Source organism: Coregonus clupeaformis, chromosome 29 (genome assembly GCF_020615455.1).
Source record: "Coregonus clupeaformis isolate EN_2021a chromosome 29, ASM2061545v1, whole genome shotgun sequence".
In the NCBI taxonomy this organism is placed as follows: domain Eukaryota; kingdom Metazoa; phylum Chordata; class Actinopteri; order Salmoniformes; family Salmonidae; genus Coregonus; species Coregonus clupeaformis.
Window position 1 is genome coordinate 44,801,004 of NC_059220.1, and position 60,948 is coordinate 44,861,951.

A 60,948-nucleotide genomic window follows, 5' to 3' on the forward strand; every position below is an offset into this window, starting at 1 on the left:
CAGGAGGCTGAATAAATTTGGCTTGGCACCTAAAACCCTCACAAACATTTACAGATGCAGAATTGAGAGCATTCTGTCGGGCTGTATCACCGCCTGGTATGGCAACTGCACCGCCCGCAACCGCAGGGTTACTCCAGAGGGTGGTGCGGTCTGCCGAACGCATTACCGGGGGCAAACTACCTGCCCTCCAAGACACCTACAGCACCCGATGTCACAGGAAGGCCAAAAAGATAATCAAGGACATCAACCACCCGAGCCACTGCCTGTTCACCCCGCTATCATCCAGAAGGCGAGGTCAGTACAGGTGCACCAAAGCTGGGACCGAGAGAATGAAAAACAGCTTCTATCTCAAGGCCATCAGACTGTTAAATAGCCATCACTAGCACATTAGAGGCTGCTGCTGCCTATTGAAATCACAGGACACTTTAAGAAATGGAACGCTAGTCACTTTAATAATGTTTACATATCTTGCACTACTCATCTCATATGTATATACTGTATTCTATATTATAATATTCTACTGTATCTTAGTCCATGCCGCTCTGTCATTCCTTGTCCATTTATGTATATATTCTTAAATTCCATTCCTTACTAGATTTGTGTGTATTGGTTATATGTTGTGAAATTGTTAGATATTACTTGTTAGATATTACTGCACTGTCGGAGCTAGAAGCACAAGCATTTCGCTACACCCGCAATAACATCTGCTAAACACGTGTATGTGACAAATAAAATTTGATATGATTTGGGGAAATTACATTTTTTTCCCGTTTTCCTTGGATAACTTTTGCAGTTTTTTCACACGGGCCTCATTTCTAACTTGACCCTGTAATGAAGTGGCAGCATTGCCAAAGTTTCGACAGTAAAGCTTTATACAGTGGAAGTCGGAAGTTTACATACACCTTAGCCAAATACATTTAAACTCAGTTTTTCACAATTCCTGACATTTAATCCTAGTAAAAACTCCCAGTCTTAGGTCAGTTAGGATCACCACTTTATTTTAAGAATGTGAAATGTCCGAATAATAGAAGAGAGAATGATTTATTTCAGCTTTTATTTCTTTCATCACATTCCCAGTGGGTCAGAAGTTTACATACACTCAATTAGTGTTTGGTAGCATTGCCTTTCCATTGTTTAACTTGGGTCAAACGTTTCGGGTAGCCTTCCACAAGCTTCCCATAATAAATTGGGGGAATTTTGGCCCATTCCTCCTGACAGAGCTGGTGTAACTGAGTCAGGTTTGTAGGCCTCCTTGCTCGCACACGCTTTTTCAGTTCTGTCCACACATTTTCTATAGGATTGAGGTCAGGGCTTTGTGATGGCCACTCCAATACCTTGACTTTGTTGTCCTTAAGCCCTTTTGCCACAACTTTGGAAGTATGCTTGGGGTCATTGTCCATTTGGAAGACCCATTTGCGACCAAGCTTTAACTTCCTGCCTGATGTCTTGAGATGTTGCTTCAATATATCCACATAATTTTCCTTCCTAATGATGGCATCTATTTTGTGAAGTGCACCAGTCCCTCCTGCAGCAATGCACCCCCACAGCATGATGCTGCCATCCCCGTGCTTCACGGTTGGGATGGTGTTCTTCGGCTTGCAAGCATCCCCCTTTTTCCTCCAAACATAACGATGGTCATTATGGCCAAACAGTTCTATTTTTGTTTCATCAGACTAGAGGACATTTCTCCAAAAAGTATGATCTTTGTCCCCATGTGCAGTTGCAAACCGTAGTCTGGCTTTTTTATGGCGGTTTTGGAGCAGTGGCTTCTTCCTTGCTGAGCGGCCTTTCAGGTTATGTCGATATAGGACTTATTTAACTGTGGATATAGATACTTTTGTACCTGTTTCCTCCAGCATCTTCACAAGGTCCTTTGCTGTTGTTCTGGGATTGATTTGCACTTTTCGCACCAAAGTACGTTCATCTCTAGGAGACAGAACGCGTCTCCTTCCCGAGCGATATGACGTCTGTGTGGTCCCATGGTGTTTATACTTGCGTACTATTGTTTGTACAGATGAACGTGGTACCTTCAGGTGTTTGGAAATTGCTCCCAAGGATGAACCAGACTTGTGGAGGTCTACAATTCTGAGGTCTTGGCTGATTTCTTTTGATTTTCCAATGATGTCAAGCAAAGAGGCACTGCGTTTGAAGGTAGGCCTTGAAATATATCCACAGGTACACCTCCAATTGACTCAAATGATGTCAATTAGCCTATCAGAAGCTTCTAAAGCCATGACATCATTTTCTGGAATTGTCCAAGCTGTTTAAAGGCACAGTCAACTTAGTGTATGTAAACTTCTGACCCACTGGAATTCTGATACAGTGAATTATAAGTGAAATAATCTGTCTGTAAACAATTGTTGGAAAAATTACTTGTGTCATGCACAAAGTAGATGTCCTAACTGACTTGCCAAAACTATAGTTTGTTAACAAGAAATTTGTGGAGTGGTTGAAAAACGAGTTTTAATGACTCCAACCTAAGTGTATGTAAACTTCCGACTTCAACTGTATATACACCTGTTCTGAAAGGCCCCAGAGTCTGCAACACCACTAAGCAAGGGGCACCACCAAGCAAGCGGCACCATGAAGAACAAGGAGCTCTCCAAACAGGTCATTGACAAAGTTGTGGAGAAGTACAGATCAGGGTTGGGTTATAAAAAAATATCTTATTTCTTGTTTGTTTCACAATAAAAAATACTTTGCGTCTTCAAAGTGGTAGGCATGTTGTGTAAATCAAATTATACAAACCCCCCCAAAAATCCATTTTAATTCCAGGTTGTAAGGCAACAAAATAGGAAAAATGCCAAGGGGGGGTGAATACTTTCTCAAGCCACTGTAATGATGCATTGTTCGCTTCCCCTCGATCATCAACTCATCCATTCTCCCCTATCATACTTTGGCCTACTTCATTTATTTAATCTGTTATTTATCATACTTGTTCTACTTCATTTATTTAATCTGTTATTATGTGTGAAATTAGTTAAGGTATAGTTTAGGTTCACTTTCGAGGCAATTATCGGGGTGATTTTTTTAACTGGGCACGGCATCTTCAACTATCATGAGGGAGGGGAGCAGGCCTTACTGTCGAGAGAAGGAGGGGCAATGGGGAAAACCATGTAAAAAATGTGTTGCAACACTGGACTGGAAGTGGAGCTAACTTGCTGACTAGACCGGGCACGCGCGTGCGTCCGCATGTTGATTTTGTCCATCCACACCCGACGCGATCAGGACACGCTGGTTGAAATATCAAAACTAACTGTGAACTACCTATATTCATTTGGGGACAGGTCAAAACACGTGAAACATTCCAAGCCTTTTAGCTAGCTAGCTTGTTGTTGCTAGCAAATTTTTCCTGGGATATAAACATTGGGTTGTCATTTTACCTGAAATGCAGTTAAATGCAGGTCCTCTACTCCAGCAATTAATCCACAGATTCTAGTAATCGCTCCTCCATCAGTCTTCTTTTTCTTTATCTGTCTTCTTCTTCTTTGGGCTTTATGTGGTGGTTGGCAACCAACTTTAAGGTTCATTACCACCACCAACTGGACTGGAGTGTGGACCTCAGTTCATCTTTCAATCATCCACGTGGGTATATGCTCATAAAAACCGATGAGGAGATGGAAGAGGCAGAACAAATAGAACTAAGTTATTTTTTAGCGCCTGGCTACTCAGACGCTCATTGATGAGTGCGAGCAGTTTGGATGCAATGATTGAATAACATGTATGTGTACATTTATTTTGCAACGCTTGCGCACCTAACGCAAGAGGTGTGGTCTTCCATACTATGGAAAGCCAAAAGGTTCAAATCGCAGCGGTGTCTCTGCTCAGTTTAGCAGCTACGCAAGTGGGAGGGAGATGCCCGTGTGCTTCGCCGTTTACCGAATATTTTTTCTGCAGTTTTCTTGAAGATCACTCCGCGACACACACGCTGCAGTGCTGTTGTTCAGCAGTAGATGATGATACGCTGTCAGTCACTGACTTGTCATTCCCAGTCGCCATCAATCGAATGGACTCAAGCTAGCCACAAGTTCTGACCATTGACGTCACCAGACCCGGGCTTTGATTTTGTCTCAGCCCGAGTCTTTTGCCCGGCTGGGATGATGTAAAACAAACAATGCTTTACAATGAATACTCCAATCATGAGCCCTGGCCTGCCCTGCCTTTTTAGTGCTGCCTAAAACCAGCATTTCTGTGTACAGTGGCACTTTAGGAGGTGGAGTCAAAGTGGTTCTCCGAAGTCATTTTTGATTCGTCCAAATAAATTATATTTTGGCGCATGCAGGTAACTGTTCATTCTCTGAGGGAGAGAGCGCAAAGATGAGAAGGACGGAGGTAAACTTTGTTAGCTTGCTTCTACTACAGTGGGGGGGGAAAGTATTTAGTCAGCCACCAATTGTGCAAGTTCTCCCACTTAAAAAGATGAGAGAGGCCTGTAATTTTCATCATAGGTACACGTCAACTATGACAGACAAAATGAGATTTTTTTTCTCCAGAAAATCACATTGTAGGATTTTTTATGAATTTATTTGCAAATTATGGTGGAAAATAAGTATTTGGTCAATAACAAAAGTTTCTCAATACTTTGTTATATACCCTTTGTTGGCAATGACACAGGTCAAACGTTTTCTGTAAGTCTTCACAAGGTTTTCACACACTGTTGCTGGTATTTTGGCCCATTCCTCCATGCAGATCTCCTCTAGAGCAGTGATGTTTTGGGGCTGTCGCTGGGCAACACAGACTTTCAACTCCCTCCAAAGATTTTCTATGGGGTTGAGATCTGGAGACTGGCTAGGCCACTCCAGGACCTTGAAATGCTTCTTACGAAGCCACTCCTTCGTTGCCCGGGCGGTGTGTTTGGGATCATTGTCATGCTGAAAGACCCAGCCACGTTTCATCTTCAATGCCCTTGCTGATGGAAGGAGGTTTTCACTCAAAATCTCACGATACATGGCCCCATTCATTCTTTCCTTTACACGGATCAGTCGTCCCGGTCCCTTTGCAGAAAAACAGCCCCAAAGCATGATGTTTCCACCCCATGCTTTACAGTAGGTATGGTGTTCTTTGGATGCAACTCAGCATTCTTTGTCCACCAAACACGACGAGTTGAGTTTTTACCAAAAAGTTCTATTTTGGTTTCATCTGACCATATGACATTCTCCCAATCCTCTTCTGGATCATCCAAATGCACTCTAGCAAACTTCAGACGGGCCTGGACATGTCTGGCTTAAGCAGGGGGACATGTCTGGCACTGCAGGATTTGAGTCCCTGGCGGCGTAGTGTGTTACTGATGGTAGGCTTTGTTACTTTGGTCCCAGCTCTCTGCAGGTCATTCACTAGGTCCCCCCGTGTGGTTCTGGGATTTTTCCTCACCGTTCTTGTGATCATTTTGACCCCACGGGGTGTGATCTTGCGTGGAGCCCCAGATCGAGGGAGATTATCAGTGGTCTTGTATGTCTTCCATTTCCTAATAATTGCTCCCACAGTTGATTTCTTCAAACCAAGCTGCTTACCTATTGCAGATTCAGTCTTCCCAGCCTGGTGCAGGTGTACAATTTTGTTTCTGGTGTCCTTTGACAGCTCTTTGGTCTTGGCCATAGTGGAGTTTGGAGTGTGACTGTTTGAGGTTGTGGACAGGTGTCTTTTATACTGATAACAAGTTCAAACAGGTGCCATTAATACAGGTAACGAGTGGAGGACAGAGGAGCCTCTTAAAGAAGAAGTTACAGGTCTGTGAGAGCCAGAAATCTTGCTTGTTTGTAGGTGACCAAATACTTATTTTCCACCATAATTTGCAAATAAATTCATTAAAAATCCTACAATGTGATTTTCTGGATTTTTTTCTCTCAATTTGTCTGTCATAGTTGACGTGTACCTATGATGAAAATTACAGGCCTCTCTCATCTTTTTAAGTGGGAGAACTTGCACAATTGGTGGCTGACTAAATACTTTTTTCCCCCACTGTATACAGGGGGGTACCGTTGCAGAGTCAATGTGCGGGGGCACCGGCTAGTTGAGGTAGTTGAGGTAATATGTACATGTGGGTAGAGTTAAAGTGACTATGCATAAATAATTAACAGAGTAGCAGCAGCGTAAAAAGGATGGGGTGGGGGCAGTGCAAATAGTCCGGGTAGCCATGATTAGCTGTTCAGGAGTCTTATGGCTTGGGGTAGAAGCTGTTGAGAAGTCTTTTGGACCTAGACTTGGCACTCCGGTACCGCTTGCCGTGCGGTAGCAGAGAGAACAGTCTATGACTAGGGTGGCTGGAGTCTTTGACAATTTTGAAGCCTTCCTCTGACACCGCCTGGTATAGAGGTCCTGGATGGCAGGAAGCTTGGCCCCAGTGATGTACTGGGCCGTACGCACTACCCTCTGTAGTGCCTTGCGGTCGGAGGCCAAGCAGTTGCCATACCAGGCGGTGATGCAACCAGTCAGGATGCTCTCGATGGTGCAGCTGTAGAATTTTTTGAGGATCTGAGGACCCATGCCAAATCTTTTCAGTCTCCTGAGGGGGAATAGGCTTTGTCGTGCCCTCTTCACGACTGTCTTGGTGTGTTTGGACCATGATAGATCGTTGGTGATGTGGACACCAAGGAACTTGAAGCTCTCAACCTGTTCCACTACAGCCCTGTCGATGAGAATGGGGGCGTGCTCAGTCCTCTTTTTTTTCCTGTAGTCCACAATCATCTCCTTTGTCTTGGTCACGTTGAGGGAGAGGTTGTTGTCCTGGCACCACACGGCCAGGTCTCTGACCTCCTCCCTATAGGCTGTCTCATCGTTGTCGGTGATCAGGCCTACCACTGTTGTGTCGTCGGCAAACTTAATGATGGTGTTGGAGTCGTGCCTGGCCATGCAGTCATGGGTGAACCGAGAGTACAGGAGGGGACTGAGCACACACCCCTGAGGGGCCCCCGTGTTGAGGATCAGTGTGGCAGATGTGTTGTTACCTACCCTTACCACCTGGGGGCGGCCCGTCAGGAAGTCCAGGATCCAGTTGCAGAGGGAGGTGTTTAGTCCCAGGATCCTTAGCTTAGTGATGAGCTTAGAGGGCACTATGGTGTTGAATGCTGAGCTGTAGTCAATGAATAGCATTCTCACGTAGGTGTTCCTCTTGTCCAGGTGGGAAAGGGCAGTGTGGAGTGCAATAGAGATTGCATCATCTGTGGATCTGTTGGGGCGGTATGTAAATTGGAGTGGGTCTAGGGTTTCTGGGATAATGCTGTTGATGTGAGCCATGACCAGCCTTTCAAAGCACTTCATGGCTACAGACGTCAGTGCTACGGGTCGGTAGTCATTTAGGCAGGTTATCTTAGAGTCCTTGGGCACGGGGACTATGGTGGTCTGCTTGAAACATGTTTGTATTACAGACTCAGTCAGGGACATGTTGAAAATGTCAGTGAAGACACTTGCCAGTTGGTCAGCACATGCTCGGAGTACACGTCCTGGTAATCCGTCTGTCCCTGCGGCCTTGTGAATGTTGACCTGCTTAAAAGTCTTACTCACATCGGCTACGGAGAGTGTGATCAAATAGTCATCCGGAACAGCTGGTGCTCTCATGCATGCTTCAGTGTTGCTTACCTCACCCATTGACGTTTTTGAGATATCTGTGGGTTAGGGAAGTACCGGTCAAAGTTCTGCTGCAGGCTGGCCATGTGCTCAGCCATGTCCTTCTTCACAGCTTCACACAGGGGTGAATCTATCTGCAGCAGGTGAGCTGACAGAACAGGGAACATGCCATACGCTCCAGCATTCAGCTGTGTCTGCCACAATCCCAGGCGTGCAGGGAATCCTCTGATGCCATCTTCAAGCTCCAAAATGGTTGATTCCTTGCCCTGGAGGCTTGTGTTCAGCTCATTGAGCTTTCTGAAAATGTCAACCAGGTTAGCCAGCGTAGCCAGCCACAGTTTGTCATGGAAGAGGTCTGCAAGGTCGCTGTCCTCTTTCTCCAGATAGGCCAGAACCTCCTCTCTCAGTTCCCACAGCACTCCAGGACCCTCCCCCTGGACAACCACCTAACCTCAAAATGAAAGAGCAGGCAGGTGCTCATGGTCTGCTCCCATCTCCCTGCAAATCTCTCTGAACAGCCTTGTTTGAAGAGCCACTAGGTTAGGTTGTAATGCTTTGCTGGCCAAAGACTCCCCATGCAGAATACAATGTGTTAGCTTCTTATTGGGCCCCACTATGCGGACATGAGCTATGAATCCCGATTTGCAGCCAGTCATGCATCTTGCAGCATCAGTGCAAATCCCAACACAATTTGCCCAGTCAATTTGTAATTCTTTCAAATGAGTGTCTTTCACCCTGGAAATGTCCTCTCCCCTTGATGTTGTTTGTAAATGGTCATAGAAAATAAATTCCTCCTGAATATCATCATCAAACATGTATCTTGCATATACCATCAACTGCGGAATTCCAGCCACATCTACTGACTCATCTAATTGAAGAGAGAATTTATTGTGCTGTTTTGTCTCTTATTATTTTGCCCACTGTGTCATTGGAAAGTGGGACTGATTCCACTTTTTTTGCTGCCTCCTCACCCAAAAGAGAGACACAGACAACCCTCAGGCAGGGTTTGATGAGCTTCTCTCCTATACTGTGGGGCTTCTATGCCTTGGCAATATTTAGGCTCACCTGGTATGAAGCTTTGAGGATAGCTCTGTTCCCTTTGAATGCCTGTTAGAGGGGCAGAGAAAGCCATTTGTCAAAAGCCACTTACAATGAACTATCATGTTAAAATAAAAATTCTAAATATGACCTACTCTTGATTTATCTTATCAGCTGTGTGTGTGTGTCTGTCTGTTATGGTATACATCTGTGTGATGTGTTAAATAATGTTATTCCAGTTCAGAAACATGACTTAGTACTTGGTGGCAAAACCCTTGTTGGCAATCACATAGGTCAGACATTTCTTGTAGTTTGCCACCAGGTTTGCACACATCTCAGGAGGGATTTTGTCCCACTCCTCTTTGCAGATCTTCTCCAAGTCATTAAGGTTTCGAGGCTGACGTTTAGCAACTCGAACCTTCAGCTCCCTCCACAGATTTTCTATGGAATTAAGGCCACTCCAGGACCTTAATGTGCTTCTTCTTGAGCCACTCCTTTGTTGCCTTGGCCGTGTGTTTTGGGTCATTGTCATGCTGGAATACCCATCCACGACCCATTTTCAATGCCCTGGCTGAGGGAAGGAGGTTCTCTCCCAAGATTTGACAGTACATGGCCCCGTTCATCGTCCCTTTGATGCGATGAAGTTGTCCTGTCCCAGAAAAACACCTTCTTAGCATAATGTTTCCACCTCCATGTTTGACGGTGGGGATGGTGTTCTTGGGGTCATAGGCAGCATTCCTCCTCCTCCAAACACGGCGAGTTGAGTTGATGCCAAAGAGCTCGATTTTGGTCTCATCTGACCACAACACTTTCACCCAGTTCTCCTCTGAATCATTCAGATGTTCATTGGCAAACTTCAGATGGCCCTGTATATGTGCTTTCTTGAGCAGGGGGACCTTGTGGGCGCTGCAGGATTTCAGTCCTTTCTTGGTGACTATGGTCCCAGCTGCCTTGAGATCATTGACAAGATCCTCCCGTGTAGTTCTGGGCTGATTCCTCACAGTTCTCATGATCATTGCAACTCCACGAGGTGAGATCTTGCAAGGAGCCCCAGGCTGAGGGAGATTGACAGTTATTTTGTGTTTCTTCCATTTGCGAATAATCGCACCAACTGTTGTCACCTTATCACCAAGCTGCTTGGCGATGGTCTTGTAGCCCATTCCAGCCTTGTGTAGGTCTACAATCTTGTCCCTGACATCCTTGGAGAGCTCTTTGGTCTTGGACATGGTGGAGAGTTTGGAATCTGATTGATTGATTGCTTCTGTGGACAGGTGTCTTTTATACAGGTAACAAACTGAGAGTAGGAGCACTCCCTTGTCAGGTCGTGTTGTAGGTGTGGTGTAGGAATCAAACGCAGGAAGCAGACTGAATTCCAAAAAGCTGTATTCCTGCCTAAACACAGGCAACAGGACGAAATAAGCCTGACAGCAAAATACGCACGAAGGCGAAAAGACAATGCGCACAAACAGGTGCGTCAGGAATAATAAGTGCACACACAAGTGCAACGAACGCTCCAGCAAACAGTGGAGAAAATAACGCTCAACCGAGCAATACACAGACTGACGGTAACAATCACACACAACACAAGACAAACACAACGAGAAACTTATAGGACACTAATTACTACAAAACAGAAACAGGTGTAGAAACAAACAGACAAAAGCAAACGAACATGAAACATCAATCGGTGGCAGCTAGAATTCCGGAGACGACGAACGCCGAAGCCTGCCCGAACAAGGGAGAGAGGCAGCCTCGGCCGAAACCGTGACATCCCTTTAAGAGTGTGCTCCTAATCTCAGCTCATTACCTGTATAAAAGACACCTGGGAGCCAGAAATCTTTCTGATTGAGAGTGGGGTCAAATACTTATTTCCCTCATTAAAATGCAAATCAATTTATAACATTTTTGACATGCGTTTTTCTGGATTATTGTTGTTGTTATTCTGTCTCTCACTGTTCAAATAAACCTACCATTAAAATTATAGACTGATCATTTCTTTGTCAGTGGGCAAACGTACAAAATCAGCAGGGGATCAAATACTTTTTTCCCTCACTGTAGCTAACTTGCTTTGGCTAACGTTAGTTAGCTATTAGCTGTGTACAAGAGGATTGTTTGAAAGAGGAACTCACATCTACTATGAGAGATAGTACTCCCTTATTTCTGATTATCATCACCTGTTATAAAATGACAACAATGCCTTGTTAGCTTACTCTTCCACTGTCAAAGCACTGTTTCCTGAAGCATTCTGCCATATTCTGAAGGAACTCCCTGGGTTTACCGTCATGCTGTGGATGTTTGGACAGTACGTGTCATTTTAATTAGTTCGTTTTGAGAGACTCATTACTAAGCACTTCCCCGTATTGCGGGCGCTCCTCGTTATTTCTCAAAGTTTGTATAAAACCAAGAGGGAGAAACTCATCACTGTTTTTGCGTTTCATGACGATTGAGCTCAGTCAGAACCAGGGACGTCACTAGACATTCAGAACATCCAGGGCTTAGCCCTGAAAACCTTTTGATCCCTGCACGAACTAAATGAAGCGCCCCATATCAGGGTCTAACAGTTTATACACACAGGACATGTCAGAAGTGGCACCTTTCTTTTTTTGAGAGGTAATCTATAGCAAGAACTACATCCTCTGGCTTGAGAGGAATGTGACATGTTTGTCTTGTGTGGGTCTCCCCTCTCTCTATGTTCTCCTGTGTTCTTTCTCTGTCCTGTGTGCTCCTCTCTCTCGCTCCCATCTCTTCCTTGCTGTATGAAGTTCTGCTTTCCTGGATCTCCTATATTATTACAGAGACGGCATAGTATCAGCAATATGGAGTATTCTGAATAGACAAACACACACAGAAGCAATATGTGCGCACACACACACACGCAATATGAACAACAGGCAAATAATGTTCACCTGAATTGAGCTAAAGGTAAAATCTAACTGTCTTACCCTTCACTAACCACAATACCTGTGTTCTCTCTCTGTGGCTTTAGCAACAAAATCAACATGCGTGCAACCATGGGGCAAAACAGATGAGGTTGGCTTAGATAGTTGACAACATGTAAGGTATATTTCATCTCCAATGTTTATTGCAAACAAATACATTTGCACAATGACCACTTGTTGTCTTAAATACATTGTTAAAGTTGTTAGTTAGCTAGCTAGCAAATTTTAGCCATATTTGCTTTGACATGAAATCAGTCAAAACACCTGAAAACAAGACATGTTATCAATAACATGATGAAACATGCTGAAATGCGCCACTTACGATTCTTCACATGGCAGTTTGTCATCCTTGCTAGCAATCTGGCCATCCAGAATCAAAACAGGCTGACTTCTGCCCCATGGAAGCGCGCACATCGCTTTCGTGACATTGTCAGCCAACACATCTATGTAGCTAGATGCTAAATAATTGTATTCTAAACACACACACACACACAAAATCTATTCACTTACTCCTGCAAATACAACAACCGTCTCTGTGTTTGCTGAGCTGCATCTCTCGCCCTCTTTCTCAATAATAAATTCTGTATGTCCATCTTCTATAAATTGTAAAAAATGTTAACTCAGCTATCGAGCTCAGTTTTTTCAACAGATATAGTAGCTAATTAATTGCGCTGACGTTACCAAAAGTAGGTAACGTCATGTTAGCCTTAAGTTAGCTAGCTAGCTTTATTATAATTTTTTTGCATATTTGGACAGTACTTGATTAGACAGTAATTGGTTAGTTAGTGATACTTGTCGGGTGGTGAACGGAGTTCCAGCAATTGGATTCAGTGTCTAGATAGCTAATCAATTACTGTCAAAACCCTGCTCATAAAATGTACTAGGTAGCTAATGTTAGCGGCACTAGGTAGGTAGCTAATGTTAGCAGCGCTGCTAGCTAGACTGGGTAGTCCCTAACGTTACCTGTCAGTGCAGCTTTTGAGTCAACATGTTGAAATGTAAGTTACTCGAATCTGGTATTACTGTGAGTTCAATAACTCTGAATAACATCATTATGGGCTAACAAAATGTGCTATACAGTGGGGAAAAAAAGTATTTAGTCAGCCACCAATTGTGCAAGTTCTCCCACTTAAAAAGATGAGAGAGGCCTGTAATTTTCATCATAGGTACACGTCAACTATGACAGACAAAATGAGAAAAGAAAATCCAGAAAATCACATTGTAGGATTTTTTATGAATTTATTTGCAAATTATGGTGGAAAATAAGTATTTGGTCATTAACAAAAGTTTCTCAATACTTTGTTATATACCCTTTGTTGGCAATGACACAGGTCAAACGTTTTCTGTAAGTCTTCACAAGGTTTCCACACACTGTTGCTGGTATTTTGGCCCATTCCTCCATGCAGATCTCCTCTAGAGCAGTGATGTTTTGGGGCTGTCGCTGGGCAACACGGACTTTCAACTCCCCTCCAAAGATTTTCTATGGGGTTGAGATCTGGAGACTGGCTAGGCCACTCCAGGACCTTGAAATGCTTCTTACGAAGCCACTCCTTCGTTGCCCGGGCGGTGTGTTTGGGATCATTGTCATGCTGAAAGACCCAGCCACGTTTCATCTTCAATGCCCTTGCTGATGGAAGGAGATTTTCACTCAAAATCTCACGATACATGGCCCCATTCATTCTTTCCTTTACACGGATCAGTCGTCCTGGTCCCTTTGCAGAAAAATAGCCCCAAAGCATGATGTTTCCACCCCCATGCTTCACAGTAGGTATGGTGTTCTTTGGATGCAACTCAGCATTCTTTGTCCTCCAAACACAACGAGTTGAGTTTTTACTATTTTGGTTTCATCTGACCATATGACATTCTCCCAATCCTCTTCTGGATCATCCAAATGCACTCTAGCAAACTTCAGACGGGCCTGGACATGTACTGGCTTAAGCAGGGGGACACGTCTGGCACTGCAGGATTTGAGTCCCTGGCGGCGTAGTGTGTTACTGATGGTAGGCTTTGTTACTTTGGATCCAGCTCTCTGCAGGTCATTCACTAGGTCCCCCCGTGTGGTTCTGGGATTTTTGCTCACCGTTCTTGTGATCATTTTGACCCCACGGGGTGAGATCTTGCGTGGAGCCCCAGATCGAGGGAGATTATCAGTGGTCTTGTATGTCTTCCATTTCCTAATAATTGCTCCCACAGTTGATTTCTTCAAACCAAGCTGCTTACCTATTGCAGATTCAGTCTTCCCAGCCTGGTGCAGGTCTACAATTTTGTTTCTGGTGTCCTTTGACAGCTCTTTGGTCTTGGCCATAGTGGAGTTTGGAGTGTGACTGTTTGAGGTTGTGGACAGGTGTCTTTTATACTGATAACAAGTTCAAACAGGTGCCATTAATACAGGTAACAAGTGGAGGACAGAGGAGCCTCTTAAAGAAGAAGTTACAGGTCTGTGAGAGCCAGAAATCTTGCTTGTTTGTAGGTGACCAAATACTTATTTTCCACCATAATTTGCAAATAAATTCATTAAAAATTCTACAATGTGATTTTCTGGATTTTTTTTCCTCAATTTGTCTGTCATAGTTGACGTGTACCTATGATGAAAATTACAGGCCTCTCTCATCTTTTTAAGTGGGAGAACTTGCACAATTGGTGGCTGACTAAATACTTTTTTCCCCCACTGTAGTAGAAGCAAGCTAACAAGTTTACCTCCGTCCTTCTCATCTTTGCGCTCTCTCCCTCAGAGAATGAACAGTTACCTGCACGCGCCAAAATATAATTTATTTGGACGAATCAAAAATGACTTCGGAGAACCACTTTGACTCCACCTCCTAAAGTGCCACTGTACACAGAAATGCTGGTTTTAGGCAGCACTAAAAAGGCAGGGCAGGCCAGGGCTCATGATTGGAGTATTCATTGTAAAGCATTGTTTGTTTTACATCATCCCATTTTGTCTGTCATAGTTGACGTGTACCTATGATGAAAATTACAGGCCTCTCTCATCTTTTTAAGTGGGAGAACTTGCACAATTGGTGGCTGACTAAATACTTTTTTCCCCCACTGTATCTGATCCCTTTCAAGCAGTGTCCTCATCAGACCTAGGTCTAAGTCTGCCAGAGATCAAATCAAATTTTATTTGCCACATGCACCGAATACAACAGGTGTAGACCTTACAGTGAAATGCTTACTTACAAGCCCTTAACCAACAACGCAGTTTTTAAGAAAAAAAAAAAAAGTAGATAAAAAGTAGATAAGTAAAAAATAGCAAATAGCAAATAATTAAAGAGCAGCAGTAAAATAAAATAACAGTAGGGAGGCTATATACAGGGGGTAACGGTACAGAGTCAATGTGCGGGGGCACAGGTTAGCCGAGGTAATAAAATGTTTAGGGCCTTCCTCTGACTCTGAGATGGAGGCCTTAGTGACACTGCAAGCAAGCAATGGCAGGCAGCAAGATGCTTTTTGAGGCAAACACACACAGTTCTGGGTTGCTCATCTACAGCAGGAAGCGGTCTCCTGCCTGGCTGAGAAAGCAGTTAATGTTCTGATACAGTTTGGCACCACATACCTATGAGAGTCAGGGTTCTCAACTCTGGCGGACTTAAAAAACAAGTACAGAAACAGCCTCAATGCTGAGCATGACCTCAGGGTTGCACTGTCAAACTGAGCCCAGAATAGACCTGCTTGTTGAAAACTTCAACCACCCACACACCTCTCATTAGGACTGTGTGTGTGTGTGTTTTTTTTTTCTTTTCTGGTCTACATCTGTGTGATGTGATCAATCAGTTTGTTCCAGTTCAGAATAAAAATGATTTATTTTATTTTAACAGCAACAGCACCAACCTATACTTTTTTTCAACAATAAATTCTACAGTAAAATGTACAGTAGGCCTGATCATTTTTCATCTGTACTATTACTTAGGGTTGCACTATAAAAAACTGAGCCTGTGTGTGTGTGTGTTATATTATACAACTGTGTGATGTGATCAATCAGTTTATTCGAGTTCAGAATGAACATTATTTATTGTATTTTAACAGCAACAGTTCCAACCTAGACAGATATGTAAGAGTGTTATTCATGGAGAAAAATAAACATGAATAGCTATTTATATGGGTATTTCATTGTTATTTGTTTTTTTCTATATTGCATTTGGTTTAGGCATAAGGGCAATGAAATGTACCGATATTTACATATAGTTGCATGTTTTCATAAGTGTTTAAGAGCCCCTGCTCTAAAGCAAGCAGAGCAGACAGGAGTCTAATGTAAAAACTGTAAGCTGTCCTTTGTTCTAGGTTTTTTATTTTGAAATGAGATTTGGAGGAATGAGACATGGCCACTGAATTTAGATGATCAACATCAAAATAAATATAACTTTGCTATTCATCAAATGTCATATGGCAAGCACAAATGGTCTCAGTCAATAAAGCACCATCATAACTTCACCACAGCATACACTTATGGCAAAAATCTGTACCAATTTGACTTACATTTCAGTCATTTTAGTATACTTTAGTAGATACTTTTAGATATTGTAGAGGGCCAGGTAAAAATGATACCATGAAGTTAGTACAAGCCAAGCACTTCAAAAGTGAGGTGGTCGTATTACTATACTGAACAAAAATATAAACACAACATGATGTATAGTGTTGGTCCCATGTTTCATGAGCTAAAATAAAAGATCCCTGACATTTTCCATATGCACAATAATGCTTATTTCTCTCAAATGTTGTGCACAAATTTGTTTACATCCCTGTTCGTGAGCATTTCTCCTATGCCAAGATAATCCATCCACCTGACAGGTGTGGCATATCAAGAAGCTCATTACAACCGTATGATCATTACACAGGTGCACCTTGTGCTGGGGACAATAAAAGGCCACTCTAAAATATGCAGTTTTGTCACACAATGCCACTGATGTTTCAAGTTTTGAGGGAGTGAGCAATTGGCATGCTGACTGTAGGAATGTCCACCAGAGCTGTTGCCAGAGAATTGAATGTTCATTTCTCTACCATACGCCACCTCCAACGTCGTTTTAGAGAATTTGGCACTATGTCCAACCGGCCTCACAACCGCAGACCATGTGTACGGCATCGTGTGGGCGAGCGGTTTGCTGATGTCAACGTTGTGAACAGAGTGCCCCATGGTGACGGTGGGGTTATGGTATGGGCATGCATAAGCTACAGACAACGAACACAATTGCATTTTGACGATGGCAATTTGAATGCACAAAAATACCATGACGAGATCATGAGGCCCATTGTGAGGCCTATTTTCTTTAAGGTATCTGTGACCAACAGCTGCATATCTGTATATTCTCAGTCATGTGAAATCCATAGATAAGGACCTAATTTATTTATTTAAATTGACTGATTTCCTCATATGAACTGTAACTCAGTAAAATCTTTGAAATTGTTGCATGTTACATTTATATTTTTGTTCAGTATAGTAAGAAGCATCCTCAAAAGAAGCATCCTCTTTATTCTCAAAGGGAGCGGGAAGCACTGAAATGTTTTGCTAGTAAGAGTGTAAAAGGCCTCCTGTAGCTCAGTTGGTAGAGCATGGCGCTTGCAACGCCAGGGTTGTGGGTTCGATTCCCACGGGGGGCCAGTATGAAAACTGTATGCGCTAACTGTAAGTCGCTCTGGATAAGAGCGTCTGCTAAATGACTAAAATGTAAACATGTCTCATTATAGTCTTCAGCTGAAGGGGAGTGCCTCTCTTCCCTGCCCAGTAGCCAAGCATAGAGCCAGCATTGGAAAATTAGGAGTGTAGCATATTACTGGTGTACTGAGATAGGAAAACAACTAGTATGAATATGCTCATAACACTTAAGCGTTTGGCAGTGAGTTTAATGCTTACATTATAAAGAAACCGCCTGAGAGAGCAATCAAATGGCCCAATTAACAGCCTAGTTCTAAATCTCAATTTCATCAAGGAGTCACTTAGACAATAAACTAAATTATAGCCACTTCTATTGCTTTTCTAACTGGTTATATTTTTCCTATGTGTAACTTGAACCGTTAGTGAGATTAAACTATTAATGTTTAAACAGTTTAAAAGGAAGAAAAGCTGGACCCTCCTTCTCTACTTCAAGCAAGTATTTCACTGCCCTCAAGTGGTAGCAAAAGTCAAGATCAAATCAGTTCCAGACAGCAATATAACTTCCTAAAATGAAGCCATTGAACATTTGACTTAGCCTAATAAAAAGTTTCAACCCCTTGACCCCTGATTGGGTTGGATACAATTGGAGTTCACTGCACAACACAGCTGGAATATAATCACGCAGAGAACTGAAATGATTCAACGATAAACCCAGCTCAGTAACCCAGTCCATAGCTGTGTTCGAATACCCATACTAACATACTGTATACTTACTGAGTATATACTACATACAATGAGTATATACTACATACTATTAGTTCATTTTTGTATACTGTAAACGAACGGTATCCTTTCAGTTAAGCGTACTAGCGCTTCGCCTCTCTACCGGAAGTTGATGCTGTTGCTATGCAACCTCCAGTTGCTAGCTTGTAAGCGTAACAAATTACTAGCTAGACATTTTAAGACTTCGGGTGTGTTCTTAAATTCAATCTGGAGTGCCAGAGTGCGCTCAGAGTGCACTCTGGACGTTCGTAAATTCAGAGCGTTGTCAGATTGTCCGTTTGGAGCGTTCAGAGCGCACACTGGACGCTCTGGCCAAGGAGTAGCGTTGAGTCGAGTGTTGACCTTACAACCGCAGTTAAGCATCCAAGCTAACTGGCTAACTTGCTAGCTACTTCCAGACACAAATGAGAGAACACCTCACTCGGACAATTTTTCTCACCCTAGCAGAGCTGGTTAGGCAGTTTTCATGTTAACCAGAGCGTTGGTGACTGTAACTGTGCTGCTGGCAACAATTTAATTACGCTTTTTTTTGCCAATGTTTACTAACACCGGCCATATTCAATGGGTGTTGAGCGTTCGTAAATTCATCAGTTGAGTTATTCTGCGCTCTGGTACAATCAGACGAGAGTGCTCTGAAATCGGAGTAGAGCGAATTTACAAAAGCACCCGAATGTCCACAACGACTATCCCACTTAGCTAAGAATGACGGGAACAATCAAGTCAATAAATGTTGGGTAGTTAGTTAGATAGCATATAGTTGATTATTTATTTATTTATATTTAATATATATATATATATATATATATATATATATATATATATAACAATTGTCATAATTAGTTAAAGCAATGAATTTGTATCAGCTCTCGTTGGACTTCGGCGGCATATTTCTGCCATTTACTTCATATCTGAAAACGATGTGAAGCCACGCCCATTCTCTGAAGATTTGCATTATGGGCCTTAAACGAACGGAAATAGTGTCCACTGTTTGTATACTTCGTATTTTGGCAGTGGTGGAAAAAGTACTAAATTGTCATACTTGAGTAAAAGTAAAGATACCTTATAGAAAATGACTCAAGTAACAGTGAAAGTCACCCAGTAAAATACTACTTGAGTAAAAGTCTAAAAGTATTTGATTTTAAATATACTTAAGTATCAAAAGTAAATGGTATTGCTTTTTTTTTTGGGGGGAATCGAACCCACAACCCTGGCGTTGCAAACGCCATGCTCTACCAACTGAGCTACATCCCTTTTGGCATACTACCTATGTCCATACTATGACCAATTAGCATACTATATACTCAATTTACATCACAAATAGTGCGGTTAGTATGAGTATTCGAACACAGCTCATGTCTCGTTCTTGGTCTTTGGTCTCTGCAGTCAGATCACAGTCTAGCAGTTGGTCAATAAAGGCACACTAACATTGAGGGCTGACAGATCAATTAATCTCAATTCATTAATATGCTTCACATTACATTTCGAATTGGACTGCAACATCTGGTCCTCTGTAACTCAGCTGGTAGAGCACGGTGCTTGTAACGCCAGGGTAGTGGGTTCGATCCCCGGGACCACCCATACACAAAAATGTATGCACGCATGACTGTAAGTCGCTTTGGATAAAAGCGTCTGCTAAATGGCATATTATTATCTAATAGCGATTTGTTTTGGCCAGATATTGCGATAATGAATTGTGATTTTCTAACACTTGGGTGAAAACTTCCATCAGACATGATTAAAACCACTGTCAGGGTAGAGAACATCACTTCTTAATTGAGATCATATGAAAGAATACATACTGTGCTAACTGAATCCAAAACCAAATTAAACAAATATTTTATTTTATTTCATAATTTTATATTCATTAATTAATTACATTATGAGCTCCTATTTTACCACTGAGTTCTTAAATAACCTAAGTTAATTACGTATTCAGGCAGCCAGCCATAGGCTGCAGATGAAATAGGAAGCTTATGATTGTGTAATTATGTATAAGTAGGCTTAATCATTATTATAATTGAAATTATAATTCAAAGTGCCTTAAAAACAATTAACACATAGCCTACCAATTGCGAGGTGCAGCCTGCCCAAACCATTGCAGTCTGGTCAAGTCATTCAACGCGACATGTTCAACTTCTCCCTTAATTTTGTTATAGTGTTGGGATGGTGACTTGGGAAAAATTTGTGCAAAATGACATCTTGTATCTCCTGTCCAGGTTGTTTATCATCTTCTTGAAGCCTTGTTTGCTGACTGTAAATAGAAAACATGTATTTGGCAGTACAGTGCCTTGCAAAAGTATTCATCCCCCTTGGCGTTTTTCCTATTTTGTTGCATTACAAGCTGTAATTTAAATGGATTTTAGTAGTTATGCACGCTCAAGTTTTTTTGTCTTGTTTGTTTCACACACACAAAAAAAATTGCATCTTCAAAGTGGTAGGCATCTTGTGTAAATCAAATTATACAAACCCCCAAAAAATCCATTTTAATTCCAGGTTTTAAGGTTTTAAGGCAACAGGGGGATGAATACTTTCGCAAGCCACTGTGTGTCTGCGGGATGTTTTTTCGTAGGGTGTTGGTTATTGTTGATAAAACAAGTTTACTGGAGAACTGAGACCAAGTAGAGACTTTGGACAGGGTGGATATGGTATAATAAAGGCAGTTTATTCAGAGGTAAAGATATCTGGAATCGCGTGCACGGACCCGTTCGTCAATCTCGTAGGGAGATATCTGAGAGAGCCCCGAAACATTGTGTGCTGACATTTTATACAATAAAATGAAGTAGGTTGAATCTAGTAGTTCTGATCTTCTGATTGGTCCTGATGAGTTGGGCGAGGTCCCCTCCAGGTTAGTATCACTGTTGCATTGGCTCTGAGTCGGGTTCTCTGTCTTCAGATGTTCAGCCTAAGAGAAGGGGATTTTTGTGTGTGTGTGTGTGTGTGTGTGTATGTGTGTGTGTGTGTGTGTGTGTATGTGTGTGTGTATGTGTGTGTGTGTGTGTGTGTGTATGTGTGTGTATGTGTGTGTGTGTGTGTGTGTGTATGTGTGTGTGTGTGTTTGTGGGGGTGTGTGTGTGTGTGTCCTCAGAGCAAGAACTCGTGAGTTGGAAGAACTGAGAGACCTATGGCGTGGGTGTTGTCCTTAGCCACCTGCTGACAAGGCTGACAAGATAGGAGTCTTTTGTGCATTGTATTGAATACAAAGGCCCAACACAAAATGGGTCATGCACAAGATTTTAGTCAGACCAAGCTATAACATTATATATTTACTACGACATTATACTTAAACGCATCGGCAATCAATTCCTGTTTAACATAGGTGGCTGAGGTACTTTGCTGCTGTTTGGCGCTTTTTTTTATTTTTTTACCATGCAATCGTCGTAAAGTAGGGCCTGACTATTCTTCAAATGATTGGATACATTTGTTGTGTCTTCTTGTCGCCACAACTCTGGCACTTATTGCTCAACACTTGACATCGGTTTGCTTGTAGAAATACTGCCATACCACTGAAGATGCACCGTTATTTGGCACCAAATCGAAATTCTTGTTAGCAGCACTCGTTTCCCACACATGCACAGGTAAAGCCCTTTCTAACCACATCAACATCTAACTGCACGCTCTAAGCGGGGACGCCTGTGATTGACCAGTATGTGCATGCCATGCAGAGTGAGAGAGCCCACTTATGATTGGTCGGCATCCTCTGTGCACGTAGATGTGAATAAACTGAGTCTATCGCACCTCATTGGAGCAGGTACCGTAGTCTAGTTTTTGTTGTATTACCGTAGTGTCAAAGAAAGGGCAAAATTGCAGCCTCTTGCAATATGGATATTGCACATGTAAATATCTCTATTTCGATCTGAATTCGATTAATCGTCCAGCCCTACCATATAGATAACCATGTATGTATGCATGTATGTGCATGTATGTAAATATATATGGTCAAATTCACTACAATTATAATTAAATCATAAGCGATGGTACATGACCACCAAATTATAAAAGGATGCCAGGTATTCACTGATGCCAGGAATTCACTAAAATATTGGCATTCCTCAGAGTATGAGTTTAACTCACTATGTGATACACAGAATAAGAACAGACCAAAGTCAGACACATCAAAGTTAAAAACATTATTTTTTATTCATGAATGACTTATGGCGTACACTATAACCTACATGGTGGAAAAAGTACCCAATTGTCATACTTGAGTAAAAGTAAAGATACCTTGATAGAAAATGACTCAAGTAAAAGTGCAAGTCACCCAGTAAAATTCTACTTGAGTATTTGGTTTTAAATATACGTAATTATCAAAAGTAAATGTAATTGCTCAAATATACTTAAGTATCAAAAGTAAAAGTATAAATAATTTCAAATTCCTTATATTAAGCAAACCAGACGGCACCATTTTCTTGTTTAAAAATAAATAAATGTACGGATAGCCAGGGGAGGCACGCTCCAACACTGACATCATTTACAAACAAAGCATGTGTTTAGTGAGTCCGCCAGATCAGAGGCAGTAGGGATGACCAGGAATGTTCTCTTGATAAGTGTGAGAATTACACAATTTTCCTGTCCTGCTAGCGGTTTATAAAACAGGATTGTCCTGAGTACAGGAAGTAGTTGAATGTTTTTCTTTAATTCTATTTTTTTCCGGGTTAATTAAAACAAAAAAGTTACATGTAAACACAGGCTAGTCTTTTTCATCTGCCCTCTTATGTTTCTTATTCAGGATGGCAGTGAACTTTTGACTTTCAACAACCAAGCTAATGATGCATATAAACAAAGACTATTCCTTTTTCATCTGCCCCTTTTTTGTTTTTGTTCAGGACTGCAGTGAATTTTTTACTTTCAACAACAGGTGACACCTAGTATAATCTGCATAATCTGTACCCATCTTTGGTTTCTGGCAAGGTAGTCTAATATCTGTTTAAGGCAGTGCTAGTTTTGGGAAGCTTGGTGACTGAAGTCCTTATAAGAGAAAAGCGCTATTCTCCATGTTTTACTCAGTAAACACATCACTGCATTATCTTTGTTCACTCGTACGTCTCTAAGTATTAAGCAGAAATTCCCATTCATGTTACCAGAATTAGTTTTACTAGAGGTGTTGACTAGAAAATGAATTGTCATTTTTAACATAAGTTAAAATTAGACACTAGCTGATGTAATCAAACTGGTGTATTATTTTACTGAGCAAAACAAGTGAAGTGGGCTGAGGCCCCTCAGCAGAGGGGTAGCGCCAGTTTAGCGGTGAAGAGGTAAACCAGGCTCACCCTTCTTTGGGGAAGAACACAGCAGAGAATAGATGTGTTCCTCACTCACTCAACCGCTGCCGTTCTCGCGTCTTCACCTGGGGTAATTCGGAATAAAAGGAGAAACTTAAACAAACAAAACACAAAATAAAAAACTGTTCAATTTTAATAAAATGGGAGAGTAGCTAAATAAGAAATTAAAACGATAACAAAATGTAAGAAAAATATGCTGTACTATTTATATTGCTGGGTAATGGAGGGGGAATGCAGGAAAGAGCACATTAGTGTGAACTGCCAGGTGTTTGGTGTAAATGCGTTGGTCACTCAATTTACACATTTTGGTGTAAAGATGCCCAAAACGGAATAGTAAAACATCAGTGAAAGAACTACTTGATCCCAATAAAAGTCGTTGTTTTGTGTCTTTCATTTAAAAAATCCAATATCTCACATTCAAGGCCAAACATGGAGATCAAAATTGGTCTGATCAAAATATGCTACGACACGACTGAATTTGAAATAGCTGATAATTCAATGAAGTATGGTTGATTTTTATTGAAATGTAACAATAACATTTGTATAAATACAAACACATCAAAGAACAAATTGTCTTGGCGATTAAGGTTTTGCCAGACCCCTTATCTAAAAGGGGAAATTTGAGAGAAAATAGTTTTGAAGTTGTAGTAACACATTTAGAAAAACATAATTTGTCTACTTCTACAAATGCTAAACATACAACTTTAACGCAACTGTTACAGTACATGAAAAAGTGCAATTTTCCTCTCCTTTTTTACCCACCTCTGTAACAGCTCTCACTTTAAAGCCTTGTACAAGCAATGTCCTATGCCTACCTATCAGAAATCTGGGAGGGAAAATGTCCATTAAAGAGGGGGGTCTGGGAAGGGGTTGGTGGCCAGTCACTGAATGGTTCTCATGATTGCAAATGCTTTCTCAAAGAATTGTTCTTTTTTTAAATGATTGTCCACTTTTCCTGTAAATGCCAGACAAAAAAAAAAAAGTGACTTTTATATATAATTGTCTTGCTTTTTTAAAGCCCAAAACGTCCCAAGTAGCCACAAGAAAAGCAACAAAGGATTAAAACAAATTATTAAGCAAGTTATGTACTCTTTTGCTCTATATAGGTACTGTAGTGCAACCAATCCATATTTCAAAAAGGGTCATGTTAAGCCAATTTATGCATGCATGTTTTTGTTACTATTTCCTTAGAATGTGGGTGATATATACACACAGTAGAGCTGGGACGATAAACTGAAAATTATCGACACCGTCCACTTATCATGGACATTTTGCTGCTATCGTTGATTACGATATATAACCTATATAGTTTGAAATTAAATACATTTACTAATATGGGTTATTGTTAATGGGACAATTGATAGGTACAACATTCAAAGAAGTAGTAGCAGTTTTATGGGTAATATAAAAACATATGTGGTGCACTTTAAAGGCCCAGTGCTGTCAAAAACGTGATTTCCACACTATGAGGTTGGAATAATACAGTGAAAAGTATGATAATGCCATTTAAGAAATGTCAGCCTGTTTTGGTGGGATGGAGTTTTGGCCTGCCTGTAAATTGGTTAACAGACCAATAAAACGTTTTAAATCTCTCTGCCAATAACAGCTAGTTTCCCCCTCCCCACTCAGACCACTCCCAGGCAGTCCTAGCAAAATTCTTGCTTGAGAAATTGCTTTGCTAAGAAGCTATTTTTGTTTATTTTTGACAATTTTAATTGAAAACAATCACAGTATGGTACTTAATTGTTACCCAGAAATGATTTGATATTGAGATAAAAACGGCTGCATTGGACCTTCAAAGTTATAAACATATCTTTCAATTTAGTTATTGTGATAATTCAGTCAATTTATCGTGATATGGATTTTTGTCCATATAGCCCAGCTCTAACACACAGACATACAAAAGTTGCGGTCAAAGCCCAATCCGTTAATTTTTTTGTCTACTTCCATTGTTGCCCATAAGAATCTTGGTAAAACTCCTGGTTGTCATTATTGTAACCATAGTTACCAGAATAGTCGCCACCTTGTTGCAGGGGTTGCTGGGCGATGGGTTGGGAGCCCCAGTTCTGGTTGTTGGTCTGCCGGCGCTTGGAGTCCGGTTGGTTGTAACCGTCAGCCTTCCTCTTCCCGCCCACATTGCCCCCGCGGTTCCCCCGGGCCCCTCTGATGCCACGGCCCCTCTGCAGCTGGGGCGGGCCTCCCCGGCCCCCACGGCTCCCCCTCGGTATGCCCATAGGAGCCCCCCTTTGGATGTAGCCACCTCTGCCACGAGGGGGTGGTGCTCCTCGGCCTCTGGGGGGAGGGGGGGCACCTCGACTCACCCTGCCCCCTCTTCCTCTCGGCGCGTAGACGTCATCGTAACCACTGTAGTAAGGGTCGTCGTATCCACCTCTGTAGTCATGGTAGTCGTAACCACCACCGTAGTAATCATCGTAGTAGTCCTCATAACCGTAGTAGTCTGGTGGGTATGAATAGCCACCTCTCCCGCCTCGCCCCCTGCCTCGCATGGGAGGTGGCATGCGTGGAGCAGGATAGTAGTAGTAATCATCATACCTGTGACAACAACAAAGCAAGAGAGGCAACATGACAGGTTTTTTGTGCAAACAGGAACATTAGGAATACTTTGCTTCCCACAGTTGTGTCAAGTTGGCTGGATGTCCTTTGGGTGGTGGACCATTCTTGATACACACGGGAAAGTGTTGAGCGTGAAAACCCCAGCAGCGTTGCAGTTCTTGACACACTCAACCTAGTACGCCTGGCACCTACTACCATACCCTGTTCAAAGGCTCTTAAAACTTTTGTCTTGCCCATTCACCCTCTGAATGGCACACATACACAATCCATGTCTCAATTGTCTCAAGGCTTAAAAATCCTTCTTTAATCTGTCTCCTCCCCTTCATCTACACTGTGGATTTAACACGTGACATTAATACGGGATCATAGCTTTCACATGGAGTCACCTGGTCAGTCTATGTCATGGAAAGAGTTGTTCCTAATGTTTCGTACACTCAGTGTGAATACTTCAGAAAGGATTCACACCCCTTGACTTTTTCCACATTTTGTTGTTACAGCCTGAATTTAAAATTGATTAAATTTAGATTTTTTTGTCACTGGCCTACACACAATACCCCATAATATCAAAGTGGATTATTAATTTTTTTACACATTTATTAAAAATGAAATGCTGAAATGTCTTGAGTCAATAAGTATTCAACCCCTTTGTTATTGCAAGCCTAAATAAGTAAAGGAGTAAAAATGTGCTTCACAAGTCACATAATAAGTTGCATGGACTCACTCTGTGCGCAATAAGTGTTTAACATTATTTTTGAATGACTACCTCATCTCTGTACCCTACACATACAATTATCTGTAAGGTTCCTCAGTTGAGCAGTGAATTTCATGCACAGATTCAACCACAAAGACCAGGGTGGTTTTCCAATGCCTCACAAAGAAGGGATCCTATTGGTAGATGGGTAAAAATAAAAAAGCAGACATTGAACATCCCTTTGAGCATGATGAAGTTATTCATTACACTTTGGATGGTGTATCAATACACCCAGTCACTACAAAAGATACAGGCGTCCTCCCTAACTCAGTTGCTGGAGAGGAAGGAAACCGCTCAGGGATTTCACCATGAGGCTAATGGTGACTTTAAAACAGTTACAGAATTTGTTAGGAGAAAACTGAGGATGGATCAACATTGTAGTTACTCCACAATACTAACATAATTGACATAATTGAGTGGAAAGAAGGAAGCCTGTACAGAATGAAAATATTCCAAAACATGCATCAAGGCACTAAAGTAATACTGCAAAAAATGGGTCAATTAACTTTTTGTCCTCAATGCAAAGCATTATGTTTGGGTCAAATCCAATACAACACATTACTGAGTCCCACTCTTCATATTGTCAAGCATAGTGGTGGATGCATCATGTTATGGGTGTGCTTGTAATTGTTAAGGACTGGTGAGTTTTTCAGGATAAAAACGAAACAGAATGGAGCTAAGCACAGGCAAAATCCTAGCGGAAAACCTGGTTCAGTCTGCTTTCCACCAGACACTGGGAGATGAATTCACCTTTCAGCAGGACAATAACCTAAAACACAAGGCCAAATCTACGCTGACAGTGAATGTTCCTTAGCGGCCGAGTTACAGTTTTGACTTAAATCTGCTTAGAAATCAATGGTAAGACCTGAAAATGGTTGTCTAGCAATGATTACACCACATCAGTCACTGGCTTCATCAATAAGTGCATCGATGATGTCGTCCCCACAGTGACCGTACGTACATTCCCCAACCATAAGCCATGGATTACAGGAAACATCCGCACTGAGCTAAAGGGTAGAGCTGCCGCTTTCAAGGAACGGTACTCTAACCCGGACGCTTATAAGAAATCCCGCTATGCCCTCAGACGAACCATCAAACAGGCAAAGAGTCAATAAAGGACTAAGATTGAATCGTACTACACTGGCTCTGACGCTCGTCGGATGTGGCAGGGCTTGAAAACTATTACAGACTACAAAGGGAAGGACAGCCGCGAGCTGCCCAGTGACACAAGCCTACCAGACGAGCTAAACCACTTCTATGCTCGCTTCGAGGCAAGCAACACTGAAGCATGCATGAGAGCACCAGCTGTTCCGGATGACTATGTGATCATGCTCTCCGTAGCCGATGTGAGTAAGACTTTTAAGCAGGTCAACATTCACAAGGCCGCAGGGCCAGACGGATTACCAGGACGTGTACTCCGAGCATGTGCTGACCAACTGGCAAGTGTCTTCACTGACATTTTCAACATGTCCCTGACTGAGTCTGTAATACCAACATGTTTCAAGCAGACCACCATAGTCCCCGTGCCCAAGGACTCTAAGATAACCTGCCTAAATGACTACCGACCCGTAGCACTGAGGTCTGTAGCCATGAAGTGCTTTGAAAGGCTGGTCATGGCTCACATCAACAGCATTATCCCAGAAACCCTAGACCCACTCCAATTTGCATACCGCCCCAACAGATCCACAGATGATGCAATCTCTATTGCACTCCACACTGCCCTTTCCCACCTGGACAAGAGGAACACCTACGTGAGAATGCTATTCATTGACTACAGCTCAGCATTCAACACCATAGTGCCCTCTAAGCTCATCACTAAGCTAAGGATCCTGGGACTAAACACCTCCCTCTGCAACTGGATCCTGGACTTCCTGACGGGCCGCCCCCAGGTGGTAAGGGTAGGTAACAACACATCTGCCACACTGATCCTCAACACGGGGGGCCCCTCAGGGTGCATGCTCAGTCCCCTCCTGTACTCTCTGTTCACCCATGACTGCATGGCCAGGCACGACTCCAACACCATCATTACGTTTGCCGACGACACAACAGTGGTAGGCCTGATCACCGACAACGATGAGACAGCCTATAGGGAGGAGGTCAGAGACCTGGCCGTGTGGTGCCAGGACAACAACCTCTCCCTCAACGTGACCAAGACAAAGGAGATGATTGTGGACTACAGGAAAAAAAAGAGGACTGAGCACGCCCCCATTCTCATCGACAGGGCTGTAGTGGAACAGGTTGAGAGCTTCAAGTTCCTTGGTGTCCACATCACCAACGAACTATCATGGTCCAAACACACCAAGACTCCAGCCACCCTAGTCATAGACTGTTCTCTCTGCTACCGCACGGCAAGCGGTACCGGAGTGCCAAGTCTAGGTCCAAAAGACTTCTCAACAGCTTCTACCCCCAAGCCATAAGACTCCTGAACAGCTAATCATGGCTACCCGGACTATTTGCACTGCCCCCCCACCCCATCCTTTTTACGCTGCTGCTACTCTGTTAATTATTTATGCATAGTCACTTTAACTCTACCCACATGTACATATTACTTCAACTATCTCAACTAGCCGGTGCCCCCGCACATTGACTCTGCACCGGTACCCCCCTGTATATATAGCCTCTCTACTGTTATTTTATTTTACTTCTGCTCTTTTTTTCTCAACACTTTTTTTGTTAAAAATAAATGCACTGTTGGTTAAGGGCTGTAAGTAAGCATTTCACTGTAATGTCTGCACCTGTTGTATTCGGCGCATGTGACCAATAAAATGTGATTTGATTTGATTTGATCCACAACTAATTTGACAGAGCTTGATTAATTTTGAAAATAATATTGGGGAAATGTTGCACAATCCAGGTGTGGAAAGCTCTTTGGCAGTTTGTGAAATCCTATTAATTTGCATATCTGATTAGAAGCTGTTCTTTTTCCTGCAGTCTGGACAGCCAAAAAGCACACGGAATCTGATATTTCAAGCCACATTTCAAAACACCTTCGTCTGTGGTTTGAAGTCAGATATAAATCTGATTCCTGGCCATTTGACTTGTGTCTGAACGGTCAAATCTTATTTATCTGCCCTCAAGTGGCTTTTAGACTGTTATTCGGCATATCTTGTTGCTTGCTAGATACTCTGTTGACAGTTTGATAAGAACATGTGGTAGCTAACTAGCTTGTTAATTGTTTACAAACAAATTAGTGAATGTGCTAGAAAGTTAAACAGCTACCTAGCTAGCTAATTGAATGCTGTGGCTTGTCAAAAAGGACTTGTTTGGATCAAGTTGGATCATCTTATCCTTTGAGGCTTTAAAAGTGTTCTTACCCTATGATTTTGAACATTCAAAGCAACAGGGAAACGTTCATGGAAGGCATTGTTGTCACCTGAGCTTGCTACATAACTTCTGAGTGATAGGAAGCACAAGCACCACCACCAATCAGCCTACACCACTGCACACACACCCGTCATTACTATGAAATCTAGTGTAGCCTTGTCAGCAAATGGCTGATGTCTGAACACACACAAATCTGATTTGGTCACTTGCTGTTTGGACAGTCAGTAATCCAAAACGGATTTGAAAAACAAAACTGATTTGAGCATTAAGGCCTGCAGTGTGAACAAGGCTTTAGAGACTTACCCAGAAAGACTCACAGCTGTAATTGCTGCCAAAGGTGCTTTTACAAAGTATTGACTCAGGGGTGTGAATACTTATGTAAAAGGGATATTTCTGTATTTCATTTTCAATAAAAACATGTTTTCACTTTGTCATTATGGAGTATCGTGTGTAGATGGGTGAGCAAAAAAATATATTTAATCAATTTTGAATTCAGGCTGTAACACAACACAATGTGGAATAAGTCAATGTGTATGAATACTTTCTGAAGGCACTGTAGAACACAAAAACAGGTCATAAGACGGTCATACCAGCCACTCCAAGCAGACTGGGCGTCGCTAGGTGTGGTCGACCTCTACTCACCCTGTGGTCCTGGTTGGCTGTCTCTGGGCCTGCCGCTCTTTCCTCTTCTTGTCCGGAGGCTTTGCCAGAACAATCTCTATCTCCTCGCCTTCCAATTCTTTGCCGTTCATTTCTTGCATTGCCTAAACGGTAGTGGGTTTCCCCAAGTGAATTTCCCAGAGATTCTCTACAAGCACAAGATAAACACACATAGCATGTATACTCAAAGGAGGCGTAGAAGACGCCTGTACTCACCTTTACGGCAGCAGCTCTGTCCTCAAAGTGCACAAAGGCATAGTCTTTCAGCTTCTTGACCCGTTCCAACTTCCCAAACTGGGAGAAAGTTTTCTCCAGGAGCTCCTCTGTGACTGGTGTGGCCAGTTTCCTCACAAACAGCACTTTTACCTGGTGGAAGATATTTACATTTGACATACATTTTAGTCATTTAGCAGACGCTCTTATCCAGAGCGACTTACAGTTAGTGAGTGCATACATTTTCATACTGCATACATTTTCATACCACCCCCCCGTGGGAAACGAACCCACAACCCTGGCGTTGCAAGCTCCATGCTCTACCAACTGAGCTACAGAATACCAAAAGAGAGCCTTTAGAAGTTGTTCTCTGACATAGGATGACCATTTTATTTCAAAATGAAATATATCTGCATATTTTCTCTACACCCTAGTATCTGTGATTTATCACCCCTTTGCGGTGTTCAGACACTCGAGGTGCAGGTCTTTAAAATCTCACCTTTGCCATAATCTCTGGGTCCGGTTCGTCTACTGGGTCTGCCCACTCAACAGTAACAGGGTTCCCCCACACCTTCACCTTGCCACTCATGAGGCGGCGACGGGCCTGGGCTGCAGACTTGTGGTCCTCGTATTCCAAGAAACAGAAGCCACGGTTCTTCTTTTTGTCATCTGGCTGGTGGTAGAGTATTACCTCCATGAGGCCCTCTGGTGGAAGCACACAGAAGTGCACGGTCAAAAAATTTACTAGAAAAGCCTCCATTACACTGATGATATAATATGAGTATAATATGATTGACTAGGATATGTCGTCACTGGGTGGTTGTCAAGTGTGTCTCCGGTAAGTTTCATGATGAATGAAATCATTTAGGATGACTGTCAGAACACACAGGGCTGCACCAAACGGTACAGTAGGGCAGCAGGTAGCCTAGCAGTTAAGAGCGATGAGCCAGTAACTAAAAGGTTGCTTGTTCGAATCCCCAAGCTAAGTAAAACATCTGCCGATGTGCCCTTGAGCAAGGCACTTAACCCTAATTGCAGTATAAAGACAGAGAAAAAATGGCAGGTCTTTATGTCCAGGTGGAGTACCCAGGTATTAAAGCATGAATAAAATATGTAGGACCAAATCACTGATCTTCTCAGATTGCTTAATAACTTGTTGAAATTCTCCAACTACAGTGCCTTTAGATAGATACCCCTTGACTTACTCCACATTTTGTTGTGTTACAGCCTGAATTCCAAATCCATCTACACACAACACCCCATAATGAAAATGTATTGAAAATGAAATACATAAATATCTAATTTACATAAGTATTCACACCCCTTAGTCAATACTTTATAGAAGCACCTTTGACAGTGATTACTGCTGTGAGTCTTTCTGGGTAAGTCACTAAGACCTTTGCCCACCTGGATTGAGCAATATTTGCACATTATTATTTTCAAAATTCTTTAAGTTCTGTCAAATTGGTTGTTGATCATTGCTAGACAACCATTTTCAAGTCTTGCCATAGATTTTCAAATAGATTTAAGTCAAAACTGTAACTCGGCCACTGAGGAACATTCACTGTCTTCTTGGTAAGCAACTCCAGTGTATATTTGGCCTGGTGTTTTAGGTTATTGTCCTGCTGAAAGGTGAATTCATTTCCCAGTGTCTGGTGGAAAGTAGACTGAACCAGGTTTTCCTCTAGGATTGTGACTGTGCTTAGCTCCATTCTGTTTCGTTTTTATCCTGAAAAAAATGATTACAAGCATACCCATAACATGATGCAGACACTACTACGCTTAAACACGTGGAGAGTGGTACTAAGTAATGTGTTGTATTGGATTTGCCGCAAACATACTACTTTTTTCAGTATTACTTTAGTGCCTTGTTGCAAACAGGATGCAAGTTTTAGAATATTTTCATTCTGTACAGGCTTCCTTTTCACTCTGTCAATTAGGTTAGTATTGTGGAGTAACTACAATGTTGTTGAACCATCAGTTGTCTATCACAGCCATTAAACTCTTCAACTGTTTTAAAGTCACCATTGGCCTCATGGTGACATCCCTGAGCGGTTTCCTTCCTCTCCGGCAACTGAGTTAGGAAGAACGCATGCATCTTTGTAGTGACTGGGTGTATTGAGTGGATTATTTATTTTTTTACACATTTATTAAAAATGAAATGCTGAAATGTCTTGAGTCAATAAGTATTCAACCCCTTTGTTATTGCAAGCCTAAATAAGTAAAGGAGTAAAAATTTGCTTCACAAGTCACATAATAAGTTGCATGGACTCACTGTGCGCAATAAGTGTTTAACATTATTTTTGAATGACTACCTCATCTCTGTACCCTACACATACAATTATCTGTAAGGTTCCTCAGTTGAGCAGTGAATTTCATACACAGATTCAACCATCCAAAGTGTAATGAATAACTTCATCATGCTCAAAGGGATGTTCAATGTCTGCTTTTTTTATTTTTACCCATCTACCAATAGGATCCCTTCTTTGCAAGGCATTGGAAAACTGCTCAACTGAGGGTCCTTACAGGTAATTGTATGTGTGGGGTATAGAGATGAGGTAGTCATTCAAAAATCATGTTAAACACTATTATTGCTCACAGAGTGAGTCCATGCAACTTACAGTGCCTTCAGAAAGTATTCAGACCCCTTGACCTTTTCTACATTTTGTTAGATTACAGCCTTATTCTAAAATTGATTACATTTGTTTTTTCCCCTCATCAATCTGCACACAATACCCCATAATGACAAAGCAAAAACAGGATTTTAGAAATGTTTGCTAATTTATTAAGAATAAAAAAATGAAATATCACATTTACGTAAGTATTCAGACCCCTTACTCAGTACTTTGTTGAGGCACCTTTGGCAGCAATTACAGCCTAGAGTCTTCTTGGGTATGACGCTACAAGCTTGGCACACCTGTATTTGGGGAGTTTCTCCCATTCTTCTCTGCAGATCATCTCAAGCTCTGTCAGGTTGGATGGGGTGTGTTGCTACACACCTATTTTCAGGTCTCTCCAGAGATGTTAGATCGGGTTCAAGTCCGGACTCTGGCTGGGCCACTCAAGGACATTCAGAGACTTGTCCCGAAGCCACTCCTGCATTGTCTTGGCTGTGTGCTTAGGATCGTTGTCCTGTTGGAAGGTGAACCGTCGCCCCCAGTCGGAGTTCCTGAGCACTCTGGAGCAGGTTTTCATCAAGGATCTCTCTGTTATTTGCTCCGTTCATCTTTGCCTCGATCCTGACTAGTCTCCCAGTCCCTGCTGCTAAAAACACCCCCACAGCATGATGCTGCCACCACCATGCTTCACCGTGGGGATGGTGCCAGGTTTCCTCCAGAAGTGACACTTGGCATTCCGGCCAAAGAGTTCAATCTTGGTTTCATCAGACCAGAGAATCTTGTTTCTCATGGTCTGAGAGTCTTTAGGTGCCTTTTGGCAAACTCCAAGCGGGCTGTCATGTGCCTTTTACTGAGGAGTGGCTTCCGTCTGGCCACTCTACCATAAAGGCCTGATTGGGGCAGTGCTGCAGAGATGGTTGTTCTTCTGGAAGATTCTCCCATCTCCACAGAGGAACTCTAGAGCTCTGTCAGGGTGACCATCTGGTTCTTCGTCACCTCCCTGACCCAAGGCCCTTCTCCCCCGATTGCTCAGTTTGGCCGGGCGGCCAACCCTAGGAAGAGTCTTGGTGGTTCCAAACTTTTTCCATTTAAGAATGATGAGGCCACTGTGTTCTTGGGGACCTTCAATGCTGCAGAAATTCTTTGGTAGCCTTCCCCAGATCTGTGCCTCGACACAATCCTGTCTCGGAGCTCTACGGACAATTCCTTCGACCTCATGGCTTGGTTTTTGCTCTTACATGCACTGTCAACTGTGGGACCTTATATAGACAGGTGTGTGCCTTTCCAAATCATGTCCAATACATTGAATTTACCACAGGTGGTTTCCAATCAAGTTGTAGAAACATCTCTAGGACGATCAATTGAAACAGGATGCACCGGAGCTCAATTTCGAGTCTCATAGAAAAGGGTCTGAATACTTGTAAATAAGGTATCTGTTTTTTATTTTTAATACATTTGCAAACATTTCTAAAACCTGTTTTTACTTTGTCATTATGGGGTATTGTTTTATAAAAAAAAAAAATCACCTTTATTTAACCAGGTAAGCCAGTTGAGAACAAGTTCTCATTTACAACTGCGACCTGGCCAAGATAAAGCAAAGCAGTGCGATAAAAACAACAACACAGAGTTACATATGGGGTAAAACAAAACAAAAGTCAAAAATACAACAGAAAATATATATACACTGTGTGCAAATGTAGCAAGTTATGGAGGTATGGCAATAAATAGGCCATAGTGCAAAATAATTACAATTAGTATTAACACTGGAATGATAGATGTGCAAGAGTTGATGTGCAAATAGAGATACTGGGGTGCAAATGAGCAAAATAAATAACAATATGGGGATGAGGTAGTTGGGTGGGCTAATTTCAGATGGGCTGTGTACAGGTGCAGTGATCGGTAAGGTGCTCTGACAACTGATGCTTAAAGTTAGTGAGGGAGATAAGAGTCTCCAGCTTCAGAGATTTTTGCAGGTACGGTGTGATTCGAAATGGTCGGTGATCTGTTTGTTAACTTGGCTTTCAAAAACGTTCGAAAGGCAGGGCAGGATGGATATAGGTCTGTAACAGTTTGGATCCAGAGTGTCACCCCCTTTGAAGAGGGGGATGACCGCGGCAGCTTTCCAATCTCTGGGGATCTCAGACGTTACAAAAGAGAGGTTGAACAGGCTAGTAATAGGGGTTGCGACAATTTCAGCGGCTCATTTTAGAAAGAAAGGGTCCAGATTGTCTAGCTCAGATGATTTGTAGGGGTCCAGATTTTTCAGCTCTTTCAGAACATCAGCTGTCTGAATTTGTGTGAAGGAGAAGCGGGGGGGGCATGGTCAAGTTGCAGCAGAGGGTGCAGAGCTGGTGACCGGGGTAGTGGTAGCCAGGTGGAAAGCATGGCCAGCCGTAGCAAAATGCTTGTTGAAATTCTTGATTATTGTAGATTTATCGTGGTGATAGTGTTTCCTAGCCTCAGTGCAGTGGGCAGCTGGGAGGAGGTGCTCTTATTCTCCATGGACTTTACAGTGTCCCAAAACTTTTTGGAGTCAGTGCTACATAATGCAAATTTATGTTTGAAAAAGCTAGCCTTTGCTTTCCTAACTGCTTGTGTATATTGGTTCCTAACTTCCCTGAAAAGTTGCATATCGCGGGGGCTATTCGATGCTAATGCAGTACGCCACAGGATGTTTTTGTGCTGGTCAAGGGCAGTCAAGTCTGAGGAGAACCAGGGGCTATATCTGTTCTTAGTTCAACATTTTTTGAATGGGGCATGCTTATTTAAGATTGAGAGGAAAGCACTTTTAAAGAACAACCAGGCATCCTCTACTGACGGAATGAGATCGATATCCATCCAGGATACCTGGGCCAGGTCAATTAGGAAGGCCTGCTCGCTAAAGTGTTTTAGGGAGCGTTTGACAGTGATGAGGGGTGGTCGTTTGACCACGGATCCGTTACAGATGCAGGCAATAAGGCAGTGATCGCTGAGATCCTGGTTGAAGACAGCGGAGGTGTATTTAGAGGGTACATTTGTCAGGATGAAATCTATAAGGGTGCCCATGTTTACAGATTTAGGGTTGTACCTGGTAGGTTCCTTGATAATTTGTGTGAGATTGAGGGCATCTAGTTTGGATTGTAGGATGGCCGGGGTGTTAAGCATATCCCAGTTTAAGTCACCAAGCAGTACGAACTCTGAGGATAGATGGGGGGCAATCAATTTACATATGGTGTCCAGGGCACAGCTGGGGGCTGAGGGGGGTCTGTAGCAAGCGGCAACAGTGAGAGACTTATTTCTGGAAAGGTGGATTTTTAGAAGTAGGAGCTCAAACTGTTTGGGCACAGACCTGGATAGTATGATAGAGCTCTGTAGGCTATCTCTACAGTAGATTGCAACTCCACCCCCTTTGGCAGTTCTAACTAGACAGAACATGTTGTAGTTGGGGACGGACATTTCTGAATTTTTGGTGGCCTTCCTAAGCCAGGATTCAGACACTGCTAGAAGATCAGGGTTGGCGGAGTGTGCTAACGCAGTGAATAACTCAAACTTAGGGAGGAGGGTTCTGATGTTAACATGCAAAAAACCAATGCTTTTACGGTTACAGAAGTCAACAAATGATAGCTCCTGGGGAGTAGGAGTGATACTGGGGGCTGCAGGGCCTGGGTTTACCTCTACATCACCAGAGGAACAGAGGAGGACTAGAATAAGGATACGGCTAAAGGCTTTAAGAACTGGTCTTCTAGTGTGTTGGGTACAGAGAGTAAAGGGGGCAGATTTCCGGGCGTTGTAGAATAGATTCAGGGCATTATGTACAGACAAGGATATGGAAGGATATGAGTACAGTGGAGGTAAACCTACGCGTTGGGTAACAATGAAAGAGATAGCATCACTGGAGGCACCGATTGAGCCGGTCTCACGTGTATGGGGGGTGGAACAAAGGAGCTATTTGAGGCAATTTGAGAGGGACTTGGGGCTTTACAGTGAAATTGTATAATAAGAACTAACCCAAACAGCAATAGGCAAGGCATATTCACATGGGAGAGAGGCATAAAGCAATCACAGGTGTTATTAGAGAGAGCTAAGACAACAACTGGTAATGGCGATGAAAGTTTGGGCTGAGGCTAAACAGATAAACAGGACAGGGTACCGTGTAAAGGAACAGTCCAGCAGGCATCAGCTGTGCAGCTGAGTGATCATAAGGTCCAGTGAACAGCAATATGTGAGTCCGAGAGCAGTTCGAATTGGTGCTACAGCACAGGCTAGCAGGAAGCACGGCTGTTGTTTGCGTGTGCTAGCGGGCCGGGGCTAGCAGATGGATCTTCATGGTCGTCGCAACGGGAAGCCTCTTGAAACCAAAGACGATTACGTTGGCAGACCAGTCGTGATGGATCGGCGGGGCTCCGTGTCGACTCTAGGAGGTCCCGTCCGGTTGACAGAGAGGTAGATAGCCGGGAGATGGGCCTGACTCGAGGCTAGCTCAAGGCTGATTAGCCAACAACAACATCCATTTGGTTGCAGCTAGCTAGTTGCGATGATCCGGAGTTAAATGTCCAGTGATTCAGTGATTCCGGCAGAAAAACCGATATGTTCTGGGTCGATAACGCGCTGTGCAGACAGTGCAGACTGGCCGATAATAGTCCAGGCTAGAGCTGGCTGGTAGGTAGTGCAGGCCACGGACAATGGTGAAAAACCGCTAACGGTGGCTAATAGCAAGTAGCTAGTTAGCTGGCTACTACCGTCCGGTAGACAGAGAGGTAGATAGCCGGGATATGGGCCTGGCTCGAGGCTAGCTCAAGGCTAACTGGTGCTTGCTTCGGGGGCAGTGGTGATTAGCCAACAGCAACATCCATTCGGTTGCAGCTAGCTAGTTGCGATCCGGTGTTAATGTCCAGTGATTCAGTTATTCCGGCAGAAAATCCGATGTTCTGGGTGAAAACCGCTAACGGTGGCTAATCGCAAGTAGCTAGTTAGCTGGCTAGCTAGTTTCAACTGGAGATTCTAGATAAAAGGTAAGTCAATAATAGAATCCGTTCCACATTGAGTGAGGCGGGTTGCAGGAAAGTCTATTTAGTAGAAGGATGAAAAGTGTGATAGCGAAATATGTACGAAAAAAAAAAAAAATGTTATTTACACGGACACACACAGAGTACACGACCGCACTGCTACGCCATCTTGGATTGTGTGTAGATTGCTGATAAAATGTTTTTATTTAATCCATTTTAGAATAAGGCTGTAACGTAACAAAATGTGGAAAAAGTCAAGGGATCTGAATACTTTCCGAAGGCACTGTATTATGTGACTTGTTAAGTAAATTTTTACTCCTGAACTTATTTAGGCTTGCCATAAAAATGGGGCTCCATACTTATTGACTCAAGACATTTCAGCTTTTCCTTTTTGTAAAAATGTCTCTTAAAAATAATTCCACTGACCTTCTGGGGTAATGTGTGTAGGCCAGTGACTAAAATCTCAATTTAATCCATTTTAAATTAAGTTGTAACACAACAACATTTCAAATATAAACCATTATTTCAATTTAAGGGGAACAAAAGAAGATGATACAAAAATGGTACTGATCTTTCTCTAACCTGTGACTTTGCTGAAATCTTCCAATATGCTTTCTCTTGTCTTGTTCTTTGGAATTGACCCAACAAACAGCCGATTGTTTGCGACAGAGATGCAGACACCCAGGTATTTACCTGACCGGATTTCATAATTATCACACTAAAACAAAAAGATCAACAAGAAGTGTTCTCAAAATTTAGCCCCACACAGGTAAGTCATGCACAGTTGCACTTCCCAGATAACTCTGGTATGATGAAGACAAAGTGACCCACCTGTCTACAAGGTTCAAGGATAGCAAAGAAAATACTGTTAATTGCCAAATTATGCTCTTTATGTCTGGTGATTAAAAGGGGAAATCTTACAAGCTTGACGGCCTCTAGGGCAGCATCTTTATTGCAGAAGGTGATGAAGGCATATCCTCTGTTCTGACCCGAGAGAAGGGGGTCCATCATCAGACGCAGGTCCCAAATGGGCCCTGCTTTCTCAAACAGAGGGACCAGCTCATCCTCATACAGGTCCCTGGGGATCTTGCCGACAAATACCTGCATTGATAAGATAAAAATGTCAAATTAAAGACATACTGTGTAACTATGATTGTATTTTACTTGGATAAGATGGTGCTCCCTAGAAATCTAAGAGGTTGGTTTGTGAAAAGGCATATTAGATGTTGAACAGTCTTTCACCAGCATTCATTTCCATTAGGTTACAAATATTTTTTTACAACAGACAATAATTGAGAGGACATCTCCCTAACAGCCAATACATGAGATGACTATATCTTTCACAGCCAGTAAAGGTTGTGCTTCTTGCCTCTGTTCCGATTCCAGGCTGGGCCCCTGAGTACACCTCGTCAGGTGGAGGCCCCCCATACTTCCTCTGTCCTGTGGTGACATCCAAAGTGTAACCTGTTCTTTCCAGAAGAGCCTAGACAGCATCAACAACACATACATTCATTCAGAGACCTGCATGACATATTTCCATCACTGTTAAAATATAAACGAATTGCACTTAATGGAAAAAATAAGAAACAATTTGTTCACCTTTATCTTAGTCTCATCAGGACCCTTTGTGGATTCTTGAACTTTACTTCCTTGCTTTTCTCGCTGTCTGTATGTCTTCATCACACCACAGAGAAATGCACTTTTGTTCTGAGAGAGAGAGCACCAATAGATTTTAAGTGTAAATCACTATTATTATTTTTAGCTTCTTGTAAGACTACTTTTGAGGGACAGTGTGGACAGGACCACTCACCTGCACATGTGACAGGTCACTCTCCTTGAACTGCAGTAACACTGACAGGGCTCCCTCCTCATTGAACTCCCTGAGGGCGTCAATGGCTCTCTCGTCCAGGTCAGTGTAAGCCACCAGTCCTGGAATGCAGAGACACAACACACACACACAGTGGGCGGCAGGTAGCCTAGTGTTGGGCGAAAGGTTGCTTGTTCGAATCCCCCAGCCGACTAGGTGAAAAATCTGTCAATGTGCCCTTGAGCAAGGCACTTAACCCTAATTGCTCCAGGGTCGCCATCAATAATGGCTGATCCCTGGCTGTGACCCCACTCTCCAAGGGTGTCTCGGGGTGTGGGACATGCAAAAAACAAATGTCTAATTCACACGTACAGTGACTTGCAAAAGTATTCATCCCCCTTGGCGTTTTTCCTATTTTGTTGCATTACAACCTGTAATTTAAATTGATTTTTATTTGGATTTCATGTAATGGACATACACCAAATAGTCCAAATTGGTGGTCAAATGAAAAAAATAACTTGTTTCAAAAAATTCTGGTGCGTGCATATGTATTCACCCCCTTTGCTATGAAGCCCCTAAATAAGATCTGATGCAACCAATTACCTTCAGAAGTCACATAATTAGTTAAATAAAGTCCAACTGTGTGCAATCTAAGTGTCACATGATCTGTCACATGATCTCAGTACATACAGTGGAGAGAACAAGTATTTGATACACTGCCTATTTTGCAGGTTTTCCTACTTACAAAGCATGTAGAGGTCTGTAATTTTTATCATAGGTACACTTCAACTGTGAGACGGAATCTAAAACAAAAATCCAGAAAATCACATTGTATGATTTTTAAGTAATTCATTTGCATTTTATTGCATGACATAAGTATTTGATCATCTACCAACCAGTAAGAATTCCTGCTCTCACAGACCTGTTAGTTTTTCTTTAAGAAGCCCTCCAGTTCTGCACTCATGACCTGTATTAACTGCACCTGTTTGAACTCGTTACCTGTATAAAAGACACCTGTCCACACACTCAATCAAACAGACTCCAACCTCTCCACAATGGCCAAGACCAGAGAGCTGTGTAAGGACGTAGGGATACAATTGTAGACCTGCACAAGGCTGGGATGGGCTACAGGACAATAGGCAAGCAGCTTGGTGAGAAGGCAACAACTGTTGGCACAATTATTAGAAAATGGAAGAAGTTCAAGATGACAGTCAATCACCCTCGGTCTGGGGCTCCATGCAAGATCTCACCTCGTGGGGCATCAATGATCATGAGGAAGGTGAGGGATCAGCCCATAACTACACGGCAGGACCTGGTCAATGACCTGAAGAGAGCTGGGACCACAGTTTCAAGGAAAACCATTAGTAACACACTACGCCGTCATGGATTAAAATCCTGCAGTGCACGCAAGGTCCCCCTGCTCAAGCCAGTGCATGTCCAGGCCCATCTGAAGTTTGCCAATGACCATTTGGATGATCCAGAGGAGGAATGGGAGAAGGTCATATGGTCTGATTAGACAAAAATTGAGCTTTTTGGTCTAAACTCCACTCGCCATGTTTGGAGAGAGAAGAAGGATGAGTACAACCCCAAGAACACCATCCCAACCGTGAAGCATGGAGGTGGAAACGTCATTCTTTGGGGATGCTTTTCTGCAAAGGGGACAGGACGACTGCACCGTATTGAGGGGAGGATGGATGGGGCCATGTATCGCGAGATCTTGGCCAACAACCTCCTTCCCTCAGTAAGAGCATTGAAGACGGGTCGTGGCTTGGTCTTCCAGCATGACAACGACCCGAAACACACAGCCAGGGCAACTAAGGAGTGGCTCCGTAAAGTAGCATCTCAAGGTCCTGGAGTGGCCTAGCCAGTCTCCAGATCTGAACCCAATAGAAAATCTTTGGAGGGAGCTGAAAGTCCGTATTGCCCAGCGACAGCCCCGAAACCTGAAGGATCTGGAGAAGGTCTGTATGGAGGAGTGGCCCAAAATCCCTGCTGCAGTGTGTGCAAACCTGGTCAAGACCTACAGGAAACGTATGATCTCTGTAATTGCAAACAAAGGTTTCTGTATCAAATATTATGTTCTGCTTTTCTGATGTATCAAATACTTATGTCATGCAATAAAATGCAAATTAATTACTTAAAAATCATATAATGTGATTTTCTGGATTTTTTAGATTCCGTCTCTCACAGTTGAAGTGTACCTATGATAAAAAATTACAGACCTCTACATGCTTTGTAAGTAGGAAAACCTGCAAAATCGGCAGTGTATCAAATACTTGTTCTCCCCATTGTATACACCTGTTCTGAAAGGCCCCTGAGTCTGCAACACCACTAAGCAAGGGGCACCACCAAGCAAGCGGCACCATCAAGACCAAGGAGCTCTCCAAACAGGTCAGGGACAAAGTTGTGGAGAAGTACAGATCAGGGTTGGGTTATAAAAAAATATCCGAAACTTTTAACATCCCACGGAGCACCATTAAATCCATTATTAAAAAATTTAAAGAATATGGCACCACAACAAACCTGCCAAGAGAGGGCCGCCTACCAAAACTCACAAACCAGGCAGAGAGGGCATTAATCAGAGGCAACAAAGAGACCAAAGATAACCCTGAAGGAGCTGCAAAGCTCCACAGCGGAGAGTGGCCAGAAAAAAGGCATTGCTTAAAGAAACACGTTTGGTGTTCGCCAAAAGGGAGACTCCCCAGACATATGAAAGAAGGTACTCTGGTCAGATGAGACTAAAATTTTGTTTTGGCCATCAAGGAAAATGCTATGTCTGGCGCAAACCCAACACCTCTCATCACCCCGAGAACACCATCCAGGGACTGGGAAACTGGTCAGAATTGAAGGAATGATGGATGGCGCTAAATACAGGGAAATTCTTGAGGGAAACCTGTTTCAGTCTTCCAGAGATTAGAGACTGGGACGGAGATTCACCTTCCAGCAGGACAATGACCCTAAGCATACTGCTAAAGCAACACTCGAGTGGTTTAAGGGGAAACATTTAAATGTCTTGGAATGGCCTAGTCTAAGCCCAGACCTCAATCCAATTGAGAATCTGTGGTATGACTTAAAGATTGCTGTACACCAGCGGAACCCATCCAACTTGAAGGAGCTGGAGCACTTTTGCCTTGAAGAATGGGCAAAAATCCCAGTGGCTTGATGTGCCAAGTTTATAGAGACATACCCCAAGAGACTTGCAGCTGTAATTGCTGCAAAAGGTGGCTCTACGAAGTATTGACTTTGGGGGGGTGAATAGTTATGCACGCTCAAGTTCAGTTTTTTGTCTTATTTCTTGTTTGTTTCACAATAAAAAATATTTTGCATCTTCAAAGTGGTAGGCATGTTGTATAAATCAAATGATACAAACCCCCCAAAAAATCAATTTTTATTCCAGGTTGTAAGGCAACAAAATAGGAAAAATGCCAAGGGGGGTGAATACTTTTGCAAGCCACTGTACAACACACACTTGTACATGTGTGAAATAGGACAAATGTAAGAACCCACCTAATAATGTATTATTATACACACAGATACAGAGAGAGACAGACAGAGACAGACAGAGACAGACAGACAGAGAGAGGTATTCTATTTATAGGTCATACATTCCTGGTGAGAGCCACTGAAACATGATGATGTCGCTCGGCGAAGAGGGCTCTGCATGTCACCATTCCACAGTAATCCACTTACTGACCCCTTTACTCAAAGTGACTTAAATCATATGACCACTGACCAAGGTGGAATCCTTTGGTTGATACAGTCTTCTTGAGCTTACAGAAATATACATTGATGTCTTTGAAAAATTATGAAATGCCATCAAGTAGTACTGTGGACAACCCCCCTTACACTTACCAGTCTGAAATATATTATCCAGGCTCTCTGCCACTTTCTGTGGAAGGCCTGCGTCTATGAGTGTCTGGTAGTTCTCTGTGTGTGTTACAGTTATGTCCATGGGCTCCTCTTCCTCTTTATCCGGAGCTGAACTGCCATTCACCTCAGTTGCCATTCCCCTAAGAGACAAATGATGGGAATCAAAAGAGGTATCAGTGCATCATGGCTGTGACTAGAAACCACATGACGGAGTATACATGCTGCACATTATTCACAAACAATATGCAAGACATAATACTATACTGCCCAACTATGGATATGAACATTAGATAAAGGGTCAAATGCAACTGTGCTGCAATAAATTAGACCTTACTAACAATTATTTGCCATTGCCACCTGACCTAGCTAATGTTATCGTTATACAACAGCCCAATAAACCTCCAGCAGAGAAAGAATGATCAGGCCTAGGTTAACAGAAATTCAGTGAATGCATATTTGAAATGGAAGTTGGAAAAATAGGAAGTTGAGCTTGGTAAGTTAGCTATCTATTTACACTGCCAACAAAACATGAGTTAAGTGCCAGTTGCTAGGTTTCCATACAATTGGCGACAGATTTTTATGTGAATATTCTAAAATCTGCATTAAAGAAATATGCGCATTTTCCCACTAGTGGTATGTTTCCACCAAACGGACTTGTTGTGGATAAAAATCAGTGCGTGATGACGTAGTGCACACAAAATGTAATTTTTCGCTTAAGTTGTTATGTACCTAATAAAAATCTAAAGTTCAATGTGTCTCCATTGCATTTTCAACTCTACCGATAGTTTGGCCACAAAAACTGTCGCGTTAAATAGCAAATGTGCCTACTCTGGTCTTGGCACCTGCGCTCTAGCCAACAGCTCGCAGATGCCGTGCGGGTTGTCTAGTCTACGTAATGAGATTATTATGGATAAGAGCAAGAATATTTTTATTTGTCAAACGACAGTTAAGCATCGATCATCATGTCACCAGAATAAGACCCTCAATATTTATTGGAAAGCAGCATCAAGCTTATTTCATCTGTAGCCTTATATACTGCATGGTTTCCAGAGTCGTAGTGGGAGGACCACACACCATTTCATCGCGTGACTCCAAATTTACTTCGACGCATAATTATTATATTTTTTCTGACAAAAAAAGATCCCACCATGTCGAACAAACAAATGATCTGTTGGCATTTATAAAATTACAACGGAACTTCCTGTTTCTGTCACAACTGTTGTGATTTTTGTTATCCACAAATTAATCTGACTCTGAGAAAGTAGATAAAGGGCCTTATTGCCAAAATCCCTAAGTACACCTTTAACCCCAGCTAACATTACCCACCTAGCTAATGTTAACCACAACAAATGACCAAAAGTATGTGGACATCTGCACGTTGAACATTCATTCCAAACTCATGGGCATTAATATGGAGTTGGTCCCCCCTTTGCTGCTATAACAGCCTCCACTCTTCTGGGAAGGCTTTCCACTAGATGTTGGAACATTGCTGAGGGGACTTGCTTCCATTCAGCCACAAGAGCATTAGTGAGGTTGGGCACTGATGTTGGGCGTTTAGGCCTTGCTCGCAGTCGGCGTTCCAATTCATCCCAAAGGTGTTTGATGGGGTTGAGGTCAGGGCTCTGTGCAGGCCAGTCAAGTTCTTCCACACCGATCTCGACAAACCATTTCTGTATGGACCTCGCTTTGTGCACGGGGGCATTGTCATGGTGAAACAGCAAAGGGCCTTCCCCAAACTGTTGCCACAAAGTTGGAAGCACAGAATCATCTAGTATGTCAATGTATGCTGTAGCGTTAAGATTTCCCTTCACTGGAACTAAGGGGCCTAGCCAGAACCATGACGTTTCCACTTCACAATAACAGCACTTACAGTTGACCGGGGCAGCTCTAGCAGGGCAGAAATTTGACAAACTGACTTGTTGTAAAGGTGGCATCCTATGACGGTGCCACGTTGAAAGTCACTGAGCTCTTCAGTAAGGCCATTCTACTGCCAGTGTTTGTCTATGGAGATCGCATGGTCGTGTGCTCGATTTTATACACCTGTCAGCAACGGGTGTGGCTGAAATAGCAGAATCCACTAATTTGGTCCTCTGTAGCTGAATTGGTAGAGCATGGCGCTTGTAACGCCAGGGTAGTGGGTTCGATCCCCGGGACCACCCATACGTAAAACTGTATGCACACATGACTGTAAGTCGCTTTGGATAACAGCGTCTGCTAAATGGCATATTATTATTATTTGAAGGGATGTCCACATACTTTTGTATATATATATAGTGTATCATACCAATCTTAATTAGTAACATACGAAATGGATTATGGACCTCCACAAATTAACATATCACACGAAATGTAACATACTAATTTGAGTGTCCCGTATTTACTTTGTTACGTCTACCCGAGTCCAGGTTGGGCTACTTTTTCACGGACTTTATGAGGTCACCGTACTGCAAGCTAACCGAAATGCATTTTAATGTATGCTATTACAATAACATTCCAGTTAGTTGAAAAGTAGCTCGCAATATATTTTGCATGTGAGTGAGGCATCTGGCTACTAACGTTACTGGATGGATTGCACGACGCATGTCTGTCTGGCTGTTTTATCTGGGAGTGGGAGGATGGGTTCGTCTCGTCTTGGTTCGTGTACACAAAAAAAAAAGAATTAAATAGGCAATTCGCTTAAAATACCGGTAATTATGCTAGAGATATGCTTTAAAAAAAAGTATAATATGCCATTTAATTGCGTTTTACCCCATGATTGATTAACTCATATCCAACACAACGGGGCCTATCGTTTCGGCTCACTCAGTCCAGCTAGTACTGCTGTAGCTAGCTAGCGTTAGTTGCTTCAGTATTGCAATTTCAACAGCCCATTTGCCCAATCCTTTCCTCAATACCAGAAAAACAGAGTGCACTTACCGATCCACAAAGCCTACTATGAGGAAACGTTCAAATTGTCACAATATACCAAATGTGAATAAAAATGTTCCTAAATGGGGTTCCTGTTTTTTTGGGTTTGCACGCTGGCGAATTGACAGCTAGTGTAATTCACGCCCCTTCCTCTACAACTGCCAGTCGCGCGCACGTATTTGATACACGGGGTTTCCGACAGCACCACACAGGGCCATCGCGTTGAATAGGCTTGACGCCATAGAAAGATTGAGACATTAAGCACAATAATAAATTGTTACACGCAAAATGTGTCGTTCTTCTTGACCATGAAAAATGTATAATCTGCTTCTGCCATGTTCAAACTTTATAAGCAACACTGTTCATCTCCAGCTGTAGAACTGCATGTCATTGATGCATTACTCTTGTTAGGTTCCTTCACAACGCCATGCAACTCAAACATAAGAAATCAAGCAACTCAAACACTTTCTATAAACATTTATTTATCTTTATAGGCAACCACGAATCAGCTCAGACAAGGACACCGTATTGTTTAAGGACAGCAGTGTACTTTGAAATCTTGCTCTCCACATTCTTCTCTGCCAGCTTTGACAGCTTGGTCTCTGTCTTTTTCTTGGTGTACCGGATCTTGGCCTTCTCTTTCCTCTTTTCTTCCAATGTGGCTGTGATAGCCTGGTACTTCCAGCCGACCTCGTGGGCCAGACGTCCGAGGAGGGCGAACTGGGGAAGGCAAGTTCACACAAAGGACAGGAAACATTACTCATGAAACAATAGTGTTACAAATCAATTAGGCTAACAATTCATATCAGATCATAAAAGAACTGTTGTCACTACTTGTGATTAAAATGATTATTTGGATGTTGCTTTATGTCTCAGATGGTAGTGCATGTAAAGTATTCTCATGGTCGTCAAACTCGAATACTTACTGTGGTAAACATCACTGACAATAAGCAAAGATTGGTAACTGGCTAAATACATGTTGGCCAATGTCTGACTCGCAAGAACGACGTGGCTAAACATTAGCACAGCCTGCAACTTTTAAAAATACAGCTACCTACTAGTTAATGCAGCTTTGATCAATTCAGTGGCGTTATTTGATACTGATTTTAGGCTTACCTTGCGAGTGGGCTTCAGACGCACAATCTTCAGGGCGGCAGGTACGACCATGCGCTTCCTCTGTTGGAACAAAATAAACGTCAGCTCCAAACGCAACTGCAAGTCCCTTAGAGGGGGATGACATTTGCATCCCAGATTCAGGGGTATTCTCAAAGTCAATACTCAAACAATGTATGAAAAAGTTGCATCACTGACAACACACAATCATAGAGTTACACTGAATTATTGAAACATCAGTCACCTTGTCATAAGGAGGGGGGACACCATCGAACACCTTCAACCTCTCCAATGCAGCCTGTCCTCTTTTGGTTTTGTGAGGGAGCATGCCTGTTGGGGTCAAAGGGGCCATCAACAACATTAAGATGTTTCTAGGCAATTAGGTCACCCAGCACTGGATAGGCAATACTTCGTGGTGCAAGGGAAGCCAAGGCTAAAATCACAATACTTAAAGAGATACACACTTAGGTTCCATGCCAATTTTAGATTGTGAATATGACATGCTTTCATTCCCAATGTACAGAAACTTCTGTGACTTAATAGATCCCAGCACAGCATTATGGCCCTGACTAAACTCAGCAGTAAGATCTGAAAGTTTCTCATCAAAATGATCAGCTTTGGGATAAGTGTTCATCACAGTCAAGTAGGAACCATCCATTGTCCAAGGTAGAGTTCAGAATGTGTGTACTTCATGCATTCAACCCAATATGGCTATTTAAATAAATATCCATATAGGTTAAGTCCATGCAAACCACTGGCACAATAAGAGAGCTGAAAAACAGCAAAAACCTTTCCCAGAGATTAACAGAAGGGGTTTTGATCTTACCCCTTACGGTCCTCCAGAAGATTCTGCTGGGAGCTCTGAAGTGGTATGGTCCACGAGAGGGGTTGGTGTTCATCCTTTTACGCAGGAAAGCCAGGTACTTCACTATTCATAAAACAGGTGCAGTACACCGTCAAGCTAAGCCATCGTCTCAACCGCTTCACCACAGCCACAATTATTTCACAACTGTAGTTGACATATACTATGTTGCTTAATGTGTCAGATGGTTGTGCATGTAAAGTATTCTCCTGGTCGTTAAACTAAAATAGTTACTGTGTTAATCACTGACAAGTAAAGCTTAAGCTGAAAATATTTACTATGAATCAACCGTAGGACCTACAAAACATTACAATTCAACCAAAAAGGTCAACCTGAAAATATACAAAAACTGTCAATAACTTACATTTGTTACGGTAGAAGTTCCCAGAGATGTTGATACCCTCACATCTCACAACTACCACCTTGTGGCCTGAAAAGGAGAGAAATCATGACTTACATTGAAACACCAGCCAATTGTATAATATACACCATCTCAGATGGTAATGTGAATGATCATTGTAGTTACTCAAGCATTGTAGGTTAAAAAAGCATCACTGACAGTTGTAGCAAACTAGACATGGCTATGTCCACATCAAGGCGTAATTACACATCAAGTGAGATAATATCCTGGGAATGGATAATGATCAGTCACGAGATTAGTTTTAATTGACAAAATATTGGACTTCCAAGACTCACCCAGCAAAACTTGCTTAGCCACAATGGCAGCAAGACGACCAAGTAGATGGCCTCTGCCATCAAGCAGCAGAACCTTGGGGGATAAGCATAATCAAGTCATAAGTGAATAGCTAGTTGCCCAAAACCTGGTGTTCAAATGATTAAACGAGGTTGCTTTTGTGTCTCAGATGGTAGTGCATGTAAAGTATTCTCATGGTCGTCAAACTCGAATACGTTACTGTGATAAACATCACTGACAAGCAAACAAATAATATGAACACGGATAAATACATTTTAGTTATGGTTTAGTGTCCACATGGCCACGTCCGGCTGGCAAGGACGTTCATAGCTTCTTAACTGGGGCTAAACATTAGCTCGTGCAAACGCGGCCTGCAAATGTAGCTAGCTAGTGTTACCCAACTATTGAAACTTGAATTCAGTCATGTTAATTGAGAAATTGAGGTATTTAATCTAAACACTTCACCAAAAATGCCAAGGAATCAGGGAATCATTTTTGCAGGGTACTTGTAGCTAGGTAGCCTAGTTTGCTTTAATTAGCTAGCTAACGTTAAATGAAGGCATTACTAGCTTAGCTAGAGTTGGCATCATTCATGTGTCAAATAAAGCAACGAATGACCTCCACTGGTCTTTATTTAACACACATCAATAGTTAGCTCCAGTTCTGCATCAAATTAATCTATATGGCTGCATTATTAACTAAATATAGTGATGTTGGTTCTTGCGCTGTTACACACCTTATTGAACCGGTCCGCCATGATTTGCGAAAAGAAAGACAGACGGGGTTGCCCGCTGTAAAAGACAGGGGTTTCTGGGCGGCGCTATACTTTTAAAGGAAATTACGAGTTTTTTCATTCTTCTTCACGCGATTTGTACAGGGCTTTATACGCAGCATATCATGTGCACATTGCCACCCTCTGGGCAGAGTGGCGATTACAGAAAACATTTCCCATTACATTTTCTCATAAAGAGAAAAATGCTGCGCTTGCAGCTGATGCAGAGCAGCGTGGCTGGAAAGCAAAGGTTTGCCCAGTGGAGGTTGGGTGATTTGTGGCAACATCCACCACCATGTTGCTGAAGGACCTTGGAATCCGCAGCCAAGCCCTTCGCCAAACCATCAAGGCAACATCAGGAGTAGCCAATGGCTCTAGCTGAAGAGGAATGACCCCAGCTGGGCCCCGAAGTGAGCAGGGAGAAGACTAGGCAGGTACAGATGGGGGTGGTTCTGGGACGCCAGAACTCACTGTTGAGCTTTCTTGAGATGTCGCGGGCTTATCAATAAAGATTAAAGATGGAAGGTGCCAACTTGAAAACCCCAATGGCTTATCTGCCCTTGTTTGGCAGAGTTATAAAAAAAAAAAAAGTCTTATACTGTTGGGAACTAATTATTTCTGGATTCTGGCGGTTTTGTGTACATGGGATTTTTAACGGCGGCCTGGCGGTAATAGCTGGTGATGGTATCACCTTATCGATTACCATCTACCAGGGGCATCATGCACACATTATTTTAGAGGGGGCAAAGTACTTGAGGATGGAATTTAGCATTTTTCAAACACCTGAAACAGCTTTTTCCTGCAATCTAGAGCCATAATCATTATGCCTAACTCTATGTAAAAATGTCTATTTTTCTATATAGGTTATCTAAGCACACCTCAACCTATTAATTTGTCATTTAATTAATAATGCACATCGATTAAGAACCTTTATGCCTTTTATGGAGTTTAATACAACTGACACACTGGTATATAGTATCATAACCCAAGAATTAAAGCAATTGTAGTATTTTATAAAGTCTAGCAACCTTGCCAGCAGGCATGCCAGCTGAGATAGTTAGACAAGTTACTTACTTGATTGATAGCCTGAAATGGCTTGGTAGCTAGTTACAAGGTTGGGAGATCGGGAACCTATCTAGCTGGCTAGCTTAAGCCAACTTCATAAAATTGCAAGGTGGCTAGTATTACAGAGAAACATATTTTTTTTTGTATTCATCAAGAAGGAATTAATAGGCCACATAGCTTGATCAAATTCATTTACAAACAGACTTCCTGTTAATCCTGACCACCACCAGCAGCTAAAATCAAATCAAATGCTGTGTGTGTGTCACTCGACTCTCTCTCCTCTACTGACGTAACATATCTCAATAATTAACTGGTGCCATCTTTATTAATTTATCAAAAGCATTTGATTTAGTTGTGTAGTTCCCACTGTAAAGCATGGAGGAGGTGGTGTGATGTGTGGGGGTTCTGCAGCGATACGCCATCCCATCTGGTTTGGGCTTAGTGGGACTATCATTTGTTTTTCAACAGGACAATGACCCAACACACATCCAGGCTGCGTAAGGGCTATTTTACCAAGAAGGAGAGTGATGGAGTGCTGCATCAGATGACCTGGCCTCCACAATCCCCCGACCTCAAACCAATTGGGATAGTTTGGGATGAGTTGGACCGCAGATTAAAGGAAAAGCAGCCAACAAGTGCTCAGCATATATGGGAACTCCTTCAAGACTGTTGGAAAAGCATTCCAGGTGAAGCTGGTTGAGAGAATGCCAAGAGTGTGCAAAGCTGTCATTAAGGCAAGATGGCGTAGCAGTGCGGTCGCTTTTATTCATTGTCCCTGTGTAAATATCCCGTTTCGTGTTTTTTTGTCTATTTTGTATATATTTCTCAATTTTTACTTTTCATTCTTTAACTAAATATACTTTCCTGCAACCCGCCTCACCCAACGTGGAAAGGATTCTATTATTTCTTATAACTTTCATCAAGAACCGTAAAGCTGAAAATAGTGTAGCTGCAACTGAATGGCTACTTACTATTAGTCACCGTTAGCGTCTTCACCACTGTCCGTGGCCTACACTATCCACCAGCCAGCTCTAGCTCTAGCCTGGACAATTCGTCGGCCAGTCTGCACAGCGTGCTACGACCAGCGTGCTATCGACCCAGAGCTTATTGGACTTTCTGCCGGAATCACTGGACCTAGCGCCGGATCATCGCAACCAGCTAGCTAGCTGCAACCTGTTGTTGGCTGATTACCATTGCCCTATAGCAAGCACCAGTTAGCCTTGAGCTAGCCTCAGGCCCATCTCCCGGCTATCTACCTCTCTGTCAATCGGACGGGACCTCCTAGTGTTGACACTGAGCCCCGCCGATCCAACACGACTGGTCTGCCGACAAAATAGTCTGATGTGGTTTCAACAGGCTTCCCGTTGCGACGACCACGAAGATCCATCTGCCAGCCCCGGCCTGCTAGCACACGCAAACTACAACTGTGCTCCCTGCTAGCTGTGCTGAAGCACCAATTTGAACTGCTCTCGGACTAACATATTGCTGTTCACTGGACCTTATGATCACTCAGCTGCACAGCTGATGCCTGCTGGACTGTTCCTTTACACGGTACCCTGTCCTGTTTATTCTGTTTAGCCTTAGCCCAAACGTTATCGCTATTTCCAGTTGTTGTCTTAGCTTTCTCTAATAACACCTGTGACTGCTTTATGCCTCTCTCCCATGTCAATTATGCCTTGCCTATTGCTGTTTGGGTTAGTTCTTATTATACAATTTCACTGTAGTACCCCTAGTCCCTCTCAAACTGCCTCAAATAGTTCCTTTGTTCCACCCCCCATACACGCCGAGACCGAGCTCAATCGGGTGCCTCCAGTGACGCTATCTCTTTCATTGTTACCCAACGCTTAGGGTTACCTGAACTGTACTCATATCCTTCCATATCCTTTTCTGTACATAATGCCCTGAATCTTTTCTACAACGCCCGGAGAACTGCCCCCTTTATTCTATGTACCCAACGCACTAGAAGACCAGTTCTTAAAGCCTTTAGTCGTATCCTTATTCTAGTCCTCCTCTGTTCCTCTGGTGATGTAGAGGCTAACCCAGGCCCTGCAGCCCCCAGTATCACTCCTACTCCCCAGGAGCTATCATTTGTTGACTTCTGTAACCGTAAAAGTCTTGGTTTTCTGCACGTAAATATCAGAAGCCTCCTCCCTAAGTTTGAGTTATTCACTGCGTTAGCACACTCCGCCAACCCTGATGTTCTAGCAGTGTCTGAATCCTGGCTTAGGAAGGCCACCAAAAATTCTGAAATGTCCATCCCCAACTATAACATTTTCCGTCTAGATAGAACTGCCAAAGGGGGTGGAGTTGCAATCTACTGTAGAGATAGCCTGCAGAGCTCTATCATACTATCCAGGTCTGTGCCCAAACAGTTTGAGCTCCTACTTCTAAAAATCCACCTTTCCAGAAATACATCTCTCACTGTTGCTGCTTGCTACAGACCCCCCTCAGCCCCCAGCTGTGCCCTGGACACCATATGTGAATTAATTGCCCCCCATCTATCCTCAGAGTTCGTACTGCTTGGTGACCTAAACTGGGATATGCTTAACACCCCGGCCATCCTACAATCTAAACTAGATGCCCTCAATCTCACACAAATTATCAACGAACCTACCAGGTACAACCCTAAATCCGTAAACATGGGTACCCTCATAGATATCATCCTGACTAACTTACCCTCTAAATACACCTCCGCTGTCTTCAACCAGGATCTCAGCGATCACTGCCTTATTGCCTGCGTCCGTACCGGGTCCGCGGTCAAACGACCACCCTCATCACTGTCAAACGCTCCCAAAAACACTTCAGCGAGCAGGCCTTCCTAATTGACCTGGCCCAGGTATCCTGGATGGATATAGATCTCATTCCGTCAGTAGAGGATGCCTGGTTGTTCTTTAAAAGTAATTTCCTCTCAATCTTAAATAAACATGCCCCATTCAAAAATACAGAACTAAGAACAGATATAGCCCCTGGTTCTCCTCAGACTTGACTGCCCTTGACCAGCACAAAAACATCCTGTGGCGTACTGCATTAGCATCAAATAGCCCCCGCGATATGCCGACTAGGTGAAAAATCTGTCGATGTGCCCTTGAGCAAGGCACTTAACCCTAATTGCTCATCGTCCTAAATGACTATATATGCAACTTTTCAGGGAAGTTAGGAACCAATATACACAAGCAGTTAGGAAAGCAAAGGCTAACTTTTTCAAACAGAAATTTGCTTCCTGTAGCACTAACTCCAAAAGTTTTGGGACACTAAAGTCCATGGAAAATAAGAGCACTTCCTCCCAGCTGCCCACTGCACTGAGGCTAGGAAACACTATCACCACCGATAAATCTACAATAATCGAGAATTTCAACAAGCATTTTGCTACGGCTGGCCATGCTTTCCACCTGGCTACCACTACCCTGGCCACCAGCTCTGCACCCTCCGCTGCAACTTGCCCATGCCCCCGCTTCTCCTTCACACAAATCCAGACAGCTGATGTTCTGAAAGAGCTGCAAAATCTGGACCCCTACAAATCTTCTGGGCTAGACAATCTGGACCCTTTCTTTCTAAAACTAGCCGCCGAAATTGTCGCAACCCCTATTACTAGCCTGTTCAACCTCTCTTTCGTAACGTCCTGAGATCCCCAGAGATTGGAAAGCTGCCGCGGTCATCCCCCTCTTCAAAGGGGGTGACACTCTAGATCCAAACTGTTACAGACCCATATCCATCCTGCCCTGCCTTTCAAAAGTTTTTGAAAGCCAAGTCAACAAACAGATCACCGACCATTCCGAATCCCACCGTACCTTCTCCGCTATGCAATCCGGTTTCCGAGCTGGTCATGGGTGCACTTCAGCCACGCTCAAGGTCCTAAACGATATTATAACGCAAGGATCGATAATAGACAGTACTGTGCAGCCGTTTTCATTGACCTGGCCAAGGCTTTCGACTCTGTCAACCACCGCATTCTTATTGGCAGACTAAATAGCCTTGGTTTCTCAAATGACTGCCTCGCCTGGTTCACCAACTACTTCTCAGATAGAGTTCAATGTGTCAAATCGGAGGGCCTGTTGTCTGGACCTATGGCAGTCTCTATGGGGGTGCCACAGGGTTCAATTCTTGGGCCGACTCTTTTCTCTGTGTATATCAATGACGTCGCTCTTGCTGCTGGTGACTCTCAGATCCACCTCTACGCAGACGACACCATTTTGTATACATCTGGCCCTTCATTGGACACTGTGTTAACAAACCTCCAAACGAGCTTCAATGCCATACAACACTCCTTCAGTAGCCTCCAACTGCTCTTAAACACTAGTAAAACTAAATGCATGCTCTTCAACCGAACGCTGCTTGCACCCGCCCACCCGACTAGAATCACTACTCTCGACGGGTCTGACCTAGAGTATGTGGACAACTACAAATATCTAGGTGTCTGGTTAGACTGTAAACTCTCCTTCCAGACTCACATTAAGAATCTCCAATCCAAAGTTAAATCTAGAATCGGTTTCCTATTTCGCAACAAAGCCTCCTTCACTCATGCTGCCAAACATGCCCTCGTAAAACTGACTATCCCTACCGATCCTTGACTTCGGGCGATGTCATTTACAAAATAGCCTCCAACACTCTACTCAGCAAATTGGATGTAGTCTATCACAGTGCCATCCGTTTTGTCTCCAAAGCCCCATATAATACCCACCACTGTGACCTGTACGCTCTTGTTGGCTGGTCCTCACTACATATTCGTCGCCAAACCCACTGGCTCCATGTCATCTATAAATCACTGCTAGGCAAATCCCCGCCTTATCTTAGCTCATTGGTCACCATAGCAACACCCACCCGTAGTCTGCGCTCCAGCAGGTATATCTCACTGGTCATCCCCAAAGCCAACACCTCCTTTGGCCGCAATTCCTTCCAGTTCTCTGCTGCCAATGACTGGAACAAATTGCAAAAATCTCTGAAGCTGGAGACACTTATCTCCCTCACTAACTTTAAGCATCAGTTGTCAGAGCACCTTACCGATCACTGCACCTGTACACAGCCCATCTGAAATTAGCCCGCCCAACTACCTCATCCCTATATTGTTATTTATTTTGCTCATTTGTACCCCAGTATCTCTATTTGCACATCATCTCTTGCACATCTATCATTCCAGTGTTAATACTAATTGTAATTATTTTGCACTATAGCCTATTTATTGCCTTACCTCCATAACTTGCTACATTTGCACACACTGTATATATGTATTTCTGTTGTATTTTTGACTTTGTTTTGTTTTACCCCATATGTAACTCTGTGTTGTTGTTTTTAATCGCACTGCTTTGCTTTATCTTGGCCAGGTCGCAGTTGTAAATGAGAACTTGTTCTCAACTGGTTTACCTGGTTAAATAAAGGTGAAATAAAAAATAAATAAAAAAGGCAAAGGGTGGCTATTTGAAGAATCTCAAAAACCCTTTTTTGGTTACTACATGATTCCATATGTGTTATTTCATAGTTTTGATGTCTTCACTATTATTCTACAATGTAAAAATAAAGAAAAACCCTTGAATGAGTAGTGTGTCCAAAGTTTTGACTGGTACTGTATGTATGTATATATATTATTGGTACTTAGTTTTATTAGTAGTTGTAGCAGTAGGTTTTATTAGTTGTAGACCTATTTTTATGCTGTTAATGTAAGTTGTTTTATTATTGTTATTATTAGACAGTAGTTGCTATATTATTCTTGTTACTAAGTATTGTTTTTTACATGTTTTATTTGGACTCTCTTGAAAATGGAGATGGCGCATTGAGATTTCATCGTTAAAAATTTCTAATAAAAATCATTTAAATAATTTTGCTCCGTGGTGGTGCACTTTGGAAGGAACCACTTACTAGGGAGAATAGGGGAGGTGTACTCTTTGCCTGGTCCAGTCAGTGTGCCCATCCGCAAAACATAGCTGACAATTTATTTTATAAATAATTATTATATAAAATGTGAGCTTATAAATTAAGTTTAGTAATTAATGTAACATCGGAAAATGTCAAAACAGGACAAATCTGAGGGGGTACGTGCCCTTGTGCCCCCTATGGGCATGACGCCTCTGCCAGCTACACTGACCATCATCAATTATCCTTCTGTAATGTGGCATCTCAAATCATCATCTTAGCACTAACAATAATTGAAAGCAATAACCATGAAAAAGCAGAACATTAACCATTTCAAATAATTGTTTTAATAATCTCAAGCATATACAGAACAATCATTCACACATACACAGCGCTGCCCCAGAAAGGCAGCGCAGGCAATGACTAGGGGTTGGCAATAAAGAATCCCTGGGCTTCATTCTAATGGAGTGAGTCTCAGTCATCATGCTTCAGCTTCCTAATTTTCCCCTTGTGACGGTCAATCTCGCTCTGCAGCCTCGATATCTCCTTCTTGTGGTGGTCAATCTCCTCTTCATGGTGCTGCTTCAGTGCAGCCAACTGTTCCTGCTCTTTACGTCTGGATTCGTAGATAGGAAAGTGTGAGGTACAGTCAGGACACGAGACAGACTGCCACAAAGCCTTTATAGGTCAGGCAGACTGCCACACAACCTCTATAAACACAAAAGTATGTCAACACCCCTTGAAATTGATTGGATTTGGATATTTCAGCCACACCTATTGCTGACAGGTGTATAAAATCAAGCACACAGCCATGCAATCTCCATAGACAAAAATTGTCAGCAGAATGGCCTTACTGAAGAGCTCAGTGACTTTCAACGTGGCACCGTCATTGGGTGCCACCTTTCCAACAAGACAGTTCTACAAATGTCTGCCCTGCTAGAGCTGCCCCAGTCAACTGTAAGTGCTGTTATTGTGAAGTGGAAACGTCTAGGAGCAACAACAGCTCAGCCGCAAAGTGGTAGGTCACACAAGCTCAAACGGGACCGGCAAGCGTGCAACAATCATCTGTCCTTGGTTGCAACACTCACTACCGATTTCCAAACTGCCTCTGGAAGCAACGTTAGCACAATAACTGTTTGTCGGGAGCTTAATGGAGGAATAATGGTCTGGGGCTGTTTTTCATGGTTCGGGCTAGACCCCTTAGTTCCAGTGAAGGGAAATTACTGCAGCATACAATAACATTATAGACGATTCTGTGCTTCCAACTTTGTGGCAACAGTTTGGGGAAGGCCCTTTCCTGTTTCAGCATGACAGTGCCCCTTGTGCACAAAGCGAGGTCCATACAGAAATGGTTTGATGAGATTGGTGTGGAAGAACTTGACTGGCCTGCACAGAGCCCTCACCTCAACCCCATCGAACACATTTGGGATGAATTGGAACGCCGACTGCGAGCCAGGCCCAATCGCCAAACATTATAATAATAATATAAATAATATGCCATTTAGCAGACGCTTTTATCCAAAGCGACTTACAGTCATGCGTGCATACATTTTTGTGTATGGGTGGTCCCGGGGATCGAACCCACTACCTTGGCGTTATAAGCGCCGTGCTCTACCAGCTGAGCTACAGAGGACCACTACTGCCCGACCTCACTAATGCTCATGTGGCTGAATGGAAGCAAGTCCCCGCAGCAATGTTCCAACATCTACTGGAAAGCCTTCCCAGAAGAGTGGAGGCTGTTATAGCAGAAAAGGGGGACCAACTCCATACTAATGCCCATGATTTTGGAATGAGATGTTCAACAAGCAGGTGTCCACATACTTTTGGTCATGTAGTATTTAAGTCCCAACTCACCTGAAGTACATTTCCTCCTCTGCGGCCTGTTTCTTTCCAAAGGCTCCTCCTGCCTCTCTGATAGATCCTCCGCCACCTCCCCCTTTCCCTGCACCTTTGCCCAACTCACCCAGCTGGTACATGGGGAAAGATAAATGAATAGGTAAACATAATAACACCTTACTCCTTCTAAGGAGCATGTATGACATTGGTGTGTTGTGTAATTCACATATTTTATTACCGAAAAAAAAATATGACCTTCAAATTGCTTAAAGCTTTCGTTGTACAATGGTAAAGGCTGTTTTCAACATATGCTGTATAAAAGTAAATAGTTATTAGCACTAATTGGTGTTATGTGACATGCAGCTGAATTAGTTAAAGCAAAGATTGAAGTGGGAAGCTTTTTGCATGTGGAACACTAATCTATTATGTCAATACATTGCAAAATGTCAGGCCATATGGCCTCCCACATTGATTTTCATGTCCCAATGGAAAACGCCCTCCTTTAATGTTGACTGAAAAGACCTACAGAATTGACAAGAGAATGTCAACAATGCTTTAAAAAAAAACTCTGACCATTGTGTGCAACAACTGACAGCACCAGAGACTTGTTTCAATAACCATTCATAGGATGGACGCATTCAACCAAATTCCATGAACACATCAGACCAAGGTGTATATTTTTCAATTTTTTTTTACTTAGCTTTCAACTAACTGGACAAATTGAGCCGCTTACAAAACAATTTCGCTTCATAGAATGCTGTCAGTACAGTCGTTTGATACAATGTTGCACCAGAATCTAGATGAAAGTTCAAAATACCAGTGAAACATTGTAACTGACTGACTGAGTAACTTAGGTAACAAAAAATAACATAAAAAATAGTCCCAGGCCATAGCGAAATCATTTGACAACTGAATACCACTCGTTTCACTTGAACTTTAGACTGTATTAGCAGCGAAAATCAAAACGTGATGGTCTTATCATATGTTGTGCCTTTTTACCTGGTCAGAAGTCATCCTTAGCTGTGTGGTGAGGAGACTCCTAACGTCAGGTCTCAAAAATCTTGCCATTTCGCCCCCAAACAACTATCAATGGACCATTTGCCCTTGTCTACCAAAATAAACCAAAACAGGTCCTCACCATTGTCTAAAATGGGTGTGTAAGCAGATGAGCATGAGCTGAGTCTGCATTATTTTTCTATGAAGGATCAATTAGATCCAGCTCAATAGACTACAGTACCATCTGTAAAAAACAGATTTTATCATTAGACACGTTTTAATAAATGGTGATCAGTCTCAAACAACCAAAATGTCAATTGAAAATACGTCCACCCCTATTCGTAATGGTACGGTCGCATATAGCAGACGGCATGATACCCACAGTTTGATATGCATGCGCTGCGCACTACTTAGTGGCGTTGCCATTTGTTTATTGCGTTAGCACATCTGCAAAATTATGGATTTGATTTTCATATATGCATGTTGTCAAATACACAGTAGGTCTACACAACAACTATTTGACATTTTAAATAAAATGTATTTACAATTTTCAAAGTTGTTGCACAGGATACAACAAGTCTAAAACAGTACAGTGAAATTCTTACCTTGAGAGCTCTTTCCCAACAAAGTGATAATAATAATAGAAAATATAAAAACAAAAATGTTTTTAAATAAACACACAATAACTACAATGTGAGTTAACAACACTAGAATGCAAGTATATACAGATCAGTGCCAGTACCTTATTCAATGTGCAGGGCAGTGGAGGCTGCTGAGGGGAGGACGGCTCATGACAATGGCTGGAACAGAGCAAATTAAATGGAATTGAACACATGGAAACCATGTATTTGTTGTATTTGATACC

The 60,948-nt window shown here is 42.6% G+C and overlaps 3 protein-coding genes and 4 non-coding genes across 8 annotated transcripts; all 7 read right to left on the reverse strand.

The window, feature by feature from the left end:
- Positions 1–22,420: 22,420 nt before the first annotated feature.
- On the reverse strand, positions 22,421–47,058 carry LOC121545120 (heterogeneous nuclear ribonucleoprotein R). Of its 2 annotated transcripts, XM_045209215.1 has the most exons (12): positions 46,911–47,058; positions 43,977–44,134; positions 40,128–40,246; positions 39,917–40,024; positions 39,687–39,800; positions 39,239–39,418; positions 38,900–39,035; positions 31,214–31,419; positions 30,718–30,867; positions 30,484–30,605; positions 25,201–25,745; positions 22,421–23,257 (listed from the first exon to the last, which is right to left on the reverse strand). In XM_045209215.1, the coding sequence occupies exons 2-12, from the start codon at positions 44,128–44,130 to the stop codon at positions 23,226–23,228; spliced, it is 1,866 nt and encodes a 621-aa protein (XP_045065150.1). In that variant the 5' UTR covers positions 44,131–44,134; positions 46,911–47,058; the 3' UTR covers positions 22,421–23,225. The 2 variants fall into 2 exon arrangements, with proteins under 2 accessions (XP_045065150.1, XP_041711456.1); XM_041855522.1 differs by lacking the exon at positions 22,421–23,257 and having other exon boundaries at positions 24,917–25,745.
- A 305-nt stretch (positions 47,059–47,363) lies between these two features.
- On the reverse strand, positions 47,364–50,391 carry LOC121545119 (60S ribosomal protein L13a). Its single transcript, XM_041855521.2, has 7 exons — positions 50,307–50,391; positions 49,573–49,645; positions 49,241–49,306; positions 48,841–48,942; positions 48,259–48,344; positions 48,018–48,077; positions 47,364–47,621 (listed from the first exon to the last, which is right to left on the reverse strand). The coding sequence occupies exons 1-7, from the start codon at positions 50,325–50,327 to the stop codon at positions 47,412–47,414; spliced, it is 618 nt and encodes a 205-aa protein (XP_041711455.1). The 5' UTR covers positions 50,328–50,391; the 3' UTR covers positions 47,364–47,411.
- Positions 47,768–47,849, reverse strand: LOC121545227. The gene has a single exon (XR_005996224.1). It is a non-coding gene; the product is annotated as a small nucleolar RNA Z195/SNORD33/SNORD32 family (small nucleolar RNA).
- Positions 48,587–48,656, reverse strand: LOC121545234. The gene has a single exon (XR_005996230.2). It is a non-coding gene; the product is annotated as a small nucleolar RNA SNORD50 (small nucleolar RNA).
- On the reverse strand, positions 49,051–49,129 carry LOC121545229. The gene has a single exon (XR_005996225.2). It is a non-coding gene; the product is annotated as a small nucleolar RNA Z195/SNORD33/SNORD32 family (small nucleolar RNA).
- LOC121545226 lies at positions 49,730–49,812 on the reverse strand. Its single transcript, XR_005996223.2, has one exon. It is a non-coding gene; the product is annotated as a small nucleolar RNA Z195/SNORD33/SNORD32 family (small nucleolar RNA).
- Positions 50,392–57,575: 7,184 nt separating the features above from the next.
- On the reverse strand, positions 57,576–60,208 carry LOC121544421 (ATPase inhibitor B, mitochondrial-like). Its single transcript, XM_041854358.2, has 3 exons — positions 60,087–60,208; positions 59,106–59,218; positions 57,576–57,867 (listed from the first exon to the last, which is right to left on the reverse strand). The coding sequence occupies exons 1-3, from the start codon at positions 60,153–60,155 to the stop codon at positions 57,726–57,728; spliced, it is 324 nt and encodes a 107-aa protein (XP_041710292.1). The 5' UTR covers positions 60,156–60,208; the 3' UTR covers positions 57,576–57,725.
- Between the last annotated feature and the right edge of the window lie 740 nt (positions 60,209–60,948).

Bases quoted from the DNA above. Each gene is read 5' to 3' on its own strand.
- LOC121545120 (XM_041855522.1), bottom strand. From the start codon at position 44,130: ATGGCAACTGAGGTGAATGGCAGTTCAGCTCCGGATAAAGAGGAAGAG. The intron at 40,247-43,976 runs GTAAGTGTAAGG...TCTGCATTCCAG, and splicing joins GGATAATATATTTCAGACTG to GACTGGTGGCTTACACTGAC. The intron at 31,420-38,899 runs GTTAGAGAAAGA...TGCTTCCACCAG, and splicing joins AGATTTCAGCAAAGTCACAG to AGGGCCTCATGGAGGTAATA.
- LOC121545119 (XM_041855521.2), bottom strand. From the start codon at position 50,327: ATGGCGGACCGGTTCAATAAG. The intron at 49,646-50,306 runs GTGTGTAACAGC...TTATCCCCCAAG, and splicing joins TGGCGGACCGGTTCAATAAG to GTTCTGCTGCTTGATGGCAG. The intron at 48,345-48,840 runs GTAAGATCAAAA...TGACCCCAACAG, and splicing joins CTTCTGGAGGACCGTAAGGG to GCATGCTCCCTCACAAAACC.
- LOC121544421 (XM_041854358.2), bottom strand. From the start codon at position 60,155: ATGGCAAGATTTTTGAGACCTGACGTTAGGAGTCTCCTCACCACACAG. The intron at 59,219-60,086 runs GTAAAAAGGCAC...CCCATGTACCAG, and splicing joins TAAGGATGACTTCTGACCAG to CTGGGTGAGTTGGGCAAAGG. The intron at 57,868-59,105 runs GTGAGTTGGGAC...CTACGAATCCAG, and splicing joins GAGGAGGAAATGTACTTCAG to ACGTAAAGAGCAGGAACAGT.